The following is a 72,089-nucleotide window of genomic DNA, read 5'->3' on the forward strand; positions in this document are numbered from 1 at the left end:
CTTCTACATAGGACATATTGCCTATCCCTTCCTTTCCTATTGCTTCTCTTTCTGGATTATGCCCCTTTATTATCTGCCCCATATGCAGCCATCAAAAAGATCTTCCTGAAGTGTAGCTTCACTTGTGCCATGCTCCTATTCACCAAAACTTTCCTTTACTTTGACTTGCTCAAGGAAAAAAAGCCAAATTCCCCTTCCAAGCCCTTTGTAATCAATCAATCCCAAAGTTGCTCATATACCTCATGGTTCCCCAAATTACAGACTTACCTTCTAATTCTAGCCAAAAATGGATTATTTGCTGTTTCCCAAACTGTCCTCATCCTTTTTCTCATGCAGTTCACTCTTCCCGGAAGGCTTTTATTATCAGATCACTTGCCTTCTGAAAGCCTATCAGTTCTTAAGATCCAGCCTCAAGACCACTTCCTCCATGATGGCTTTTGCTGTTGTTGTTGTTTTGTTAACTTATACCTTACACTGGTTTTAGTTAGGGCCAAAGAAATAGTTGTTCTTTTTTCTGTATGTGTTTATAAAAAACAAAAACACTTATTTTCTATCTAGTATTTGAAAGAAACTGTGACAGGGACTAAAATAATTTGCACCCATATAATGTATTATGAGTTTGGCCTCAGCAAACCCAAGGTATTGTTAACGGACCTTAATTTCACTACCAAATAGCCTTGAACAAGTCACCTCTCTGGCCTAAGTTTATGATCAATAAAATAGGCATAAAAAATACCTTCTTTGGAGAAGTGCTGTGAGAAACAGAAAATATGTTGCACACTGTAGCCTGTTTGTCATCGTTGCCAAACACGCTTAATAAATGTCTCAGGCAAGCTGGGAATCCCAATTCCAATCCCAATTCTGTCAACACCTTGGACACATCACTTCTCCTTTCTAGGCACCCTGCCCTCCCATCATGTGTAAATCAAGGTGGTAAAGCCCATGCCCTCTGACTCCGAGTCTCCCCGGTAGTTAGTCCCCAGGCTGCAGTATCCTCAGCTTGGGCCCATACTTTGTGTCGCCACTAGCCGGCAGGATTGCCACATGGTTGCTTGGCCACTCCCTAGCTCCGCCTCCATCTCCAGGAAGGACTTGCCTCCAGGACTCAGGACCAAAACAAACAGAACATTCCAGCCTGGCTGCAGCCGAGTCTTTGAAATGGAGTCTTATCAGGCTATAAAAGGAGAAGGGAAAGCAAAAGTCTCCAGTGTTTTTCTGCAACTGAGACGCTTTGATTTGCCTCAAGACTGGAAGAGCAACCAGCATTCCAAAAACCAATGACATCTCCAGCCCACTGACTGCATGACAGATGCTCTTGTGAAGAGCTACAGGTGACCCAGGCAAACTCCAAGGCACTGTCTGAAGGGTCTGATGCTGCCTCCCTCAGAAACCACATCTCATGCCTCATGAAATACTTGAGAAAATGTGGGATTTGGATCTGTAATCACACTTTAGTTCTCCAGTCCTCCGTTTCCCCCTTTGTAAACTGAGCATAAACCAGGTCTCTGAAATCCTTGTCCTGTCTCTCTGGGCTATAGGCCATACAGAATCCTGCAAAGAATAGGGACTTTGTGAACACACAGACTTGTGTCAAATCCTGTTCTTGCCATTTATCCAAACCTAGGAAAGTTTTCTCAATTTCCTTACCTACAAAATGGAGATACAAAACCTTTTATTTTCCAGTGTTTTTGTGAGAATGAAATTAAATAGAGTAAGGAAAGTGACACATATAGGGATTCGATAACGTTAATTCTCATCCCTGATTATAAAAATACAAAACAGCATGGTTCCACAGTCATTAAAAATGTGTACCCACTCAGAAAAAGGATAAAATCAACATATATGAAACTCTTAGTATTTATATCGAGTGTCTACCCCCTTGTCATTTCTCAACTTTCTAAAATGAACTTTTATTCTGTTGTCACTTGTCTTTTTTTGTGTGTGTGGTAAAAATACATATAAAATCAACCATTATAGCCAATTTTAAATGTATAGTTCTATAAGATTATGTACATTCCCACTGTGTCCAACCACCCACCGTCGTCCATCTCCAGACCCTCCATATCATTCCAAACGGAAAGTCTGTATACCCATTAAATCAAAACACCCACTCCCCCCTGACCCTGCCCCTAAAAACTACAATTCTACTTTGTCCCTATGAACTTGACTATTCTAGACACCTCATCCAAGCAAAATCATACAATATTTGCCTTTTTATGTCTGGCTGACTCCTTCCTTCACTTAGCATAATCAGAGTTCATTCATGTTGTAGCATATATCACAATGTCCCTCCTTTTTAAGGCTACCATTCCACTGTATAGATAGATCATAGTTTGTTTATCCATTTATTCATCAGTGGATGTTTGGATTGCTTCCACTTTATGGCTATTGTGAATGATGAGAACACTTGTATGCAAATATCTGTTCAAGTCCCTGCTTCTGGTTCTTTCTGTTATATATCCAGAAGAGGAATTGCTAGGTCATATGGTAATTCTACATTTAATTGTTTGAGGAACTGTCATACTATTTTCCACAGTGGCTTTTTCATTTTATACCCTATCATTTTATTGCTGTTGTTTTTAATATTTTATTTATCTGACAGAGAGAGAGAGAGCACAAGCAGGGGGAGCAGTAGGCAGAGGGAGAAGCAGGCTCCCTTCTGAGTAATGAGCCTGGTGCAGGGCTTGATCCCAGGACTCCAGGGTCACGACCTGAGCTGAAGGCTGACACCCACCCAACAGACTGAGCCACTCAGGAGCCCCTGTTGTTTTTGTAACAGCCATCCTAACGGTGTGAAGTAGTATCTCATTGTGATTGGTGCATTTATCTAACGCACTGATTTGCATCTTCTTAAAGATGCATCTTTTCATGTTAAGTAACTTAAAAAAATATTCTACTAAGCAAATTGATATATTATTATATCTGAATAGAAATAACATTCAGATAAATTTTCAAGCTAAATCCTGAGACTTCAAAGAAATTTCCCATATGCGGTGGGCATTTTTGATACATGCCCCCCCCACCCCGGATTTCCCCCTTGTTCAACTCTCCTTCACCACTGGGATGGGTCAGGGAACAGTCTCTGAGCTCAGTCAGGAGGTGAAAGGGTGTAATAGAGCAGGAAGGCCACAGCTACCTGACTAGACAGCATTTAATGAGAAAGTTTCCAAAGGAAAGTCAGTCCCAAATTAAAATGAAATCAATTCAATAACTACTTAAGCCGTGTGGAAACTACTGGGCCTGTGACAGTGATCAAGTTACTCTTCGTGAAGTAGTGAAGAAGACAGATACTAGTATAATAAGTATCGCTGATGGAAGACAGTGGCACAGGAGGGTGATACAGGAGGCCCTGAAACTAAGGGGTGCGGGAAACATAGAGCCAGAGGCTGAACTCATGGGTCTGGAACCTCAGAGCAGCAGACCAGGGGCTAGAGGAAACACATTGACATGATTCCCAAGCATCTGTCTCTGGCCAAATGGTAGCTGATCAACAGTGCAAAGAGAAAAATAACATTCCCATGAGTTTTTCATAAAGCTAAATTTACTCTATATGGGAACTGTCATTAGGGATTAAATGTCCTTTCTTTTATTGAATAACAAATATTCTTAATGAAACAAAGCAAAAGGTATAAGCGCACATCATTTCTCAAATTTTACAGGGCCCTTTTCCTTGGGCTTTGACAGTTCAGTACTCCCAGACCTCCAGAAATTCGTGGCTAGGAGCAACAAGTAGGGATCTGCCATGGAGAAGGAGCAGCAGGCAAGGTGAGTGAAAGCCCACAGAAGGCCTGGTTTAGGATAAACCTCATGAACTCCAAGCTCTTCCAGAGAAGCCCCTTGTATGACCTGATCTATGCAGCCTCTTTCTTTACTCCCATTCTTCTGAGCCAGAGATGGAGATTTATATACATACTTTCATTTTTTTGGTAAAAGTCAGCCACCACTAGAAACCCCAGAAGGGTTTTCATTTGTTATTAGCCCCAGAGATGGAGATTGAAAGAGCAGGAATCTGCTAACGGTTTTTGGATTTGTCTGACCCAGCCTCTAGACAGGGGTTGGCAAACTTTCTATAAGATAGTAAATATTTTGGGCTTTGTGGGCCATGCAATCTCGACCATGGCTCGATGCTGGCACTGTAGCCTGAGAACGGCCACAGGCAGTACAGAAACAAATGGATGTGGCTGTGTTCCAATGAAACTTTATTTACAAAAGCAGGCAGAGGGCCAGATTTGGTCCATGGGCCATAGTTTGCCAAGGGGTATTCTGAAGAGCAGAGAGAACCTTATAAATCCCAGATCAGACTCAGCAGTAAAAATAGATCCTGGACATTTTATAGACATGAAACTTGAAGTGTACGGAAACTTGTGGTCTGGAGTTGAGCTTAAACAGATGTATTCTGAGCATCTTTATCATCATCATTGCTAGAATTTTATAGCTACAGTTGACCCATGAATAAATAACACAGGAGTTAGGGTCAACCTTCTGTGAGGTTGAAAATCCACACATAACTTTTGAGACTCCCCAAAAACATAACAGTAATAGCCTCGTGTTGACTTGAAGCCTATAACATTAACCTATTACATTAACAGTCAATTAACACATATTCTGTATGTTACATATATTAACACTATATTCTTTCAATAAAGTAAGCTGGACAAAAGAAAATGTCATTAGGAAAATCATAAAGATGAGAAAATACATTTATAGCACTATATGTCTATTTATTTAAAAAGAAATCCATTAGGGGGTGCCTGCATAGCTCAGTGGGTTAGGACCTCTGCCTTCTGCTCGGGTCATGATCCCAGCGTCCTGGGATCAAGTCCCACATCAGGCTCTCTGCTCGGCGGGGAGCCTGCTTCCCTTCCTCTCTCTCTGTCCGCCTCTCTGCCTACTTGTGATCTCTGTCTTTCAAATAAATCTTAAAAAAAAAAAGAAAGAAAGAAAGAAATCCATATACAAGTGGACCTGCCCAGTCCAAAACCATTTTATTCAAGGATCAACTGTAATTGCTATGTGCTGAGCAGTATACTAAGAATACCATATGAATTATTTCACTTAACTCTCACAACCACACTATACCCTGAGATCACTCTAATTTCCACTTTATGGCTGAGGGAATTGAGGAATTGGGAGGTTAGGTAACTCGATGAGGTCCACACAGCTGGTAAGCAGTGGGATTATGGTTCATGAAGCAGAAGACGTAGACTTGTTTCCAGCCATGGCAAGACTAGATTTACCTGTCCACCTCAAAGAACTAAAAAACTGAACACCATCTATGGAACACTGGTTTTCAGATGCTCAGCAACCGGCGGAGCAGGGCAGTGACGCCAACAAGAAGGTAAACCAGGAGGTAAGTCCTAGGATGCCCCAGCTTACTATCTGCAGAGTTTCCAGACTATACAGAAGGGAAGAGAGGCCCAGAAGAACCCAGTGGTTTGAGGACACAGAACATGGAGTTCCAGGAGGCCAAAGCAGCTAAAATTTCCAAGTCAGGGAACTGGAGGAGAGAGCGCTGCTCAGAAGGAACTCCAGAGAGATGCAGAGGAGTTCCCTTGCATCTTTAGCTGAGTACTAATCAGCATGTGGATGTAGAGAAACTGTAGGCCCAGGGAGAGAATGATCAGAGAGGAACACCTCCCTCAGCCTACCGAGGGTTGGGAATATTTTCTGTTCCTTGCAGCCAATGAAAAGAGCTCCTAGTATTTGCCTACTCAAAAAATATCATTTTAGTAGGAGGGCTGCATCAGCCCTCCACTCAAAGCTGTTCTGGACCTGCCTAGGAAAAATTAAAAGCAACAAAAAAGTTACTTGTTTCCAAGTAACTCAACTATACTCCCACAAAAAAAAAGCCTAAAAAATATTCAAAGGATTGGGAAAAAAAAAAGTCTGCACCCAGCAGCATAAAATTCACAATGTCTTCCACCCAACAAAAAATTAACAGGCATTCAAAGAACCAGGAAAATATGACCCAAAACCTAGGGGGGAATATCAGTCAATAAAAACAGACATAGAAATACCACAGATTATACAAATAATAAACAACGATGTTAAGACGGCTTCTATAAATACACTCCATATGTTCAAGATGGTGGAGGAAAGCAAAAGCATGATGAGAAATTAAGGATAGGAAAAAGACCCGTATGATAGAAAACAAACAACAGAAATATCTGAGAAGAAAGGTCACACAACTGACAAGTGGCAGACCAGATTCCCTCCACCCCCAACCTGACTCCAAGTTTTGAGGCTCATTGCACTACTTTAACAGTTGTGTAGCAGAGAAGGCTGATCACAGAAGGCAAATCAAGCACCATTTTCATAATTAAACCAATTGGTTCACATATGTAAGTAGCGTTTTTTAAACTTCCCTGAATATATTTGAATTATCTTCTGTTTGCACCCTGGAGAGGAAGACTCAGAAGACACTGAGGAAGTAGAGGATAGTAGGAAAAGAAACAGAGTAACAACCATTGCGCACACAAGTATAAATCTAATCCCTCCTAGGTGAATTTGCTCAGTCTCCTTCTTATTGAGAATATTCACAACTGTTTCTTTGTTTTCCAGATATATCTATCTATCTATATATATATATATAGATAGAATATATATATATATATATATATATATATATATATATATATATATAGAAAAAGTAAATTGGCCACACTGCCTCCAGCTCTGTCCAAGAAAGGGGATGCCATGAGCTGGATGATACTGGCTATTACTTTCACCCAGGAATGCTTTGTTCTCTGATAAATGTATGCTACGTTAAGAACACATATATATATAGATAGATAGATATACAAATACATGTATTTGTATTGATATATATAAATGATCTTTTATATTTATATTAATATAAATATTAATATTTATATTAATAAATATCTTTCATCCATGAAAGATCTAAAAGGCATTAAAGAAAGAGAAGACACTATTTTTTTTAAGATTTTATTTTTAAGCAATCTCTACACCCAGCATGAGGCTTAAATTTATCCCGAGAGCAAGAGTTGCGTGCTGTACCAACTGAGGCAGCCAGGTGCCCCAAGATGCTCTTCCCTTAATGGGGAAGATCCTGCATATCCCCAGGGTAAGTCAATTCCTGATTCGGGTACCCACATTCCATCATAGTGGGCCTGGAGCTCACCCTGTGGCTTTCTAGGATATTTTTAAGAGTATTATCTAGCCGATAAGAAGGAATAAAGAGTTTTCAAGTCCCTTTGCCATGTTTATTTTCACATTACACATTGTAGTTACTACTGCATTTGTTTACTTATTAGGTAAAGCAGACCATGTAAGACCATAGTTCCATACGTAATATAGAACATCTTAAAATTAGACACTATCTTGAAGATCATCCAGTCCTCTCCTGTCATTTCACAGGTGAAGAAACCAAGGCCACACACACAGGTAACAGCAGAGCTAGAGCTAAAACCTCTACTTCGCCGAGAACCAGAGGCCATGGCGGAAGAAATGGCTCCACATTTCAGAGCTGTTGGTTACTGGGTCAGAACTTTAACCTTTCTAAATGGGACGAATATTTTCTGTGGATTACATGAAGAAATAAATGTATGCTACGTTAAGAACACATTTCAGTGGCTGCCACACATTAAAAGATTATTAAGTGTCTTAATGTTTTAATGTCTCCCACCCTCCACCAAACTTGTTACTAGTATCCTCTCTAACTAGGGGGCCTGTTGGAACCTACACAAACCTAGAACAAGTCAACCATCCTAAGAGCCTAATAAGCATGGATATTTTCAGTCTAGGCAAAATAATTGAGATAAAGTCTCAGGAAGGTGTAAACAGAATACAACTGATGGTAGGAAAAGAGCTGTGGCTTAATGAATTTTATTTTTTTTAATATTTTTTTTAAAGATTTTATTTATTTTATTTGACAGACAGAGATCACAAGTAGGCAGAGAGGCAGGCAGAGAGAGAGAGAGAGAGGAGGAAGCAGGCTCCCTGCTGAGCAGAGAGCCCGATGCGGGACTCGATCCCAGGACCCTGAGATCACGACCTGAGCCGAAGGCAGCGGCTCAACCCACTGAGCCACCCAGGCGTCCATGAATTTTATTTTAATCTTCCTAAAGAAAGATGACAATGGAAAGGGAGATATATGGGAAGTAGAAAAAGTAAATTGGCCACACTGCCTCCAGCTCTGTCCAAGAAAGGGGATGCCATGAGCTGGATGATACTGGCTATTACTTTCACCCAGGAATGCTTTGTTCTCTGATTCTGTGCTTCCTAAACACTGGAGAGCAATATATGTTAGGACAATATCCTTGCCTTCTCAAACTCTAGCTCTCCCCTCTTTTCCCTTCTCCCCTCTCCTCCCCTTCCCTCCTCTCTCCTCTCCTTTCTTCTCCCCTTCTCTCCCTCTATCTTCTTCCCTCACCCTCCTCAGACCCACTCCACTGAGGGATATGAGGTATGCAGATGTAAAGCCAATGCATCCCTTTGGCTACCAGAAGAGGAACCAGCATTAGAATGAATATGGCACTGTGGGAGGCAGAGGTAAGGCACATGAGCACGTACACACACTTACACACACAGGCACAACAACCAAAACCAGAACTAGATAAAATGGCTGAATGCCTAAGTCAAACTCCACATCTCATTGCGCTTTGGATTTCCAACCTTAAAAACCACCAACCCCTCACCACCACCACCCATTCATGTCACCTATTTTTAATTGTAGTTTCTAATACCTGTAACAGAACACAAGCTGAGTCAGCACTGGATTATCATGAGGACCTTCCCATGTGAGAGACAATGTACCAACATATATATTCAGTCCACCTGAAAGACAGCTTTCAAACAAAACTAACAAGTTACCATATAGTTTACGTCTAGGTCATATATAATTTGTTTAGCGTGATTCATTTACTTATTGTGTGGAATGTGTCTCCTAGCCTCTCTAAAAGGATCATTTCTAGCAATGTCAACAATTTCACATTTCTAAATCTACAGATCTAAAGGCCAAGATGGTAAGATGTGGCCACCGAGCTCCAGGGTTGCACTGATCTGACCTAGCCCACATATCTGCTCTGTTCATCTCCTCTCTCTCCTTAACAACATCCAGTTCACAAAACTCCCATTACAGTGCTCTTTCCACCATGCCACATTCTCATTAGGTGGTTAATTACATCATGAGCTTGAAAGTAATAAAACAGCATTTCTTACTTTTTGTTAATTCAGATAGGCCTTCCCTCCAATTAGTGCAAATTATTGAGGTTTTATTATATACATACATATGTGTTTGTGTTTGCAAAGTTTCATTGATGAATAATGACTATGCAGCCACCCACGGACCAGATGGAAATGATTGGAGATCATTAAATACAACATTGTTAGGTCATTTCCAGCATGTAATCAGCAACAATGGCTGTGGTTAGACTTGTTACATAAACAGATGGAGGAGAGGATGACTCACTGAGTACGGAATTATTGAGGCCTTAGGTATCCCCAACACAGAGCTTACAAGAAATAAGCTTGGGGACTGTTAAGTTAAGCATGGCCTGGGTGGTGTCTAGGTTGAAGGAATGATAATAAGAGCTGGGTCTTTGCTCATAACATTTATTGACGGTAGCTTGAAATTATGAAAAGAGATTCTCCCTTCTTCTCTTCTCTTCCTTCCTTCCTTCCCTTATGTTCTTCTTTCTTAAAAACACTTACTAAATATGCCCCTCACGGGGCTGGTTATTAAAAAGGCAGTCCTGGGGCACCATAGAGCATGCGACTCTTAATCTCAGGGTCTTGAGTTCAAGCCCATGGGTTGGGCATGGAGCCTACTTTAAAAAATTAAAAAAACAAAATTTTAAAAAAGTAAAAAGTCCTAATCTCTGCCGCTACTATTTCCTGATTCTGTGGTCTTCCTCAAGTCAATTAACTCCTAGAAGCTCAATTTCTGCATTTAAAACTGAAGATAAAGTTGCCCATCATGCCTCTACTCCACAGATTTGCTCTGAAGATACAATAAAATTAATGAGAGAAACAGGAAGGGAGCCCCTTGGTAATTGCTATTGTTATGCCATGTCCAGCACCGTCGCATTCCTCTAGCACCTGATGACAGCCTTGTGCCTTGCTTCTAAGCACATTCACACTAACAGCTACATACCGTACTTTAAAGTAGAAACATATGGCATTTGCCACTGAACAATCAGGTTTAAGTCCCAGCTCTAACATTTAATTGCTGTACAGTGTTGGGCAAATTCCTTAAAGTCTCTGAGCTTCAAGAGATTATTGTGGGGAACAAATTAATAGCAAAGGATAGAAGGAGAGAAGGGAGAAAGAGAGGGAGGGAGGGAGAATGGACAAAAGTTTTTTGGTTTAAAAAGAGAAAAAGTTTATATTCAGGATTTATGTTGAGTGGAATAGGACCAAGAAGCTGTCAGGACTTGAGACCCCTCTGAGGACCAGACAAGTCCTTCAAATTCTTTCTCACTGCATCTGTTGCTCTCCACCTGTCTGGTTAGTGCTCACTGTATAATATATATGGAATCCTAAAGTGAACCAGTCTGGGTGAGTTGGCAAGTCATTATGGCCTCCAAGAAAAGAGTTATCTCCAAAGAAACCCATGAAGGTCCAATCAGTGGCTACTTTTGCTCAAAGAACAGCCAAGCACTACTCTTCTGATTAAGGGGCTGTGGATAGTCCAAGGGATACTGTAAGTGGCAGGAAACATCCCTGACTATTCCAAAATAAGGCAGGCACATAAGAGTATACTGTGTGATGAGAAAGAAAGCAGTAACCAGAAACTGTGCCTTGAGTGCTCTGAGGGGATATTTAATGGTGTTCCAGAAGGTGCCATGGCTTAGGGGAAAAAGAGGTTAGATTCCAGCCAGAAAATAATTTTTCTCCCTAAAAGCTTCCCTTCATTGCAGCAAATAAAGAAAAGAAAAAAAAAAGAAAGTTAGCATATATGTAGGAGGATGGGAGAGAACAGAGGAGGCAAATACCATATATAAACTCGGCCCCCAGAGGGTAGAGATGACATGAGGGAAACAAAGATGAAACACGTTGCAACCATTTCCACAGCACAAAGGCAGGCAGCCAGCATTTTGCAGCTGGCTTGGGAGGATCTAGTCTCCTTAGCAATACTGATAATAAAATTTGATACGCGATGTGTATTCTGAGTAATATCCTAAGTAATTACGACTAAGTGCCCTAACAAATATGCACAGAGTAACTTGGGAACTAAGAGTGTGGGGCACCAGAGGAAAATCAGAGGAAGCTAGAAGAAGAAAAATCTAAACTGTATCAACATCAAAGCTAATCTCCTCAACAACAACCACCTGCTATGAACGGAATTGTGTTCCCCCACAGAAAGGTGGTTGGAACTAACTCCCAGTCCCATGGTACCTAAGAATGTGACCTTATTTAAAAATAAGGTCTTCAGAGAAGTAATCAAGTTAGCATAAGGTCATGAGGGCATGCTTATATGACCCAATACAATGGATGTCCTTATAAAAAGGGGACGTTTGGACACAGAGACAGGCACACATAGAAGGAAGATGATGTGAAGACACAGAGGGAATGCCTTCTACCAGCCAAAGATGGCTGGCAAACACCCAGAGGCTAGGGGAGAGACCTGGAACAGATTCTCCCTCACATCCCCTAGGAAGAACTAACCCTTCCAACTCCTTGATTTCAAACTTCTACCCTAAATTTCTGTTGCTTAAGCCATGTGGTTTATGGTACTTTTTTTTTTTTTTTTTTTTAATGGCAGCCCCGGGAATGTAAGTTCTGTAACTTAGATGTAACATCCTGTTTAAGGATGTTCATCAGTTCCTCAGGGGGAAGGAGAACAGAAAGTGACAGTCAGAACTGCATTGATAAGCACATATTCTTGTTGCTAATAAATGATCTTAGTGTACTGCTTTTGTACAGTGTATAGGCTCTCAGCCTCGCGGATAAATTCAGTCCTTGAATCATCTCCTTCCAGCGCTGAGTAAGGAGCTCTCTAGGATCCGTTACAAGTACCTGAACTTGGTGTGTTCTACCTGAGTATCACAGTCTAAACCCCAGCAGCTGAGGAAGTCAAAGCCAGAATTCCTCCTCTTTAAACCAGAACGACTCTTAAATATGGCTTTTATGTTTTTCTGTCCAAGTGGGCTCTATGAACCGGAAGCATTTCACAGACTGTGAACTACTACGAAATAACAAGAACATCTATCCCACTAATAAAAATATTCTATTTTATCTCTCTTCCTTATCTATAAAGATAGCTACCTAAAAATCCTGTAAGGCTCCAGGAAAGCAGTCGTAGAAACACTGGAAGAGAATACATTTTGTTCCAGCAGGAAACTGATCTGCATGTCAGAAACCATGGCAAAAGTTTGATTGCACCAGAATTACCCACAGTTACCCACAAAATCCCCTCTGGGAATTCATTTGCCCTTTCCCCTCACCACCCTTCCTACAACTGCATTTTCATCAGAAGAGTCAGAGGAAGTCTTTACATGGGAAAGCCTGGTAAGTGTTCTTCACTATCTCTACTCTTCTTCTTTAGTTAACCTGTAAATTTTATCTGGAAGCATAACTTCCTGAAGCAAAAACAAGCTTTTGAGCTTTCACATACGTACTCCCATGTGATTAATTTCTGACCAGCAGCAGACAAGAAGTGTCAAATGTGATTTCCATAAAAAGGGAAGATATGTGATCTGTTTCCTTCTGTCTTCCTGGTTGGAATGTAGACATGATAGCTGGTTCTTATAACACGATCCCAAAGTCATCTAATGAGAGTGGGGTAACAACATGATAGAGAGATGCCAGGCCTTTGTCACTGTGGAAGGTATGCCTACCCCTGGACTGCCAGCACGGGTACATTTGTATCAAGAGAGACTTACAATTCTATATTGTTTAAATCATGAGTATTCTGGGATTCTTATAACATGCAGCCAAGATGATTCTTCAATGCCTTGAAATACAAAGAACAGAAAATTTATATCACAATGATTAAAAGAATATGAAATCTTACCTCACTTACAGAGAAAGCCAGAGGTCAGACAGCCCCAAGACTGGTTAATTTGGCAATTTATGGAGGTCAAAGCCCCCAGAATTTGGTATCTCTCTCTAGTCTATTTCCCACTGCTTCCCCCAAAATACTTCAGACCTGGGGAACTACTGTTCTCTAAATATGCCATGCTCTTTTAAGTCTCCTTTCACTTAAATATGCTGTTGCTTCTCCTTGGAATACTCTTCCTTCTCTTTTTTTGTTTTTTTTTAAGATTTTATTTATTTACCTGACAGACAGAGATCACAAGCAGGCAAAGAGGCAGGCAGAGAGAGAGGCAGAGAGAGAGGAGGAAGCAGGCTCCCCCCTGAGCAGAGAGCCCGATGCGGGGCTTGACCCCAGGACTCCAAGATCATGACCTGAGGCGAAGGCAGCGGCTTAACCCACTGAGCCGCCCAGGCGCCCCTCTTCCTTCTCTTTTTAGCTTGTGTCTTAATCAGCTCAGGCTGCCGTAACAAAGTTCCATAGACTAAATGACTTAACACAAATGTATTCTTTCACAGTTTTGGGAAGTCCAAGACAAAGTTCTGGCCAATTCAGTTTCTGATGAGGACTCTCTTCATGGCTTATATAAGGCCACCTTCTCATTATGTCCTCACATGGTCTTTCCTGGGTGCATGGGGTGGAAGGGGGAAAGGGACTGAGCTTTCTGGTGTCTCTTCTCATAGGGACACTAATCCTGTCAGACCTCAGATCAAGAATCCACTCTTAGGATGTTACCTAGCCTCCCTTACTTTGGGAAAAGCCCTACCTCCAAGTACCTCCAAAAGCCACATTGTGAGTTAGGGCTTTAACATATGGATTTAGGGAGACACAAACATTTGGTTTATAATACCTGGCATGCTCCTCTTACTCCTCCAAGCTACAATCCAATCTCATCTCCTTTGGAAAGCCTTCCCAGAACCCTAAGGTAGAATTAGATGTTTCTTCTTCAGTTTCCACATTAGTTCCTATCATGCAATGCTAATTCCACTGACAGTAATTAAGTACATGTTAATCCACAAGAGTCTTAAAAGTATGGACAACAGTTTGTTTTGTATACCTAACACCTAGGACAGTGCCTGGTACAAAGCTGGTGTTCAACAAAATGTCTAAGGAAGAGGGAGAAACAGAAACATTGTATCTTTAGAAGACAATATAATCTGTATTCCAAACAACTAAATTATAAATGAATGTCAGAATAGCCATCATCCGCTGGATTTGTCTTAATGATACATAAATTCAATTTCCAGATTACTAAATTTGGTGTAGTGGATGAGTGTCTGAATTAAAATGCTATCTTCCAATTTAGTGGCTATTGGACTTGATTGATTACTTTCTGCAGCAAATTTTAAATGATTCTAAATCCTTGCTGCCCCTCCTAGCCCCTTCTCCTTGAATCTTGGCTGGTCTTAACAACTTGCCCGTGGTAAAGTCACCTTCAGGGGGTTCTAAGGCTATATCATAAGGACACTTGCAGCTTCAGCCCACGTCTCTTAAAATGCATGCTCTCAGAGTCCTGGGGCACCATGCAAGAAATGCGACTACCCTTAGTCCACCATGCTATGAGGAAACTCAAGCTGGCCATGTGGCGAGACCAGGCAGAGAGAGCGATACCTGAGTAGCGCCGCCCTCCCGCCCCCCACCCGCCAACAATCATGTCATCCCCAGTGTGGTTTAGAGTTCCTGGAATAGAACAAGCTGACTCTGCTCTGCTCTATCCGAATCCATGACCTAAAGAAGCATAAGATAATAGTCACAAATTGTTGTTCTAGGCCACTACGTGCGGGAGTAGTTTGTTAAGAGGTAATAGATGATGAAACACTTACTCCTCCTGTGTCTCTGTGTTCTTGATTGAAAAAGGAGATGTGAATGGTTTCTCCTTCGCAGCACCACTCCAAAAGTGAAACAGGTTAGAATTGGTAAAGCACTTAAAACCATACCAAACCCAAAGTAAGTGCTTACAAATATCAGATATTTCTATTTTACTTCTTTATTCTTGATTTCTATAGATCAAAACCATTTTGTTTGGGTGAAATTCATGACAGCTCAACTTAGGTAGTGGCACTGGCTTCACGCCCTATGCAGGCGAGGCCATCTCTTGCAGAGAACCTGTCCGGGGGAGAGGGGAAAGGAACAAGTCCCTGCCCCAGTTACCAAGGAATCCTTTTACTAAGACGTGCAACTACTAAGGCCTGGGCAGGGGAGAAAGGCTTTCTAGTGAGCTTCCAAATTTTCTGTTTACACTGCTGGCGTTTTTTTCTTTTCCTCCTCCCTCCTGGGATAATTTGACACTAATAGGCAAAACTATTGAGGATGGGAATTGTTGGTCTTTTCTCCCAGAGCGCCTGGAATCCAGCTTCGGAGGAGGAGAAATACAAACATGACACTAATGGACTTCCCTTGTTCTCAGTTCTTCTCATCTCAAGACAGCAGTCCCCTTGGCATCAAGGCTCCTCACTTCAGATCCATTAGTGCCGGGCAAATGAGCTGTGTGGTTTCTCTCATCTCCTGCCCATAAACCACCACAGGGACCTCTCTCCTGACCCCTCCCTCTAGTTAACATTGTTTAACAGATTCAAGGACACAGTTGCGGTTCTTTTATTCCTAGAAGAGCGAAATGTGCTAATGCTCTCTGTTCTGGCCATCTGGGTTGGTGGGCTGTTTGATGCTCTCTGTTTCAAGATGTTATTGATAGTCTGTTACTCAGCACACAGGTAGTGAAAAGGGCCCCTGGGAGCCCACGGACACCCCTGCGTTCCTCCGCTGACATAGCCTGGCACAGCCCCATCATTTAGGCTCCTCAGACTTCCCAACCTGGCCTTGATTTTACTGACTCTGGGCAGTGTCAGGGCCTGAGCCACTGGGAGGAGGGTCTGAGTGGCAGACGGATCCAGAACTTAGACTCATACAACTAGTATCCCTCCTCAGCTAACTTACAAGGAAAGGGGAAGGCTTTCTTGGCTGGGCTGGAGAGTTAACCAGCATCTGGAGTATGGGAATATGATTCCATTTTAAAACTGTAGACCTGGGTCTCAGGCCCTCTCTGCCTTAGACCAGCTGTCTGATATCAGGTAAGCCATCAAGATCTCAGCCTACTTAGTTCTATAAATGGGAATAAACTATTTAGCTCAGCAGGCAACTTTGACATTTGGACAAGATGAGGTTTTGCCTTTCAGCTCTACAGCACCTGAGAAGGCATGCAGATATCGACCATTACCAGAAAGAGCCTGGTTTTCTTGTAGCTGGATCACAAACACACTTGGAATCCAGAGGATGCTACAAATGGTTTTGCTACTATTCCTAACATGCTGTCTTTTAGTCCACAGAGAATTTGTGATCTCTATTTCCTCTTTATTTCCTTTTTCTCTTCTAGCCTCTTCTCTGGGTCCTAGCCATGGGTACTGTCTGTTCCTTGTGGCTGAACCTGGGATAGGCTCTATTCCAGGCACCTTCCAAGCGGACCTCCAGAAATGAAACAAGCCTCTCTTGCTGACCCTGACTGTCTCCTCAGCATAACTTTAATTTATAATGACATTGAAAGATCTGTCCCTACCATGGCAAGAATGAGGCCATTTTAAAGGGACAGAGAAGTGTACCCTGACAAAGATGGAAAGCACCTGGCACATAGTAGGTGTTTAATAATGACCCTGTGTTCCTTTAACTAAAGCTTTATCCTAATTCCTCAGCCTACAACACATGGGACCTGGAGCAAGTTGCTTAACCTCTTATGCCTCAGTTTTCTCATCTGTAAAATAGGGATAATAATAGAACCCAGGTCACGGGGTTGTTATAGAAATTAAATAAGCTTATACATATAAAACTCAGAATGATGCCCGACAAATAATAAGTAACATATAAGTATTTGCTGGTATTACTGTCATTTTTCGATACTTTGCACTTTTCATCCAGGCTAACACAATTTAAAATTGGGGGTTCACACAATTCAGTCTCTCTTCTCTCTTTTTATTTATTTATAGGGTTGGTGTTTTTTAAGACTTCATGTATCTGTCATAGAGAGAGAGAGCAGGGGGGAGTAGCAGGCCGAGAAAGAAGCAGCCCAATATGGGACTCGATCCCAGGAGTCTGGGATCACGACCTGAGCTGAAGGCAGATGCTTAACCAACTGAGCCACCCAGGCATCCTTATTTATAGATTTTTAAAAGTTATTTCATTTGTTCAAAAACCCATTTGTTTGGTGTAGGGTCAGAGACTGGGAGCATATAGGTCTGAGGTCTTCAAGCTTGGCCACTACGTGACCTGGGGCAAGTCTGGCCACCTGCTCCTCTCTCCTCTCCGCTATGGCTCACTCTTAGCAGGTGATCTGTGAAATCAGTTCACCTCCAGGCTGGGAAAATGGCAGAGCCCCTTTGATACTGAATCCCTATATTTCTCCTTTACCCTTGATTCCAGGCAAGACTGAAGGCAGCCTATTTTCCAACTGCTCAACTCTCAAGAGAGGAGGAAAGCCTGCCTTCAAACGTAGCTCACTGCCTTTCCCCAAGATAAGCACCGCCCCCAACCAAGACTCCCTGATTATCAAGCATGTCAGCAGTACTCTAAGAATCCTGCTTAAAATAAGCAAACCAGTCCTCCGGGAAGACCTGAGGGATTGCTTTGAACAAAGTGAATAAGCCTTACTGCATAAATGGATACATCCTCATTAAGCTGCAGACGGCCGGAATCACTGGGATGGTGACCCTCACGCTGGAGGTGCTACACCTCTGCGGGTGGGGTTCACCGGGGAGCATAATTCTCTACCCCCTGGGGAATACTTGCCTCCAACATCTCTATATTCTCATAGTGATACCTGTAGAATCATGATTTTTCTTTCTTTCCTCCCTTTAATCTCTCCTTCCAAAGTAGTCTCGAGCCCCTGCTATGCACCAGATTCTGTGCTTACTGACAGTTACATAAGGAAGATTAAGACATGCTTCTTGCTTTCAAAAAATTCATACATCAGTGGGAAAAACGAAAATGTAAAGAGTTCTATAATACAATGCCAGGCTAAATCTGGTTCCCCTGTTAACACTCTAATAGCACTTAGCTTAGCACTTTCCCTTCCTATACTTATCATAGGTTAAAAAATGTATTTGTATTTTCCAGTAATTAATTCCTGCCCTTCCTCTCCCCCCTCCACAGTATAGGCTGTGATGCCTTGAGCTACTACGTACTTAGTGCATATTAAACAGCAGACACTGGTTAAGTGTCTTCCATGTATCAATTTTTCATCTGTACAACCACTTTAAGATGAATGTCCTAATATTATTCTCACTTTACCAATAAGGATACTCAGACATGGAGAAATGAAGTAACATGCCTCAGGTCATATATCTTAAGAGTCAGAGTCAGGTCTTAAACTAAAGCTATAGGGCTTCAGACCCCTGCTCTTGATTACCTAGTTCTACATTAAAAGCAAGACATCAAAGCTTTTTTTTTTTTTTAAGGTGATAGATAAGTACATGACACAATCCAGAAAGATTTCCATGCAAAATAATTAGGTTTTAGTAATGTGGATAAACCTCACTTGTCTGAAAAATCCATTCATGTGGAATCCAGTGTCAGATCCCAGTAAGTGAGGTATTGCAGTGTATACAAATGATGAAGAAGGGGGAAATGAGAGCACTTGGATCAGATTAAGGAAGAAAACACTTATTGCAGAGCAAGTCTATGTGTAGAACTGGACAATGTAACTATCCTAAACTCAAAGTCAGATTTCTGACTTAATCTGAATTTATAATGATGAAAACCAAGAAAATTGGTCTACTATTTCCTAAAGAAGACCTACTCAGACCACTAGAACAACTCGATTCATTCAACCATGGGCAGCAGGTGCTTCTCTGGTAGGCCCTTATCATCCCATTAATCGAAATAGCAAAATGTCTACCAAAGATAAACGTGAGCTTCCTTTATGAGACTATGTCATCTAAAGACTTACTAAATTCAAAAGTGTTGGGGGTGCCTGGGTGGCTCAGTGGGTTAAAGCCTCTGCCTTCAGCTCAGGTCATGATCCCAGGGTCCTGGGATCGAGCCCCGCATCGGGCTCTTTGCTCGGCAGAGAGCCTGCTTCCTCCTCTCTCTCTGCCTGCTTCTCTGCCTACTTGTGATCTCTGTCTGTTAAATAAATAAATAAATAATCTTAAAAAAAAAAAACAAAGCACTAAAAAAAAAAAAATTCAAAAGTGTTTACTGTGCCTTATGAAAGTAAAACACAGAGACTTTTTATCTTGTGTTAAATTCCTGTTGGTAATTTAAAGCATGAGGGCCACACCAATTGGGTTTTGACCCCAGCTCTCTTACTTCTTGTTAATGTAGACTTGGACACATCATTTAGCTTCTCTTGGTCTCAATTTACTTAGCTGCAAAAATAGAAGATTGAATTAGATGATTTTTAAGACTCTTGCTCTCTTCTAATATTCTGAAATGTAATGATGTATTAAGCCTTTTTATACCCTTGTATAATGTTTTATTTCCATCCAATGATGTTAGAAAATATTCACGTTTGACTCCAGTTCAAATTTTTTCCATGAGCATTTACTATAATAAAAACTACTGAATTCACTTAGAAAATAAATTGGGAATTAGGATTTGTGTCCAACAAAGTAATGCTGTCCTCAGAGCATCAATAAATAGATGGAATAAGGACATCTGATATAGAGATCGCTGGTGTTTACAAATACCAGGGCTCTGCTTTTCTTCTAGGTATGTAGTGGGAACATCCTGCAGTTAGTTGAGGCCATGTCCATGTGCCTGACTATCTACCAATGGGATGTGAAGCTACCTTGGCGTGCCTCCTTTGAGGTGCCTGGGTGGCTCCGTTGGTTCAGCATCTGACTCTTGACTTCAGCTGGAGTCAGGATCTCAGGATCATGGAATGGAGCCCCAGTTCAGGCTCTGTCATTAGAGTCTATTTGTCCCTCTCTCTCTCTTTCCCCCACTGCCCCACACCCTGCTCTGGCACATATGCCCAAATAAAATCTTTTTTAAAAAGTTTATTAAGTAGGGACGCCTGGGTGGCTCAGTTGGTTGGGCAGCTGCCTTCGGCTCAGGTCATGATCCCAGCATCCTGGGATCGGGTCCCACATCGGGCTCCTTGCTCAGCGGGGAGCCTGCTTCTCCCTCTGCCTCTGCCTGCCATTCTGTCTGCCTGTGCTCGCTCTCTCCCCCTCTCTCTCTCTGATAAATAAATAAAATCTTTAAAAAAAATTTTTTTTTAAAGTTTATTAAGTAAATTCAAGTAAATCAAGTTTATTAAGTAAATAAAATCAAACTTATTAAATATATGGATTTAATATATATAACCACTTTAAACCATATATATATATATATATGTGCCTCCTTCATGCATTCCTGGTCCTCCTTCCCCATCTACTAGCTAAATAGAATTTGGAGGGGCGCCTGGATGGCTCAGAGGGTTAAAGCCTCTGCCTTCGGCTCAGGTCATGATCCCAGGATCCTGGGATGGAGCCTGCTTCCCCCTCTCTCTCTCTGCCTGCCTCTCTGCCTTCTTGTGATCTCTGTCAAATAAATAATAAATAATTAAAATCGATAAATAGAATCTGGAAGGTAGAGAAGGAACACAGACCCAAGACAAAAGAAGTCTATTCCTGAGTGACTATATTGGGCAGAATGCTATTGCATTGTCACGTGAAAGGAAAAATAATATTTATTATGTTAAACCACTGAATTTTGGGCAGTAGCTTATTCTGACCAATACATCATCCTTTCAGATTTTTATCTAAAGTTTATCCAGGGTTATAGTGAGCATCTGCTTCAAATTTGAAGGAAGCCAACCCCACAAAACAGAAAGTCTGAGGACACTACCGTAACACCTCACCCTGCCATCTCACAAACAATCGTCCTCATTTGCCAGCACTCGCAGCACATTCAGCAGGTACCTCCCCATAGAAAGCACCTGCTGCTCCCCATTCAGCCCCTTCACAGTTTCCTAATGCTCCCAGATCCAAACCTCCTCGCTCCCAAATGCAACTGAGCTGTTCTTCATTTGCGTTTTCATTTGTTATTTTCTATAACATTACTTGCAAAACATGTTGACTTTTCTAATCTGTCACATTATTGACAAATGTTTCATCCCAGGCAAAACTGAAAGCTGTTTAATAAAGCTGTCTGTAGATTGATCTATTTCTCCTTGCAGTTGTCAGTGTTTGCCTCACATATTTTGAAGCTCTGTCCTTAGGTGCATGTGTGTTTAGGATTGTTATGTACTCTTGACGGAATGACCCCTTTATCATTATGAAGTGACATTTATTATTCGTGTAATATTCTTTGTTCTGAAAGGAACTTTGTCTCCATGCTCCACTGCCTGGAAACTGTTTGAAGGCAGGAAGCTGGGACAGTTGCAGGCTCATCTCATTTGTTTCCCATTTCAAGAATTACTGTCTTTTGTTGCCTGTCATCCAGTGTCTTAAAAACTGTTGCCTCGTATATTTTAGCCAGTTTTGACTTGTTCCATCCAGGAGGGTAAATCTGGTCCCTGTTATCCGAATCTTTCTCTGAAAGGGAAGTCACAAATGCTTTTATGTATCATCTCAATTGATCCTCAAAGGATCAAATTTGATTCTCAGCGGAACCCTCACCAGGTGACTCTTATCATCTCTCTCTCTCTTTTTTTCTCTTTTTTCTTTTTTTTCAGTCTCAGAGAGGCTACATAATTGGCCTAAAGTTACACAGTTAGTAAAACCAACTGAAAACCACAGAATAGGTCAAGATTTGGGTGATAGGTGCATAAGTTTTCTGAAACTAGAATTAGGTACAGGCCATGAGATTATTTACCTAACAAATCTCACAAAGATTAAAAAAACCAAAATGCATCTAAGTACATATGTAGTGATTTGCCTTGCCTGGCAAAAGTTGCACTACATGAAATGAGGTTTGTCTCAGAAAATCTGTGCTACAAGTTCAAAATATTTGATGAAAGGGATGATGAGATATTATAGCCAAAGTAACTAGACAAGGGATAAAAATGAATTACACTTACTTCAGGTAGGTATTGGACCGGCCGTATTTTAAAACTGTCCTCTAAGCCAGCAATCCCAAAGCAATTGTCTTCAGCATTCACAGAAGAACTTAAAAGAAGAAAACAACTAAAGTGTATTTTTTTTCTAACCCCCCCCCCCCCCCGCCGTTTTCTTTGGCCCATTGGAATGAAACAGAAGTAAATCATCTGGAATGGCCTAGGAGGGGCCTCCCAAAATAGATGATTCAATTTATGTCGCAAACACAGTCCTAGGGCACAAATGCCTCAATTTAGCAATATTCTCCAGTGGGCTGGGTGGGAACAATGGGAAATCCTAGTTCAAAGGTACCTTCTTCTTTTAAAGTACGTATCATGATGTCTGCCACATCAGATTCCCTTCAGCAAATGTGTGTCCCCTTCTTTTCTCTCCAACCAGAATAGATCAGACCAAATACTATCTCTGTCACAAAGGAAGCGGCAACTCAAGGACACCCAGGCAAGGCTGGAAGAGGAGGCTTAATTTGTTTTTATCTCGGAGATCCTTCCATTGACACTAATTAATCTCTCCCTACAACTTGGAAGGTTAGCAAACCTCTCCTAAAATAGCAGCAATATAACGCTCCCTCAATGGGGTTTTAACTAATGTATAATAATTACTCTTATCATAACAGCATCTCTTTACCACATTCAGAAGAGAACTTCGCCTGTCTGCCATAAGTGGTGTTATTAGAGGGAGGAGAGTGTTTTTCCTGTCCATTCAGGCTCCAGCTGCCATTTAGCTGCATTCTGTGGGGACAATGATCCTTGCCTTTCATGGAGCGCAGATGGAAATGCAGAACCGCAGCATTCAGACAGATTCTGCTGTCTGCCACAGAATTCTAGTCAGCCCTATTGCTGTAGAAATGCGTAATATTTCTGAGCTGTATGAGAACTTACTTTGAAAACAAAACTGCTTTCTGAGTTGGCCGTTGCCCACAAACCGAAGCGAGATACGAGGAGCTGCCACAGCAGACCTGGCCTTTAGAGAAAACAAATGCCTTTTTCGTTTATTGAAATGCAAAGAAAAAAATTTTTTTAAATATTTTACTTATTTATTTGACAGACAGAGATTACAAGCAGGCAGAGAGGCAGGCAGAGAGAGAGGGGGAAGCAGGCTCCCCTGCTGAGCAGAGAGCCCGATGCGGGACTCGATCCCAGGACCCTGGGATCATGACCTGAGCCGAAGGCAGAGGCTTTAACCCACTGAGCCACCCAGGCGCCCCGCAAAGAGAATTTTGCATGAACCAAAATTTCGCTGCACAAAAATCTAATTGGAGAGCTCATGTCGCCCTTGAACACAAGAGCAGGGAAGCACCTGCTTAGGTGCAGACCGTCTGCAACTTGCCAGAGTATTAAAGCATGGCCTTTAATGTTACATAGGCCTGTGTCCAAATCTTCACCTGCCACGTAGAGACACAGCCTCAAAGGCAGTGCTGTCGGACAGACCTTGCCATCATGGTCATGTCTCCATGTCTGTATGTCCCATAGAATAGCCATCGACTACATGCAGCCAGAGAAAGCGGGAAACTGAATGTTTGGGGTTTTTTTTGTTTTTGTTTTTGTTTTTTTTTTAACTTTAATTCATTTACATTAAAAAGCCACACAGGGTTAGCTGCTACTCTACTGGACAGCATAGCTCTAAGATAAACACAAGTGTTGCATCTTGTCTCTCCTCTCATTAAGAAAGAGTTGTGCCTCCAACCACTAAGGTGGCCTCATTAGGTTCTGGAGAAGCATGAGATAATGGGGAACACTGTTCCCTCCCACTTATAAGGTGACTCAGAAGGCTGCCAGCTTCACAGAGGACCCAAAGCAAGAGAGGGGTTTGCAGTAGGTTGAGGTTGCTGACCCACTTGCCTTCCCACTCTGGCTGTAAATGGAAGGTAGCAGTGGCCAGTGAGGAGGCTGGGTAGAGGAACAGGCAAGCCCCGGTAAGAGAGTTGCTACATAATCTCCTAGAACTTGAGGGTACAGTCATGCCTTACACAGTGGAGAATGACTTTCTGTTTGAAAATCAATATCTGGCCTTCTACCAGACCCGAGGAGGGACTAAATGCTGATATCAAGGACTCTGTGACCAGAGCTGCCCACCATATGCTGGATATTGTTTGATCCACTGTGTTATAAGTTCAAGCAGGTGCAACGTAATCTACGGAAATGGTACATGAGGGATTGGGTCCAAGTAATTGGGCCAACGAGGCACAAGTTAATTGCATAAACAAGTAGCTTAAACTCCCCCTCACCTATCCTTATTGTATCACTATCTCTCCTAAACCTCAAACCTATACCTCATAGGGAGATTCCCTACAACCAATTGTCAGAAGAGGAAAGAATCTGGGCTTGGTTCACGGATGGGTTGGTATAATATGCTGCTGCTGCTGCTGCTGAGAATGGACAACTGTCATTACAAGTCCACGCAGGGGTATTTTTAGAGGACAACAGTGAAGAGAAATACTCCCAGGGGGCAGAGTTGCTAGCAGTTCACTTGGTCATCAAATTCTAAGGGAGGGAGATGTAGCTGGTAAGTGGTTGCATGACTTGGCTAGCTGTCAACGGGCCTTGAACGAACAACACTGGAAGACTTAGGATGAGTAGTTCTGGGGAAGATGTATGAATCTGTGGAAGTGAGCACGAAGTATGCAGATCTTTGTGTCTCACCGTAATGCTCATTACGGTCTTCGCTGCAGAGAAAGATCTTAACAATTAGGGGAACAGAATGACTTCCTATACATGTCAAAGTTTGCGTCTCAAGACTCCGTGGCAACCTCAAGACTCATGAAATGGGCCAATCAACAGATGGCCACATGGTAGGAAGAAAGACACTGAATGGGCCTAACAGCATGGATTTCCTTTCATCAAGACGGGTATAGATGGATGGGCCTAACAGCATGGACATCCTCTCATCAAGATGCCATGGTAAATATCCAGTTTCCCAGGAGCAGAGACCAAATCTGAGCTGTCATTATGACACCATCCCTTGAGGCAACCAAAACGCAGACAGCAGACAATTACAATGGGCCACTTCTACCCCATGAAAGGGGTAGTGATTTTGTCTCACTGAAATAGAAATCTAGTAATGATGTCAGTCTGCAAGAAAGGAGTGAGTGTCTCGTCAAGGGTAACTGATCTCCATTATCATGAGGAATCCAGAATTACTACTATATAATAGGGGTTGAAAAGGATGTGTCAGGAGCTCAGGAATTCACTACAGGATCTCTTGGTGGTTTTATGCCGAGCGGATAATCAATTGTAGCAACCACAGTTTGACAAAGGCCAGGCAACTATGGATCCACATCCTCAGAGATGAGGAGCCATGCCATTCCAGCAGGCAAGCAACTGAAGGTGAGGGAATTCTAGAACAGATGGTGAAGAAGGGAGATGATATTTATTATACCCTTGGAATCAACTGAAGATGACAACATGCTGTTCTCACCAAAAATAAAAAAAAAAAAGAGAGAGAGAGAGAGATTATTGTAACGTGGTAGCCAGATAGCATAGGAGCACATGGGTTGATGTGAACAGGGCAAGGGGGTGGACTGTATCATATATCTCTTATGGTTGCTTCAGATTCTCCTGACCTCTCATGCTGCTGGCAATGCCACACTGTTAAGGGCACCAATAACCAGTATCTTGACAAACTCTGGTTGGACTCTGACTAATCTAATGCAAGCACAACCTAAGAGCATCTTATACATGTCCACGCTGCACATTTTGCTTCCCATTCTAGGTGATGCTGAGGGGTGCAATGACATGCGACCTCTTAGGTACCACATATGCACAGCCCAGGAGCATTAAAGAATTAATGTTCTAGAGAACGAACATTTGACCAATGAGAAATGGGAGCTAATAGATATAAATTTCTCCTTCTTTTCTCCCCTGGAAGGACTGACTTAAGAAGCAACTGTGTTTGTGGTGTCTCAGAAAGTCTCGTGAGATTAGGTAAGAGACTGACCTGATATCTCATATGACCAGCTTGCTATTACACCTTTTTTATTGGCTCTTCCCCCACTATCCCTATCTCTTTATCCTTCTTGGCTGTCAATTCCAACTCCTCCAACCTTCAGACCTCACCCAAGTTCTTCAGACAGCAGCACCAGCAGACACACAGAGGTCCCCAGAAGAGGAGAAGGCTACAGAGGAAATGAAATAAATACTGACTAAGCACTGTGCCACATATACTCCGTATATTATCTTACCCAATCTTCACAGGTACCAAGTATTTTTTATCCCTGTTTTAGAGAGGAAGTAATAGGAGTTCAGACCAACACCATCCAATTACCAAGTGGATGAAAATCAAACTCCTATTTTTTTTTTTTTTGCTAATGGAATTTCTCTAAACTGTATTCTTTTATTGAGAACCAGAGTTGTGTTTTGTATTTTTTTTTTAAGTATGTGGGGCTTGAAATAATGTGGGGCTTGAGCTTATAGCCCTGAGATCAAGACCTGAGCTGAGATCAAGAGTCAGAAGCTTAACCTATGGAGCCACCCAGGCATCCCAGAGTTGTTTTTAATTGCTGTTTTGTGACCTTATTTGACTCAGAGAAAAGGAAGGGTGGTATATTCCAATTATCTTGGCAAAAACAGAAGTTAAATATAGTTATTTGTAAAAGAGGAAAATAAAAGAGAGCAGAGAAAGTCAGAATCTTGGACTGCATTTGTCCAGATCAGTGGTTTACCAATAGTGTGACTCAGAACACCTATGTATCCAAAAACAATCTGGATGTGTAACTAATTCTTTATCAACATACCCAAAACAGTTGGGCAATCACTAAGGATATTCTCTTCAGCAATGCCTACCAATTAAGCATTGTGTTCAGTGGTTTGTGTACCATGGTGTAGTCAGAGCAAAACTTGCTATGAACTAGAAAGATTTGTATCACAGATTCTAGCAGCTACCAAAGAAAGAAGTATTTACTGGAACACTTGCGAGCATTGTCTTCTGTGTACATAAGAAAGAACAGTTGGGATAGTCAAATTTTCTATCAAACAGCAACAGCAGTGCTGGGAAATCAAGGGAATATTGAAAAAAAAAAATTAAAATGTGAGACAACACTATTCTCTGTAGTTCAAACTGATGGGTAATGACTGCTGACTTGTTTACCGTTGTTGAATGAATCTTTTAATCCTTTCAGGTCTTACCAGTAAAAATATCAGGAACACGTGAAGTGTGAGAACTGTTGTTCTAAGAAACCTATTTATGTGGGGCGCCTGGGTGGCTCAGTGAGTTAAGCCACTGCCTTCGGCTCAGGTCATGATCTCAGGGTCCTGGGATCGAGCCCCGCATCGGACTCTCTGCTCAGCAGGGAGCCTGCTTCCTCCGCTCTCTCTCTGCCTGCCTCTCTGCCTGCTTGTGGTCTCTCTCTGTCAAATAAATAAATAAAATCTTTAAAAAAAAAAAAAAAAAGAAAAGAAACCTATTTATGTGACCAGACTTGCCTCCCCGCCTAAGCTGAGAAACAAATGGGAAACCCTGCTTATTCAAGAAATTTATTATGTTCAAAAAGTGCTTTTGCCCACCAGTACAACCAAAAGGAAAATAAGACTAGTGAGACAAGGATCCACATTCGTGGAGCTTTCTGTCAGCATCAGCAACATCCCTCTGAGACAGGTGACTCACCTGGACGCACATGGCCCAGAAACCCTGAAGGGGAGAAGACATCATTCACTGAGAATGTATGTAGGACGTAGAAGAGCTAAAAATGAAATTCCCGGAGCCTTGGGTAGCCATCACAACATGTTTTAGAAAGGGCCAGAACGAGCTTCGAAAGAAGAAAACCAGGGTTTCGCTTTGACCTGGCCCTTCTCTCTCCATTTTGCAACACACAAAGGGAGCCTGCCAAGTGGAGCGCATTTCTTTACTAAATGGTAGACCCCACGTCCTCTAAAGAGCCCAGGCGAAAGGAGCTACCAAACGCTCCAGAGCAGCTCTGAGACCAGTCCGGACCCTCAGTCAGGCAGAGACTGAGGAAGCTGTGACTGATCCTGCAGCTGACCACAGCTCTCAGAGGAGAGCCAGGCATACTCACCTTTGCAAGATTTAACCACAACAAGGAGACAAGTTTTCCTGGCCAAAAGCTCTTCCTTCACATTGTTGTCCTTCTGTCAAGATTTGGTGACAACTCAGTGTGCAACTCTGGCTGCCCCCTTTGGCTCCTGACGCTATCCTGAAAGTGACCATGGACACGTGAAGGTGGCCCGTGGTGAAAAGGGTGTGAGGGACGCTGGCTGAAAACCCTAACTCTGCCCACTACTGTGTGGGTAACAACTCCCTGAGCCTCAGATTGATCCCAGTTAAACTGGAAAAATGATAGCTGCCTTACAAGAGTAATAGGAGAATGGTTTTATGCAAATGGTCCTGCCCATAGAGGATGCTCAATAAATGTTAGTTCTCTTGCCCTGATTTCTGGTAAATTCCATGTCTCCTCTAATCCTTGCCACCCTCTAAGGGAGGCAGTCAGGCATCCCCACATAAAAGGCCAAATAAATAGAAACTGATAGAGTGCCTAAAGGCTCCTGGATAGAGAACGACAGAATTAAGAGTTATCTCCATGCTTTTTTAAACTCCTAGTGTCTTTGCTCCTTCGCTGAGTCATTAGGTTTTGATTCATGTATTCGTTCATTCAGCAGACATTTATTCCGTGCCTGATATATACCAGATATTAGAAATAAAGGATTGCAAGAACCAACAATTCTCTTTCCTTGTAGAATTTATATTCTGCTGAATGGAAGCAGATAATGACAAAACATGAAACACGTACAATGGTGACAGTGTCAGAGGATAAATTAAGTGGAGGATTGGGGTGCTGAGTGGGGGTGTGCTAATCTAAAGAAGCTAGTCTAGAAAGGGGCCTGATAAGCTGAACATTGAGTGGACCTGAAGGAATGAGGAGTGAGCCTATGCAGATAGATACATAAGTGAAGAATGTTTCAGGCAGAAGAAACCATCACGTGCAAAGGCCCTGAGGCAGGAACGTGCTGCTTCTGTCAAAGGAATATCAGAGTGATCATGGCTTTGTACTTACCCAGTAGAAATTCTACTGGACATGGGTCGCCTGGGTGGCTCAGTCGCTAAGCATCTGCCTTCGGTTCACGTCATAATCCCAGGGTTCTGGGATGTAGCCCCACACCGGGCTCCCTGCTCACTGGGAAGCCTGCTTCTGCCTCTTCCACTCCCGCTGCTTGTGTTCCCTCTCTGGCTGTGCCTCTCTCTGTCCAAAAAGACCCAAAAAACAAAAAACAAAAACAAATAAACAAACAAACAAAAAAAATAAAAACAAAGAAAGAAAGAAATTAATTCTATTGGAGAGAGAGAAATTCCTCATATCTCCTTAGCACTGGGTGGCTTATAGACCCTTCCCTTCTCATATTCACTACACCACTGAATCCTTCTGATAGCCCTATGAGGAAAGAAGGCAGGACAGAAACTCTTATCTCCCTTTTTACTAGTAAGGAAACTGAAATTCAGATGATTATTACTGCCCAAGGAAACCACAGTTAGATGCAAGATCTGCACCCAAATCACTAGAATGTAGATCTTCTGGTTTCTAAACAAAATGCTAATGTTAGCCACCATTTATTGAACACTGTGTACCTAATATTCTTGAATGGTTTATATAAATTATCTTACTCACTGTTTACAAATGTCTATGAAATGCATATATTGCCAAATTTTATAAAAGAGAATACAGAAAGCTTAAATAACTCAACTATACCTCAATAAAGCTGAAATTTAAAAATAATAAAGTTTCTATATTGACTTCACAAAAAAAAAAAAAAGAGAAAAAGATTAAATAAATTGCCTGACACTTGTAAGAGATTTAGCCAAGATCAATCTTGCTCCAGGGGTGCTACTGAGTATCACACAGAGAAGTTTGCGGTTACACATGGATTCTGACACAGTAGACTACTTCACTCTTACCACATTTAACCTCTCCAAGAGTTTTTTTCCTCCTATAGTCATCACTTATTTTTTTTTATTTTATTTTAAAGATTTTACTTATTTGACAGAGAGAGAGAGAGAGAAAGCACAATCAGGGGGAGCAGGAGAAAGAGAAGCAGACTCTCTGCTGAGCTGGGAGTCTGACATGGGGCTCGATCCCAGAATCCTAGAATCATGACCTGAGCTGAAGGCAAACACTCAACTGACTGAGCCACTCAGGAGCCCCTATAGTCATCACTTACGATGATCCCCCTATCTCAAGGCCATGGGTTCTTAGTTTCCTCTCCTAATTCCTTTTCTTCTACAGTCATCTTAATTTTGGAGTCCCCAAAGGCAGATCCTGGGCACTTTAAAATTCTTCCTCTCCCTATATGACTTTACCCATCCCCTTGGATTCAAACATAAATTAATTTCCAAAGATCGTTAAACTTCTATCTCCAGCTTAGCAGGTCCTCTGAGCTCTCGACTTTTCTTCCACATCCAGTGACTTTCTGGCATATCTGCCTGCCGGTCTCACTGACATCTCAAACTTAACATGTGAGTCCCTCTTCACCCAACCCCTAAGATGATCGTATCACAGTCTTCCCTTTCCCTGAAAATAACAAAACCACCGGACAGTTGCTATAGCTAGAAACCATGATTTTTTTTTCCTTTCTCTCACTATCAGCAAGTGCTTTTGCTCTGCCTCCAAAACGTATCCTGAAATTCTCTAGTCCTCTCTGTTTTAAGCCACCATTCATTTTCATTGTGTCCCCTCATCGCTGTCCCACTGTACCCACTCTTGCCCCTCTCCCATCAGCCCTCTGTAAAGAGGTGGTTCTTTGTTTTTTGTTTCGGGGGTTTTTGTTTTGTTTTGTTTTGTTTTGTTGTTTTTTTTGAAAATGAAAACCAGCTTACGTCACTCCCCTATTTCAAAGCCCTCACTGACTTCCCATAGACGCAGAAAATCTTTAAAGACCTTAAAGGCTTGTGTGATCTGTCTCCTGCCTTCCTTCCCCTTTTTTCTTCATGATACTCCAGTCATGCTGGCTTTTTAGAAGTTCTTAAAACTTTTCCAGCTCTTTCCCCTTCAACCACCCTTGCTGTTGCCTCTGTTGGGAGAGCTTCTCTTTTGACTCTTCACATGGCTGCCTTTTTGGTCTCATCTTGAACCCCACCTCCTATGGGAAGCCCTCTCCAACTCTTAGTCTCTATCACAGCACTGTGCTTACTTTCCTCATCACAATTACCACGACCTGTAATTAACTTTTTTATTTATGTATTTATTTATTTTCTGACCCCCCCATAAGGCTAGGGTTTTGTCTGTCTCATCACTTTTATGATACAGTGTCTGTACCTATGTGTTCTCAGTATACAAAGTTCAGTAAATGTTTATGGAGTGAGGATACCCACGCGGCTCAGTCAGCTGAGCTCTGGACTCTTGGTCTTGGCTCAGATCATGATCTCGGGGTCATAAGATCAAGCTCTGAGTCATGTCCCATGTTCATCACAGAGTCTGCTTGAGATCTCTCTCTCTCTGCCCACACCCTCCATACCACTCCTGCTCTGTCTCTCTCTCTAAGACAAACAAATAAATCTTAAAAAGATTTTATGATGTGAATGAAAGAATGAATAAATGAATCTCAATTTTAATTATGCAGATTCCCATTTTCATAAACATGATGTCTCGGTTATGTTTATCTTCTCTTGTCTGCTGTTCTGAAAACTCAGGGAGGCATCCCAGCGATGAAGTAATGTAGAAATGAGCTGTGGTCAGGACCTAACTTCTATTAAATAAGAACAAAGAGGACACACTATATTGACTCAAAAGAGTCCAGGCCGTTAGGCCAGGAGCCAGAAAGTTTTGGCTTTTTCATTTCCTTAGGTATATATCAGACTTGAGTTTCTGATAAGTCGTCCAAAGTATGATCATACATTACAAAATCCATTTCACTTAGCCCTTAAACGCATGTCATGCTCCATTTCGGTATCAGCCAGACCTCTCATCAGCATTTACAGGGCTGGAGGTCATACCTGACCCAGGCCTTCATCTTTGTCACCCAAAGTAGGCAACAATATAATCATAATAACTATCCATCTTAAGTTAAGAGCCTACTATATGACAAGACTGCCAAGTACTAGGTGCTCCGCATGTTATTTTTTTACTTAACCTCTGCAACAAATCTATGAGGAAGTTTCCTTGTCCAACTGGAGCTCAGAGACCTTACATTATTTGCTCTTATGCCAGGCTTATAGCTGGTGAGAGGTAAAGCAGAGATCGAAATGAAGTTTTCAGATTCTGAAGTACATATCATTTAAACTATATTTTATGACCTTAGAAAAAAATCACACTGATGTATTTTTTATTAAATTATTTAGATCCTTGGGTATACCATATTTTCTGGTCAACTAATGAAACATGATTCTCTTCAAGAGGCAATCCGTGTAAGCTCTCTGGATTTCCACTATTCCTCTAGGGCAAAATGTTATCAGTGATCCTGTCACAGGAAATCATCTTTATTTATCTTCTCTAGGTAAACAACTGGCTTATAGACATTCGAGATTTCTCTTACCTGAAGACTCCTCAAAGAGGAAATGAATCCCTATCAGTAATGCTTTGAGGGACCGCAGGATTTCATCAAGCGGCTGCTGAGATGAAGGGACCATTATTCCATTACTCATTTTCTATCTACAGCTTTAACTTAATGAAGATTTCATTTGAGGTTTGAAGATCACTGCTCTTGATAAAAAGAGAAAGAAAAAAAAAAGGAAGGAAGAAAGACGGGAGGGAAGGAGGAAAGGAGGGGAAAAAGGGGACAGAGGGATGGAAGAATCTTCTTTTTCTTAGAATGGCTTATTAAGTGATCCTGACACCATATGTGACAGGAAGAGAGGGGACGATGGAAGACAAAGGATGGTGACTCCTTGCCAAGAAAGGTTGAAAATAGAGGTGTTCCAGCCCCAGAAATAAAGTGAGACTGAATGAGAATATAAAGTTCTTCAGCTAGAATATCTACATAGATGTGAGACATTAAGAGCATTGTTTTAAGTAAAGTCAAAGTTAAGGTCTAGGATACAGACCATCTTCTACTTTTGTAAAGAATTCCTTAAAAAGCACAGTAAAGTTGTAGGAGTAAAAAGTTCAACAAGAAATCATGCAAATAATGCGAGAGATGTTCAGAAAATTAAATGTATGAGGAAGCCCCCTAAGACACTTTAGAAGATCTTCTAGTGGCATTTCACATACATTCTTAGATTTCATTTTTCTTCTATAATTTATGTACAGTGGTCCTCCTTAAGTCCAATGGATGACTACCTGAGACCTTCAGTATATCTAATGATTTTTCACATTCCATTTTGTTATAGGAAACATCACTTTCAGAATGGAAGGACTCCTCCTCGGCTCGTCCTATTAGTGTTGCCATGGTCCAGAAAGTGAGCCTAACCCTCTAGCCACACAGTCTCTCTAGGTAAATACCTGTAGACCCATGGCTTTAAATCATATCCATATGCCCTCGCCTCTTAAAGCTTTATCGCCAACCCTGATATTTCACCAAAGCCCCCTTACTGGTATTTCCAATTCCCCACCCAACACCTCCAATAAGAGGTGTAGTAAGAATCCTAAACTTGAAATATTCAATGCAACGTTCTCATTCCTCAAAATGTGATCATTCCCCAAGTTTTCATCTCAGTAAATGACTATACCACACATTGCTGAAAACAAACAATCAACAATTGGCATTATCTTTGCCTCCTCTCTGTTCTTCAATTCCACACACATCCAGTGTTGGCTTTACTTCTGAATTTTATAACTTTCATCCACTTTTCTCAGTCTCTTCTGTTACCACGCTAGTGTAACCACCATCACTTCACCTCTAGAAGAACTGTGATAGCTTCCTAGCTGGTCTCCCTGCTGCTTGCTCTCACCCACCTTCATACAATTTGTTCTCTACACAACAGTCAAAGTGAGGTTTTAAAAATGTAAATCAGGCCACATTACTCTCCTGCTTACAATTTTCCAGAAGCTTCCAATTATACCAAGAATAAGGTCCAAACTCCTTAGTATGGTCTACAACGGAACTCTTCAAACCAAGCCATTTACTAAGCTGTGAAACCAATGTCCAGGAAAGGATGAGCATTTTAAAATAAAATAAAACAGAAAATATCAGTTTATTGTATATAATAAGGATAAATATTATTTCATGAAACTTCTCTTTCAGATGTGTGTGTGTGTGTGTGTGTGTGTGTGTGTAGTGGAATGCAATATAAAATGTATTTCCTGTATGTCACATTTAAAGAGTTTAAAGCCATTGACCTACAAGATTTTGAAGATCTGTTGGCTCACATCTCTTACCTAACCTCCCACCCACTGCCTGCTCCTTTGACATACTTCGTCTCTTCCAGCCTCTTTATTGTGCATTCAAAGAAGACCAGCTTCTCCCCACCTCAGGTCTTTAGTTCTTGCCTGGAATGCTTTACTTTCTATTATTTGCAGGGATAGATCCTTCTTAGCGTTCAGCCACAGCTCACATATCACCTGCTTGGAAAGCCCATCTTCTAACTAATCTAAAGAAGTCTTACCACTTCTCCATCACATCGCCCTGTTTTACTTCTTTCTGCTGCTAACCACAATCTTGCATATTTATTTGTGTGTCCATGATCTTTCTCCGTCCTCCCGACATGAACCACATAATGCAGGGACCTTAACTGTCCTGTTTGCTACCTAACCCCTCCTCACATATAACAGCATCCCAGTACGTACTGGTTCATACAGTGTCAACTATTTCAGTTTTACATATGTTTTTATAAAATAAGGACAGGTTATGATGAAACCCTTAATCAAATGTATAGCACTGCTATGAAAACAAAGATGCTAACCCCCCCACCCAAGGGCCTGGCAGGCAGGACCTATGGGAGAGCCTGAGTGGCTCATTTGTCAGCTGACCGAGGAAAACCCAAATTTCAGGTACCAAACGCAACTTCTTGGCATGCAAGATATGAAAACACAGACTGGTTAACAATGAGCATCAAATAGAGAGGGACATAGTCACAGTTTTTGTCCAGTGCCCTGTGGTTCCTGGCAACAAAAATCCTTAAAAATGAAAGTGTTCCCAAAAAAGATTGTTTTTAATGAAAGTGTTCATCTTGAATATCCTTCAGAGACTGTGGAACCAGAAATAAAATCTGTACCCTATACCTTCCATCCTGAATGAAGGATGAGGGACCCAGGAGGGCAAGTACATAGTGACAACTGCCAAGAATGACAAGATGAGGACAGGGTCAGACTGGAAACTGCCTCCAGGAGGCAGGCCCAGAGGAGACTCCAGAGTCTAAGAAAAAAGAGACCCACATTCCCTTCACAGCCCCAGCCAGCGGACTCCTCCAAGGGGTTATTAGGATTATCACCTCAATCTGTATTTAATTCTTTCCAGGTGCCAGAGCATAAAGGGGTTTGTGTGCTAAGCTTGTGTGCTAAGCATTTGAACTTTCTTCTAGGTGCTGTGGGGGAAACTTTAAAGAATTTAAGAAAGGAGGGATGACCTGCTGGGGTATCTCCGAGACAGATCCTCCCGGCTGCAATGTGGAGGGGGTGGAAGGTCCCCAAGGTTGGAAGCGGGCAGGTGCTCCTAGTGAGAAGCAGTGAGAGCCCAAACAAAAGCAAGGGGTTGTGGGAACCTGAGGGGGTATGGAGGGACAGACCTTTGTCGGAATCTGACCCCACCTACTTACCAGTTACCACTTCCAGTCTGGGACCCCATGCTGGTTCGGAATTCCTAAGCCTCTTTGTCCTATCTGTAAAATAAAGCAGAAAATGGCACCTACATCAGCCATCACTGTGAGATGCGATGTGATCATACATATAAACCCTAAGTGCCCGCCACCTCGTAGGTGCTCAACGAATGCTAGTTGTTGTTTTTAGTCAGCCACTATTATTATTTTTGAGCACTCTGGGAGGCACTGAAGTAGAAAGAGATGGACCCCTCACACGGTGACCTGTCACGATGCTTTGAAAACACAGAGAAGCCACAGCTCAATCTTGCCGGTGGGGAAGGCGTCCCAGAGTGGCGCCTCGAGCTATGAATGAAAAGTGAATTGCATTCCGAAAGGCAGTGGACTTGGACTGAAAACTCAGCCGAATGCACACACACAGTACAACTCTGGGCCTGAACGGGGCGAGTGTGTGACAGGCAGGGCCAGGGGGCCAGGACGGTTAGCTTTGGGGCAAAGGCCGCTTTACCTCTGGCTCCTCCGTTCTGAGACAAGGCTCCAATCTTAAGCTAGCAGGAGAGGCGGCAGCGATCCAGGCCCACAAAAGGTCGGGGGTTGAGGGCCCCTCAGCACAGGTTTTTGTCTGCAAACCCAGTTTCCGAGGTGCCTAAAAGTGTACAAATAGTGAAGCCAGGCCCAGCTGAGCCAATTCATTACCTCGCCTCCAAGCTGCATGCTGATTATTTGCTCTCCATATCACCTCTCCTCAGGGGGCTCAAAGGAATCAGCAAATCCCCCGCATCAGAGCTACGAATCCCCAGCACAACCCATTCACACACAGCGGGGTGGCTGGGGATTAATTGGAGGGGGAATGTTGTGAATTCCAGAGAGTTCTTTCTCTTTGCCTCACAGCCGGTGGCCGGGGATATTGCTACATGAAAGCTTCCCTGTCAGTATCAATCATCATTGCCTGGGCTGCTACATTCCAGAGAATGAATTGGCCTCATTTGGTAACTCAACTAGAGTTGGGGGGTGGGGGTGGGGGTCATACCAGAGGGGCCACATTTGTGGGCCCCAATTCTTGCTCCAGAAGTGGCTTCCAAAGACAAACGGAAACCCAGAGGGCCTAGCTTTTTCAGTGTTCCCCTGCTTTAGCAACGTTAGAGCAGGAGTGGATCTGGAAGAAGGGTGGGAAAGGGGTGGTACCTGGGTTAGGGCCTGGCAGGAAATGAGTTGGGCAAAGCCTTGGCTGAGAGGAGAGAGGCAGCCCAATAACCCCCCAGGGTTTCCCTTACTGCTTTGATGCCTGGCCGACTTTCCCCTCCCATCCCCAGGCTGCTCGGCAGGAGGCCTGCAGGCTCTCCCCAACCTCCCTGCCAAATGGGGCCCAGGGCCTGGAAGCAGAGCGAGCCCAAACTCCTCAGGGTGCTCCAGCAAGGCAGGTAACAAGAAATGCAAACGCCAAACGTTTTCCTCAAGTAAGTCCTTGCTGGGAGCCCTTAGAAAAGACAAGGAACAGCGTCTTCTGGGATCTCACCTCTGAAGTCCGCAGACTCAAACCCTTTCCCAGTTCTTATCTATTTTTTTTTTTTTAATTTGACAGAGATCACAAGTAGGCAGAGAGGCAGGCAGAGAGAGAGAGAGAGGAGAAAGCAGGATCCCTGCCGAGCAGAGAGCCCGATGATGCGGGACTTGATCCCAGGACCCTGAGATCGTGACCTAGAGCTGACAGCAGAGGCTTAACCCCCTGAGCCACCCAGGTGCCCACCAGTTCTTATCTTTTTAAATGCAAGATTTCCAGGCTGCCTTCCCCACCCCCCCACACCCTCAACCCTCCTCCTCCCCACCGCCCCGCCCCAGCTCCACCTAAGTATTTCTCTCCGCTTCTTTTAACCTCACCCCAAAAAAAAAAAAAAAAGAAAAAGAAAAAAAAGAAAGAACGAAAGAAAGGAAGAAAGAAAGAAAGAAAGAAAGAAAGAAAGAAAGAAAGAAAGAAAGAAGGAATCGCAAATTCCACGAAAAGAATTTCCTGAAACTTCCATCAGATCAAGAGCCCAGAGAATGTGCCCTGGGGAATCCAGGAGTCAGAGCATGTACTCACCGGGAAAGGGGCTGAACCTGACAGTCTTGGGAGGCTGAAGCCCCCCAGCCAGCTGGGCCCCATTCAGTGGCTCTAGAGCCTTGTGACCCGAAGGAAGTGCCTGGGCTCTCACTTTGCGCATCCAGAAGATGGATGGTGGTAATAACTGTTCTGCCTCCCTAGTCTACGCATATACAAAGACTATGTAGGGATTAATAAAAGAAGAGATTAAAAAGTGCTTTGTGATTTGTAAAGGGCCAATAGAAGGTATTATTAAATTATTAAATTATCTCATTGGCCCCAGTATTGGGTGTGTTAATGACCTATGTAAAAACCTCATTCTGCATCTACCTGCTGCTATCCAGGACAGTCCTGGTAAAACGTGCCCTGGGAGGGACAGAGATCAAAAGATAAGCCAATATATACCAAGAAAAGCCCAAACAAAAAGTGAGATCATTCTTATTTTCGAAAATAACAACAGAGTGATAACCTTTCAGTATTGCAAATTACATGTGCCTACGATGTGCCACTACCTCTTGTGGCCATCATTCTAAGCCAACAGTCTATTTTCTGGGGCTTCCTTGACATAGCAACAAGCAAACCCTTAGCCTGAAAAGCAGAAGCCTCTGTGTAATATAGTTTGTATTTTTTTTTAAGATTTTATTTATTTATTTGAGAGCCAGAGCCAGAGACAGGGAGAGAGAACACAAGCTAGAAGGAGAGGGAGCAGCAGGCTGAGCAGGGATCCCCGATGGGGACTCAGTGCCAAGACCCTGGGACCATGACTGAAGCCAAACGCTTAACGACTGAGCCCCCCCCCAGGCTCCCAGACTCTGGGTAATTTTGAGCAAGTTGTTGCCTCTCTCCAGCCTTAGTTTCCCCATCCCTGAAATATGTAAGTAGGACTGGGCTTCTTTAAGATCCTATCCCACCCTTCTGTCTTATGATTATTTGGATGCCTTGCTTAGGCATCCTAACTCAGTTGCAGTTGGGGCTCCAAGGTCATTTCATACTTGATAGAATATCAAAGAGTTTAACTAATCCGCATCCTGGGATAAAGGACTAAGTGAGCAAACAATCCCAAATCATGCCAGCCACTTAGGGACTCTTAATTCTACTTAATCATAATGAGAAGTTTTCAACCTTTGGAGATTGCTAGGGGGAGAAGCATGACATAATGCCTTGAACACTAAGAGCCGCGCCATTGGCACAGAATCTCCATCACAATTAGCACTTTTCCCACCCCCAAATGCTTTAATACTGAAAGTGCCTGCTTCACTCGGTAACTCCACTCCACAAACTGACACCTGAACACCACAGGCTAGGCATTCCAAGGATCCCTAAAGAACACAAGGTCTGCATTCCATCTCACTATTTCATCTCTCCGAATCTGAACTCTCCTCTATTTTCCCACCCAGGGTCCTTATTGCCCAGCTGCATACGTCTGCCTAGAGAGACACTCTCTCTTCCTTTCCAGCTGTTTGCTGTCAGCTGGTTTGTCTGTCCTCGGTGGGAACGTTTAGGTTCAAGTCTCCAGTCTGGGGAGTCTATATACAGCCTTGACTATTATTCTGATGGATTGTTTTAATTCCTTCCACTTTGATCATGTCAGTTTCCACAACAAACAAGGCTCACCAGAAGCATTCCCCTGCTCACAAAGGCAAAGGCACTTGGCTTTGCTTCACAAGCCCAGAGGCCAGAACTCTTCTGCTTTTGCTTCAAGGCTATTTTAACCCTTGGTTACACAATTTTCCAGTTAACACTTTGTACCTTCATTCCCTGCAACCATAGACATGTTAGTCTCCTCCAGAGAAATGAAGTGATTTCCAGCCTTTAATTAATTAAAGATCCAAGTGGCAGATGCAGTTCACACACACTGGAGCCAAGCCCTGGCTAAGAAGATTCTTTTGCTCCAAATGCTCCACAGTTCAGTAAGAGTAACTTCAGCTAGTAAAAATAGCTCTGTCTCCTGAGTTGCCAGGAGCCATTTCAAATCATTTCAAATATTATCTCATTTAATATTGGCAAAATAGGAAGGTGAAATAGGAATTATGTAGACTTCATAAGTGAGGAAACCCAGCACTTAGAAGCTGAGCTTTCTGCCCAAGATTGCAGAGCCAGCCTGGGATGGCGAAGGGGTTTTACCCTGGATTTGTCTGGCTTCAGGGGCAGGCTGGAAGGCTAAAATGTTACATGTTAGACATGAGCACTCGTTACACTGTAGTAGAAAGAGCCCTTGATGAAGAGTAAAGAGGCCAGAGTGTGACTGTGGCCAGCTCCATCGAGTCCATTTTCTCTATGCCTTGATTTCACTACCTGTCAAATTGAAAATTGAATTAAGGGGGCACCTGGGTGGCTCAGTGGATTAAAGCCTTTGCCTTTGGCTCAGGTCATGATCCCGGGGTCCTGGGATCGAGCCCCATATCAGGCTCTCTCCTCCTTGGGGAGCCTGCTTCCTCCTCTCTCTCTTTCTGCCTGCCTCTCTGCCTACTTGTGATCTCTGTCTGTCAAATAAATAAATAAAATCTTTAAAAGAAAAGAAAAGAAAATCGAATTAAGTCAGTTTGTTTTTTTTTTCCAAACCTCAATCACTCACCTTATTACTCATACCACTCACATCATTATTTAGTAACTATTCTTCCTTAAATCAATATACTTCTAAAAACTAAATATTTTTAAATGAAGTAAACTTAAAAACCAAAATGACTTCCTTTAAATCAATGGTAATAATAAAAATAAGACAATTAAAAATAATAGCATTAAATTCTAGTGAGACACTCTTGCCAGCCTAAGGCTCTAAGACTTAGGCTAAACTTATGTTAAATTGGAAAATACACAAGTTAGTCAAAGACACTGCAAGTTAAGGTATAGCCAAGACATTCTGACAAGTACACACTGAGACTTTCTCTCCAATGTAACCACATGGGAAGAGAATGAAACAGGAAACAATTTTCTCACTACCTTACTCAATGTCACTTAACATCTTAGCTGTGTCCTACCTCAAGTTACCTCACCCAAAAGTCTTCTGCATACAACCAGAAGTCCCTATTTCATGTTTGAGCAGATGATATTTTGAGTTCTCCTTTCGGCGTTTCCAGCTCTCAAATCCTTCAATTCTAATTAAGACAGTTAATATCAATGACTATTAAATTTGAAACCTAATTCACTAGCACTCAGTGTGTATCTACTGATGTGGAGAAAAAAGAAAATAGGAAGAGAACTTGAAAATATATAACCACAGTTAGCAACTTCTTTGAACAGCAAAAGAAATTAAGACCTTTCTCTGGGAAGTGTCTTCCAGGGCTACTAACCATGTAATAATTTTTGCTATTTGCCAGGGTCTGCACCAGTAGGTTTTCAAAGTGTGGCTAAATTCCCTGGGGATAACCAATATCCCTTCAGGTCAAAACTACTTTCATTATAATCCTAAGATGTTCATGCCTTTTTCCATAAGTTTCCAGAGGCTGTGGTGACGTGAGACACTCCAACAGATAGAATGCAGAAGGAAACATGAGAATCCAGCTGTCAGCCATTGACCCAAATATTAAAGAGATTTGCAAAATGTTAAATGATACTACTCTACTCACTAAATTCTTTTATTTGGGAAAATATAGTCACTTTTCATAAAAATTAAGTTACTTGTGTTAACATTAATGAATGTGCCATTGTTATTTTAAAACAAATATTTTAAAGGTCTCAATTTAACTTCTAATGCAGTAAACACTGGTAGATATAACGCACATAAACAAAAGATCTTTGGGTCCTCAATAATTCCTTTTTTTTTTTTTTTTAATTTGAGAGAGAGAGCACAAGCAGGCAGAGTAGCATCTAGAGGGAAGAGAGAAGCAGACTCCCCACTGATCAAGGAGCCCAACATGGGGCTCAATCCCAGAATCCTGGAATCATGACCTGAGCCAAAGGCAGTAGCTTAACGGAGCCACCCAGGTTCCCCTCTTCCATAATTCTTAGGAGTGTAAAGATGTCCTGTGGCCAAAATATTTGAGAATATCTGAGACCATTACAGACTGCAGGTCTAGAGTACATCAGCTGGAATATGAAGTGAGTGAAGTCAAAAGTAGTTCACAGGGCACTTGGGTGGCTCAGTTGGCTGAGCATCCTATTGATTTTGGCTCAGGTCAGGATCTCATGGGTCATGATCTCACAGGTCCTGAGATCTAGCTGCATTGAGCTCTATGTGGAGTGATGTGTCTGCTGGAAGATTCTCTCCCTCACCCCTACCCTCACTGTGTAATAAATAAATAAATAAATAACTCTTAAAAAAAAATAAATAAAGTATGGGTGCCTGAGTGTCTCAGTCAGTTAAGCGTCACACTTCAGCTCAGATCATAATCTCGGGGTCCTGGGATCTGTCAGCCCTGTGTCTCTCAGGGCTCCTTGCTTAGCAGGAAGTTTGCTTTTTCCTTTCCCTCTGCCCATCCCCCTACCCATGACCTCTCTCTCCCTCTCAAATAAATAAATAAAATCTTTTTTTTTTTTAAGATTTTATTTATTTATTTGACAGAGAGAGACACAGCGAGAAAGGGAATTCAAGCAGGGGGAATGGGAGAGGGAGAAACATGCTTCCTTTCCCCTAGAGCAGGAAGTCCAATGTGGGCTTCTATCCCAGGACCCTGGGATAATGACCTGAGCCAAAGGCAGAGGCTTAATGACTGAGTCGTTTACATTTTTTTAAAAAAAATGTAAAAAGTAGTTCCTTATAAAACTGCCTATAATGGGGGCGCCTGGGTGGGTTAAAGCCCCGCATCAGGCTCTCTGTTCAGCTGGGAGCCTGCTTCCTCCTCTCTCTCTTCCTGCTTCTCTGCCTACTTGTGATCTCTGTCTGTCAAATAAATAAATAAAATCTTAAAAAAAAAAAAACTACCTATAATGGGGAGGAATAAGAAAAAACCACACAGTTAGCAATAATCAATTCTTATATTTACTAATAATAAACAGTTAGCATTTCTCAAATGATCCTCAATGCATGGACATAATTTCTGACTGTGACAAGGGAAAATTAACAAATTCAGAAGAGATATAGTAACCAGAAAAGGTTTACTTACATACACACACACACACACACACACACACACTATATATATATATATATATATATATATATACACATATGTGTGTATATTTACATTATACATACACATATATAACAGAGAAAAAACACTGAATTACAAACATTGGGATTGCAACAATGTAACACATGACTGCTAGTGCACAGGCCTAGAATAAGAAGGTAGAAAATGGAGATTTTGCTTGGGAAGTTTGTATAGGAAATTTTGTTCTTTTACAAATTACTTTTAACAGCATTCCCACATTGCTTATATAATTACTCTAAAACGCTTAAGTTTTATTTCTTATCTGGTCAAAAAACTGCTGAAAGGTTGGGACACTTAAAGCCATGTTTCTCTGATCACACAGTTGATTAAATCGACAAGTTAAGCTAATATATCTTAGCCATTTTACTGCATATCCCATCAATTGGGTAAGCATAAATTGCGACTATCAGCTGAGACCATGGCAAAGAAATATAATTGTCAATTAGTGTGTTTCATGTAGATAAGGCCAGAGTGTATTCATACCTATACTAAATGCTCTCTCTCATTTTGATTCTGGGAGCTCAATTTACAAAGAGAATTAACATTTCTCTTTATTTTAAGTGGTTTCTATGGATACCTTCCATGAAGCATTTCATTCACATCTATCCAATTTAAGCTTCTTATTTTAATTTAAATACATTTTCTATTCCTCCAGAATTTGTATATGATATCTACAGTTCATTTTTCTGGATGTAACCTACAAAAAGCATTTAAAATTTTAAATCAATATGTTTAAAGGTTTAAAAAGAGAGAGAAACTCCAACAACACAGAAAGTAATAATCTCAGAGTTGGAGTTCTATTTTTATTTGCCTCAAACTTGCTCAAAACCTGACCTCTAGAGAATCATGTTTTCTGATTTTGGTCTTTTGGATCATTATTGGGGTTCCCCCCCCCTTTCCTTTCTTGATCTTATTTATTGTTATACTGCAGTTTCTTACTTAGCAGAGATAGGATTAAAACTTAAGTTCTGGGATGCCTGGGTGGCTCAGTGGGTTAAGCCTCTGCCTTCGGTTGGGGTCATGATCTCAGGGTCCTGGGACTGAGCCCCCCATCAGGCTGTCTGCTCAGCGGGGATCCTGTTCCCCCCTTCTCTCTCTGCCTGCCTCTCTGCCTACTTGTGATTTCCCTGTCAAAAAAATTAATAAGATCTTTAAAAAAAAAATTTAAGTCCTAGTAGTTTAAATTCAATAGTAATTTAATAAATAACCATTAGATTTCTACTAAGCATAGAAAATTTGGAAAAAGTTTCTTTAAAGAATACAACCTCAAGTGACAGACATAATATAACATTTGCTAATCAATAAGCACTTTTTAAAAAATTCCCCTTTCATTTGTCTGTTATGCAAATGTTATATGCCTCAGCCTAGAAACCAAAGTCTTCCACATGATTCCAGACTCATGCCAACTTTATCTACCACCCCTTTCTGCACAGACCCACTATACTACAACCTGGCCTACTAAGTTCTCCAGGAGATGAGTCCCTTTGCTAATATTTGGTTTTTGCTCTTACCATTCTCTCTTCCCCTTGAAATGCCTCCTTCAGTCTTCCCACTGTCCAGTAACTGAAATCTTATTGAGACCCCAAAAACAGGTGATCAGTACTATTTCCCTTTCTTGATCCTCCCAGACAGAGGTGGTCACTCTTCTCTGGATGGCCACAACCCACTCATTATCCCATACACTGTGTTTTTTAAGATTCCTTTATGTATTTGCTTTATTCCTTACCTCAAAATAAAAGCTCCTTTAAAATTATTATATTTTTAGTAAGTAATACATACATACAATAATTATACAATTCAGAAAGCACCAAAGAATATTTGAGGAAACATGTCTGCTTCCTACCTCCTCACCAGTCCTCCTTTCCAGAGGCACATCATGTTACTCATTCCTTGTGTATCTTTTTAGATAGTCTATATATGAGAGTGTTTGTGTGTGTGCGCGCGCACACGTGTGTGTATGTACACAAACAGCAGTGTATTTTTTTCAAATATTATATTTATTTGAGAGAGTACAGAGAGAAAGAGAGCATGAGCAGGGGTGGCGGGACAGAGGGAGAGGGAGAAGCAGTCTGGCCACTGAGCAGGGAGCCCAATGCAGGGCTCAGTCCCAGGACCTCAGGATCATGACCTGAGCTGAAGGCAGACGCCTAACTGACTGAGCCACCCAGGCAACCCATGGCAGTATATTCTCGTGTTATTCTGCAGGTTGGACACACCATGTTGGGCAGGTTATGCAATATACAAGAACACCCAGCAGAAAAGGTACGGGGTCTAAAATCCAGCCCATGCTTCTGTTGCTATGGTGTATGCTCTGTGGCCCTGCTATGCACATCCTAAAGAAAGGGGGTGTTCTTCAAATTGCCACAAGGCTCCTTAGGGTCTAGCTGTGTATTTTTAGTGGTCCTACTGTGTATTTTTATTTCATTTTTTAACAGTTACTTCATTTTAAAATATTTTCATTGCTTACTTCTCTTTGCACTATTAGAGGTCAGGGATTGTGTCACAAATTCATGTTTAAATACTGTCATCAGGTAAAAAGGTTTGTAAAACCTGTTTCCAAGCCCTGGCCTATTTCTTGAGACTTGCCAATTTAAAAGTCATCCATGAATATACTAAGTGTATACTATTGTTTTCAATTAAAATATCCATGAAAAGATGTTTCAGAAGTCAAGAAAATATCAATAATCATATTTATAATGGTTATTATTCTTTTTTGAAGCAAGAAGTTTAAGAACATTTACTAGGCTAGGTTATTTGGAGTTTATTAAATCTAAAAAAGTTCATCATGTAATAATTATATCTTTTTCTTTTTCCCAAATTAGTCTAAGACATTTAAGGGGGAAAAACATACTATCTCTCTACCCTAAGGACTCATTGGGTGTCAGTTGCAGAACATATCAAAATCCAAGACTCATATAGTTTCAGAAAAAATTTATTTTTAATGCTTCTCACTCCAGGGGTCCCTTTTGATGTATTTCTGCCCTCATTTCCAATAGTTAGGTCTAAACCTGTGTTTCTTTTCAGAAAATTTGTCATTCCACACTAGAGCCTGAGATCTGCAAGCCAGGACCATAGCTCCTGGATATGAGAACCCAGGTCATTATGTCATTCCTATATCCAACCACCTATCTATATTTTATAAAACCTATCCAGATTATAAACCTTAGATTCATCCCTCTAAGAACTTTATTTTAAATGGTCTTATTATTCTGCTTGGGCATGTTCCATTTAGGTCAGTATCTCTGGAAGACAGGGGCACATAGCTGGCTCAGTCAGTAAAGTGTGCAACTCTTGATCTTGGGGTGGTGAATTCAAGCCCCATGTTGGGGGTAGAGATTAAAAAGTAAAATCTTTTTTAAAAATTAAAAATAAATAAAAATCAAGTAATGTGCTAGTCATCGTCTGCAAACCTAGTGGTGACTTTATGCCTATTCCCCACACTCAGTTCACTAAGCCAGGCTTAGAGAAGAATGAGCAAGATGATGACGGTGAAGATGATGAACAGAAGGAGAAGAAGTTATAAGCTCACTGGTGGGCTTTTCAGTTCTCAAAATGACAGGGAGCCAAAAGTGTCCTGTGAAAACATCCTGCTTAATTTAAGGTGAGATTATCCACAGCATAGTTTTCATAAAGCAATAATAAGCATTAAGATATTATCGCCTTTCTTTACACTGAAGGAGCCTAGAATACTTCACTGTGGCATAAAAATTATGTTGAGCTAAAGGCATTTGAGAAGGACCTTTTCCTTAACTCCCTTATCTGCCTGAAACCAGAGCCTCTAAAAGAACTCAAGAGAACTCAATATTCATAAACCCTCTCCTCCTGAGGACCAACCAGGAAAGCTAGACTCTTAATCACTGGTGAACAGAAATCAGCACCACATCCAAACAGATGTTTCCACAAAACTGTCATATCTCTTAACTATTCTCACATGAGTCCACTTATCTTTCCTAAAAGTCATTTGTTTTTCAATAAATGTCTTCCCCCATCTTCCCTTGTTAAGATAGAACACAAGCCCCAAATCTTAACCACCTCCCTGAGTCACATTTTTTAGTGAACTCCCCTGTACAGTGTACATATGTGAATAAGAACCTGTCTTTCCTCTTGCTAATCTGTCTTTTGTTAGTTTAATTTGCATACCCCATTACTAAACCTAAGAGGATAGAGGAAAATCTCTTCTTCTCTGACAGTCTGGCAACAAGGATAGAATGGCTTGGTATCCCCCACTTGTTCCAGAGATTGATGATGAGACCACAAGAACACTGATGAACCTGCCAAAGTTTCTTTTTTAGGCTATCTCCTGGATTTCTGCTTGGAGTCCAGTTGAACAGGAGTGTAAAGACTTTCTTTTTGTCTTTTCTTTCTAAATTTAGGTTGGCAGGAGCAAACACATGAAGGAACTAATTTGGGGGTACTGTAACCCTTGGGTGCTCTCAGTTTTGTCTATTCTTAATTATATACATTTTCCCTACCACGGATAGGCAGTGGTCCTATTTGTCTCATTTTGTGTCCTAAGAGCTTGGCTTGGATTCAGTGAGAGAATTTTCTCTGAGTTTGCACCTGCCAGGGGTACAGATTATTGGGCCTGCACAGGCAGCCAACCATAAAGCTGAGGGCCCCAGAAATCTATAATCAACTAAACAGAAATGTTTATATCTTTTTCTATATCTGAAATCTTATTAAGACGCCAAAACAGGTGATCAGTACCACTCCCCTTTCTTTACAAACTAATCTTTTTACCTGATTCATAGCAGGTGCTCTCCTGACCACTGCCAACTCTCAGGGGATCTATCTTTCCCCATGGCCTTGCTAGCTCAGAGAGTGTCTGAGACAATAAGGGTCTTTTTTTCTCTTTTCTTTTTTGGGGTGACTTTGGACCATGGCAGTTGCATCTTCTGTACCCTTCGGGGGACACGTTTTAAATCTATGGTTAAGCCATAAAAAGGCTTCTTGGATTGGGGTCACATTTTTTCTATAAACACCCATAATTATGTATATAAATAAAAATCTGTCTTTTCTTATGCTAATCTGTCTTTTGTCAGTTTAATTCGTAGGCCTCCCAGCTACAGAATATAAGAAGGTAGAAGAAACTTTTTCTACCCTGCTAGCACCATTTCTTCTTAGGGAAATAACACTCACCCTTAAGGCCCAGTTCAAATGCTACATTTTTTCCTTCATTAGGACATGTTCACTCCTTCTAACTTTTCAAGGGATTTACTAATTCTTTTAGAGCATTTCTGCAGATATCATAATGATATGTGCATTTGCCTTACTCCCTCATATTTAATATTCTAATATATGTGTTTTAAAGGCAAACACTAGATCTTCCCTCTCTTTGGATGACCGGTAATACTAAGGACAGTATTTTGTGTATAACGGATATCACGTAGAAAGAAAACTTACCTAATGGCCCCAGCATGATGAATCTGAATAATTCCCAAGGTGGTCCATTCTTAACTATTAGCTTTGGACGTGTCCCTTTCCATTCTCAGCCTTAGCTACCTCATTTACAGAAGGAGAAGTCTAGAACCTATGTGGAAACTTACATTTTCCCAATAATTAGAAGAGCCATCTTATTTAAGCGTCTGGTAGAGAGTCTAGGGCATCAAAGATACGCTGTAAATTTAGTTCCTCTGATCCCCCGCACCTACCTGAACACACACCTGAACACCAAGGAAACGCAGCAGTCTTCACATCTGGATCCAACTGATGCTCTCTTTAAGGAGCCTGCCACCCTCTCTCCTACCCACTTGAAAATTCCCCCAAATAACAGTTTCTCCTAATAGGCAAAAAATGATGGGTAAAATCCCTTCCAAGGCCATACAGAGTCAAAATGTTAGGACTTTCAGGAAATTGCCGTGGCCTTGTTCTGGACATACTGTTAGATTAGTTTGTCAGTAAGCTTAGTGTCTCCTGGGTCAGCTGAGAGGGTGCTGGAATGGTGGTGATGGTGGAAGGAGAGGAGCTGGTACAGCTGGGCTTGGGAGAGAAGGGATGCAAGAGGCGACCATACAAGATGGTTGCACCACCAAAGCGAGGCTTTCAGTAATGACAAGAGTGTCCGTTTTTCCTCTGGGAATATATATGAATGTGTGTGATTTTGTCCTCTATATGAACCTGTGAGTCCATGTTCATGCGTGCAGGTGAATCATGCTAGAGAAATCCATGTATCCATTCATTCATTCATCTGTCCATTTTAATGAAATTAAATGAGTTTTTTTAAAGTGCCTAGAGTGTGCCTTGATGCCTCAGCCCGATGAGCATCTGACGCTTGATTTCCACTCCAGTCATGATCTTGGATCATGGGATCAAGCCCCTCACAGGGCTCCAGGGCTCCTTGCTCAGAGTGGAGTCTGCTTGGAATTCTCTCTTGTCCTCTCCCTCCACCCCTTCCCCTGTGTCCACTCTTTCTCGCTCTCTCTTTCTCTCTCTCTCCCTCAGCCCTTCCCCCCCTCAAATAAATAAAATCTTTAAAATGCCCCAAGTACTGGGAAGAAAAAAGATAAATAAAATATTCTCTACCTCTGACTACAGTTGCTCTATATATGTTGGAGACAGACAAGTAAATGCTTGGCAGGCACTGTTCTATGAGGCTAGCACCAAGCACTAGCAAACTTACCGAGCAAAGAGTGGTAGAAAAAAAAGAAAAAAGCACTAAGTGGGGAGTTTTTTCTCTGCAGGTTCTACAAATACATTTAGCTTCATATATCCTCCTTCCCATCCCTCCCCACCCCAGGAATTCATCTGGAAATAGAAACAAACTTAATGAGAACTTTTTTTTTTCCTTGACACGTGCTGAAAAGCCAGTATTATGTTGTAGCATTTCCTCTCATCTCCCCGACCAATTCCTAGTAAGCAAAATAAAAATGACTCCCAGTTACAGCAGTCCCCCATGTTAGCTGTGGTAGACTGTAGATTCTAAGACATGGGCATAGGACCTGGCACGAGAAAATCTCAGAAAATGTCTGCATGATGGGAGTTAGTGAAATGGTCTCACTTGTAGCACGGAGATGCCTCCTCACGATTCTTGGTGCTGTTGTGAGAGTGGCCTTACCCTGAGCGTGGCCTTGAGAAGTACTTCATACATGATAGATGGCAAGCTATTATCATTATTAATATCAATCCTTACAGTTTAATGGATTATACCAAAACATTTAAAATATTTATTTTTGCTTTTAAAGTAAGGAGAGAGAGAAAGAAAGAAAAAACATTCAGGCCATAATGAAAACCACATGGTGCACTCCACAGCTCTGTTTTCCAGGCCTCTGCAAGAGCACTGCGTATTGTTTCCTCCTCCTAGCCAATTCCAAGATCTAAGACAAACTCCCAGGAGAGAACGTGCCACTTCAGGCAATGGCCATTATCTTGCAAACCTCTGTTATCTAAACAAATTGTCTCCTTGGCTCTGCTGACTGAGTAGATAACCACAGCTGAAGACAGGACAGGCAGGCCCTCTGCCATCTACAGAAGATTCCAGTCCTTCGGATCTCGGCCTCTTGCCTGAGGAACCCAAGCAACAAAAGCTTCCAAGGGATGTCTCCCTCAGGACTGAAGACTCTGCCTCCTTTGCCTCCTAGCCATTTTGCCGACTACAGAACTCCCCACTGCCAGGTCTCTTGGCCCACGTGCAAACCAGAGTGGTTCCTAAACAAGGGCCTCACATCTTCCTTTGCCGAGATCTATACTCTGAGACAAAAGGACTGCGTCATCTGCAAATGTCACCATCGGATTCGTCATTCATAGGGGAAGTGGGTTATTCATCAGCATTTGTCAGAAACATCTGGATGCGACCTCAAGCTAGGAGACTGATTTTACCCACTCCAGCCCTTACCTGAGTGGATTCTTGGGTCCAAGGACAATAGAAATCAGACTGGATCCAAAAATTAAAGGCACAGGCAAAGCTTGACTGGGGTTAGAGCTGGAGGTGAAGGGAGACACAGCGAACACAAAATAGTTCTGGCGGCCTCCCACAACAGCAGGGAAGTCTGGCTTACGGAGAGAAAGCTCCCGCTCAGGTTCCCACTCCGTACAATAGGCTAACCTGGGAAGGAAAAAAATACTTTGTCCTGATTGGTTCTCGTCCTGAAGGGCCTTGTCCTGATTGGTCAATATCAATAGGCAGCTCAGGCAGCTCATTGGTGACTTTTGGAGCCGGGGGCGGGGAATCCTCCGTTTTAAATCCAGGTGGTCTACAGGGTCCCACCCTGGCCGCATCCTGGTTCTGCTCTGGAAGAGAAGTGGTTTAACAACAGCAGCCAACCGAAACCCCTTCAGGTGCGTAATGTTTTTCATACGAGGCTTGTTCCCATGGCTCCTCGCTGTCTCACAGTTACCCGGATTTTCATTTTGAAATGCTGACTTCTGGACCCGATGCTACAGTTCTTCTCCCAGTTTAAAAACATCTCCGATGCAGTAGGTGCGCAAGAAACACTGTTTCAGTTAATGAAGAAAATGTCATTTGGGTCTTAAGGTGAGCAACGGACATTCATCTTATCTGGGTACAAGATTATGCTTTGCAAGATATCTAAGTCTCTCAGGCTACCCATTCAGAAAGAAAATCTGTAAGGAAATTATGCCTGGCAGGCAGTAGGCACTTTAAAAAAAGTTTGCTTCACAATGTAGGACCAGATGAAACATGTGTATTTAAATATAAATATAAATAAATAAACATATATATTCTTTATGTAATTGAACATTTTTATGCATAAAGAAGACTAAAGAAAATATGACAAAATGCTAACATAAGTTAACTTTTCAGGTTGTGGAAAAATGTTTTTTCTATATTCTATATATATTCTATATTTTTCAAAAAAATTCTCAAAGTTAAAAAAGAGGATGTTTCCTGGATTTGGTCACCTAGAGGATGTGGATTAAAGGACACCAGAACTCTTTCATGAAAGCAGGAGTGACTTCCGCTAACTCTTTTTTCAAAATATAGGCTGGGGTTGGGGCACCAGGGGGGATCAGTAGGTTAAGCGTCCTACTCTTGATTTCAGCTCAGGTCATGATCTCAGGGTCCTGGGATCCGACTCTGTGCTCAGTGGGGAGTCTGCCTGAAGATTTTTCTCCCTCTCACTCTGCCCTACCCCTTCTCTTTCTCTCTCTAAAATAAATAAATCTTTTTAACATACACACACACACACAGGCTGGATCCTACATCCCCCACAACAACCTTACATGTCAGGTATCATAATAGTCATTTCACAAATGAAACCAAAAAGTGAGGTACAGAAAGGTGAGTTAACTGGCTCAAGATCACACTACTGTATATGGTTGACCAGGGCTTCAAACCAAGCGGCTTCTCTTCAGAGTCCTTCTCTTTAACCACTGTCTTGATGGACTGGACCCACTGAAATTGCCGTCATAGAACGCACACCAAGAATGGCTCTGTGTCCTGTGTTCTTCCTGGAATCAAAATCTGAGTGGGAGAATTTTGTTTTCTCTAAGGCAGTGTTTCTGAACCTTTTTTTTTCTTTCATTATCAACTTCCATAAAGGGCCATTTTAGACCCCCACAATTGTTCCTCCCCCTAAACTTAATACCACAGATATACTCTTTATCTATGTATGCACTGTGAAGTGACACAGACCATTGTATCTGTAACATCCTCCATTAAGAATACATGTTCTGAGTAAGGAAGCCAATGTCAAGGATTTCTCTAAGGGCTTTTTTTTTTTTTTTTTTTTTTTTTTTTTTTAAGGAGGGGTGTGGAGAGAGCCCAACATGGTGCTCCATCTCACAACACAGAGATCGTGACCCGGGCAGAAATCAAGAGCCAGACACGTAACCAGCTGAGCCACCCACGTGCCCCTGAAAGTCCTTTTTTATTGCCACTGCTTATCTGCATGTTACAAAAATATGGTATGAAACAAAATCTCCTACCTAGGCTGAAATCACAGGAACCAGGGCAATGGAAGAATTTTAGTTGTTTCTCCCCAGTTTCCAAGGTGGTGTGTTTGAGGGAGGGCTGCTGGTATGTTCTGAGAGAATGGGGAATGAGTAACCCCAAAGTAACTGCCTCAGAGCTGGAGATTCCAGTTGTCCTTATTATACAGAGTCAGTTTTCAATTACGTCTGCTAATGAGGTCCAGCAATAGGATGGGTAATTAAAATCCACAAAGAATTCCCAAACCTCATTTAGAAAACTATTTCAAGCTCCTTCTTGAGCCTGTGAACATGTAAGAACCAGACTGGGATAACTGTTCATTTTCTTCTATTGTTTCCAGACTCACATGGAATGGGAATAACAATCATGCCAGGTTCAACTTGTACTCATTTAGTCAGAACCTTCTCTCTACCAGGCACTTCGCACGATCCATTCACCAAGGTGTCTCGTTAAGCCCATAGGCAGCATATGTGGTATCATCCTTTCTATTTAAAAATAGGAAAAATGACTTGCTGGAAGTGCTAGGAAATGGTGGAATTTGGGGTTCAAACTCAGGTGTTTCTAATTCCAAGTACATTCCTTTGTGGTATTTTTGAAGCCTTATGAAAAAGCTAGAAAGACCTGGAAAACATTCAATTGAGTTGAAGTCAGAGCATTTTGAATTGTTGATACATTCAAATGTTAATTATTTGAGCTTTAAAGTTAGACAAACTGATTTATTTCTCTCTTATCATCATTTCTTATGGCTCTTGTGTTTCATTCAACATTTTCTAATCAGGAAAACTGTTGTAGGGAGGATTAGATGATACAATGTTTTCAAGCACGTAGTACATCATCTGCATCAAAATATCCTGTTTCCTGCCCCATCCATTAGTCCTCATATAATTTCTTTGCCTTTTGTCCTATGCTGCCCCGCATTGTGACCTCTCATTTTACAGTATCTGTCTGACCTTCTTAGCTGAATCATAAGAACTCTGGGATCATGAATTGTTCATATGAATGTGGTTCTCAAATTTTCATATTTGTATTTTTTCAGTGTATGAAATTGCATACACTACACATTGACACTCCTAAAATGACAGTTCTAAGCTAATTTTAGACTTCTACACATCACCTACCAAGCAAGAATTTGGACTCTCAAATGGCGGCATCTCTTGCCAGGATGGCAACAATTTGTTCTGTTATGTGAATAGTTTATTGCATTTGTCCTTCTAATTTTATAACAAGTGGAAAAGCAGTAACCAAAAAAGTGATAAATAAGACTGTGAGATGATAAAAAATATCCCCTAAATGGCAGATCTATATCCTCAAAGGGATATTTATTGAACTTCAACCCAAATCTGCATTCAACTTTGAAGGGTAAGAATAAATGAAAGGTCATCATGAAATGCTGAGAATCTCTTCTCAGAGTCTGCCTGAAAGGACAGAAAGGTGGTAGGAGACATGTAGAAATCTTTAGATTAGAATTGTGAATCTGTGTAAAAAATCATTGCTATGATTCAAATGCCCAGAGGAGTGCAAGGCTGAGAGAGAGATTGCCAGGGGGTAAAGCTCATGTAGGTTCCTGGGAATGAATGCCAAAGTTCAATTTCCTTTGAAGATAATAATAAAAAAAAAATGATGCTGTACAATCATCATTATAAGCTCCTACTCAATCTCCTGCCCAAATGCATTCACAAATTCTTTTTTTGCACAATGAAATTTATTTTTTTAAATAAAGATTTTATTTATTTGAGAGAGAGAGAAAGTGAGCAAGAGAGAGAGAGAAAGCACAAGCCGGGAGTTGGGGAGAGGCAGAGGCAGAAGCAGACTCCCTGCTGAGCAGGGAGCCAAATGCGGGACTGAGTACCAGGACCCCAGGATCATGACCCAAGTGGAAGGCAGATGCTTAACTGACTGAGCCATCCAGGAGCTGCACAATCGACTTATTTCTTATGTCTATTTACAAGATGCCATTTTTAGAAATTAAGTTCTTCATAAGCAAAAATGTGTTTTGTTTACTGATGTGCTCCAAGCACATAGATCCTTGTACCAAGTAATCACTTAATAAATATTTACTGAGCGTAATTCAAGTAAACTAAAGTTGAGATAAGATACTACTTTATAAAATTCTTTAGTATGTTCAGTTTTATCTGTGTTTAATAATCATGTGAGCCTTGTGTGACCCAGGAGTTTAATAACATCTAAAATAAAGAATACACTTAGGATTTTTTATTTTAGCTCTTGGGTCCAGAAAAGTACTGTGTTAGGTTCTGTCTTGAATTAAGCATACAGTATTGATCAAGTCACTAAAGCTGAACCTGGTTTATTTTTTTGTTTTGTTCTGTTTTTTAGAGGAAAAGGGAGAGCATGACAGGGCGCAGGGGGAGAGGGAGAGAGAGAATCTCAAGCAGATTCCCTGCTGAGCATGAAGCCCAATGCTGGCCCAACACAGGGCTGGATCCCATGACCTTGAGATCATGACCTGAGCTGAAATCAAGAATCTGACACTTAACCAACTGAGCCACCCAGATGCCCCCTGAACCTGGCTTAAGATAAATAAATAGCAACATATTTATGTAGCAAACTATTTATTTATATATCCACCTCACGTGACAGCTTAAAAGAATACAAAAAATGAACCAAAAGAAATCCAATAAACTGAATAAAGAAATATCTAAATGCATATAAGTGCTAAGAAAATATATGTTAATAAGAAGATATGACAAAGAAAAAAGCCTCAGTTTTTTTCATTTGTAAGTAAAGAAATGGTACCAACCTCACTGGTTGATGTGAATATTGGATGATTTCATGTGATATTAACTTCTTAAGGTTAACACATTTTATTTTATTTTTTAAAAGATTTTATTTATTTATTTGTGTGAGAGAGTGAGAGTGAGCTCATCAAGCAGGGGGAGTAGCAGGCAGAGGGAGAAGCAGATCAATGTGGGACTCGATCCCAGAACCCGGGGATCATGACCTGAGCCAAAGGCAGACACTTAACAAACAGAGCCACCCAGGCATCCCAAGGTTAACACATTTTAGGCCTTTTAGTTGTAGTAGTCATAAGCATAACCTTAAAGACAAGTAGGGTAACTTCATGCTTCTACCCATACACAGTTGGTGGCATGAATCTTCCCTCTGCACTGTAATCTTCATGATGGTTGTAGATGTTCAGTGGGTTTTCAGTGGGTCTTACTGAGGACGACTTATACTATGTGGTAGATGATATGCAAGCATGGCCACCAACAACCTCTCCTAGACCCACACATCTGCTGGATCTCTCATCTAGAGATAGTCTATTTTTCTTTCCCTTAAATCCGGGAAAGCCTTGTGACTTGCTTTGACCAAGAGAATGGAACAGAAATAACACTGCACCAAGTTTCATGGCACATTGAAACTTGTGTTCTCACTCTCTTAGGAGCCCTGAGACACCATGTAAAGGAGTCCCTCTGCCCTGCTGCACAGAGAAGCCATATGGAGAGAATTTAGTCTAGCCATCCCTGGCCATTCCAGCCATCCCAGCTGGAGCCTCAGACGTGTGAGTGAAACTAGCTGAGCCCTTCCAGTCCAGGTAAGCCACCCCAGCCGATACCACACGGAGCAGTGATAAGCTATTGCCACCAAGACCTGCCCAAATCATAGAATCACAGCCAAAAACATGGTTATTGTTTATATTAAACCACTAATTTTAGGGATGTTCCTTATTCTGCATTGATCAACAGTTCCCTAGGCAGAACTCTAGCCTCAGAAAGAGCTGTCCCATAGTGGTAGTTCTGTTTGTGTCAGATTTTCTCTCCTGTCCTGAGCAACTGCCTCTCTATTTTGTCAACTACCACTCCACTCTCTGACCTATCTACTATCCATGGATTTTCAAGGAAGATCAGTGATGTAGAAAAGGCCTCAATCTTGGGTTGATGCCCTCAGAGAAGACTACCAGATGTGAATACAAGGTAGGCAAATCACTTGTTTGGTAATACGGAAACGGAAAGCTGGGCCCTCTATACACCAAATACCCGAAATTGGATGTCACAGTGGCTTGTTTGTATTAGGCAAGAGAAAGGAAAAGGATAGTAGTGTGTCCCAGTAGACCCCAGTGAGATTGGTACTACACAGGAAATAAAACCTCACTCCCCTTATAAAGGGATAAAGATTAACACACACACACACACAAACATGCCTTTTTTGGTCCCAGTTTTAATGTACTGTACAATCAATATTTTAATGAAGGAAAAGAATGAAATAAGCCACAACTATTTCCTTTTGCCAATTTCCTTTCCAGTCATTTTCCGTGTGCATGTAAGCCCTTATTTTTAGCTGGTTAATTATCCAGCTTCTCTTGCACAGGCCCAAAGGCCAGTATGAACCCAAAGCAATGAGGGAGACAGGAGAGGGAAAGATAAAGGAATAGTACTCTTTATCTCCAAAGAGGCATGGAGGGAAGGTGTTAATGATTAATTTATTTCTCCTTGTATTGAGTCAATGAATATTATCGCAAGTATTTTAAGTACTTTCCACTTTTTAACATTCTTCAGCTGTGTAATTACTTGTTCATTGGTCTTTGGCCCAATTAGAATGTAAGCTATACATGGCCAGATCTGTTGTATCCAATTCACTGCTGTTTCTCTAGTGTTTAATATAATGCTTAGTACTTCAGAGGCATTAAGTAAATATTTGTTGGATTAAAACAGGGGAATCGCTAGTCTAGAGAACACATTTACCAAACCAGAGACAGAAAGGAAGAAGTAAGGAGAAATGGTGGTTGTTAAATTAAATAGTGTCTGAGAGTCTATATATTAAAATGAGAGCATGCATGCCCTAATGTACTTTAAAATGAATGTGGTCTATTTGATTAATTCTGCTAGTTAAGATTTGGGTCTTCTGGAAAAAAAAAAATGATGAAGCCATCTCCGGAGACATTGTGTATTCAGTTCATTTAATATTTATATTGAGCTTCTTAACTCAGCATCCTCAAGGAGACCAAAAATGATCATTGCAATATGCAGAGTGATACCCAGGAGGATGGGGTAAGAGCACTCCCCACTCTCCCAGTCCTAGATAAATCAACATAGATTGAGTTAAATTTAGATATTCTCCTAAGGGGTGGAGCGAGTACTCCAGAATATTCGGAAAGGAAATACCATTTCTTATCTTTTTCTCCATAAGACTTTGGCAGAGGTTTAAAAAGGAGATTTGCCATCACAAGGAATAAAAACCATGTAAGTTATGATAGAGGTCAAAAGGGGACCCCCAAATTCAATGGCTTAACTAAGATACAATTGTATCCACTCTCAGAATGGTCTACAGGTAGGCAGATCAGGCTGGAGGACATCTGTGCTCTAATGAAATAATTGAGACATAGATTCCTTCCATCCTGTTGCTCCATCATCCCCTAAAGCAGTACTTCTCAAATGTTCATGTGCATTGAAATCACCTGAGGATCTTGCTAAACTGTAGAGTCTGGTTTGGTGGGTCTAGAATGGGGCCCCAGATTCTGTATTTCTAAAAAGCATCCAGGTAACAGGAACCCGGCTGGCTTAGTTGGAAGCACCTGTGACTCTTGATCTCAGAGTCATGAGCTTGAGCCCCATGTTGTGTGGAGATACTAAAATAAATAAACTTAAAAAATAATACAAAGAAATGAATAGCATCCAGGTGCTGCTGATGCTGCCAAACAAAAGACCATGCTTTGGGTAGCAGAGCCCTGGGGCACTGTCATTATCTGCGTGGTCAAAGCTGGGTAACTGGCACATCTTGTTTCCTGTTCTCAGGAAGGGAAAAGAAAGTCCGGGGCAAGGAGTTTCCTTTAAGCAAACAATGTGGAAATAATATGCACACCTTCTGCTTACATTAAAAAATGAAAGACAGTAAGATGGCAACACCTGGCTTCCGGGGGGCTGGTAAATATGCTTGCTCTCTAGACAGCATCCACATTACTAACCACAAAGTGTGGAACACAGGGCAACGCGCTTTCACCGCAGGAAAAGGAAGAATGGATATTGGGGCCACTTAGCCGTCTGTACCACAAAAACTAAGAAGGCAGGAGCTTATATTAAGCAATAGGAAGAAATGAAGCCCCAGGAAGTAGGATATATGAGCTAGAAATTACTCTGAAACCAAGGAAGACAGCTTTAGCAAAAAGTTATTGGCTTAGAAGTCAAGGGGCACTGAAAGCCTTCCATTTTCAGTTTTCAAGCCCTGGTATGCCTTGCCTGAATGCCCTCTGTGACTTGTTCCTGGGAGTGCTGGGAATATGACAGGCAAGTGGGAACTCAGAGACTGTTTTAAAGGACCAAGTAGAGCCTGATACCTGCCTGTGTTTTGAGAAAACAAATGTAAACAAAAACAAAGAATGTAACTAAGAAAGACATTAGGCCAAATATGAAGATAACCAAAGCATAAACTAGAAACTTCTTGACCTATTTAACATGAATTTATATCCCTCTGACTGTCAGTTTACCCAGTACCTATTTTGAAATTTATGTGTTTCTGACAGCACCAGAAACATAATTCATTGTCCAGCTTTCTGGATATGACAAATTTTCTCAGACCCTTCTGTTGACTGTTAGTTTTAGAAACTTCCAGCAAAGAAAATTACATAAAACATTTAATTATCCTGTATCTTATTCAAGATCCCTTTTGCATCTAATCTAGTCACAGTGACCTCTGAGATTGAAAGTGGCATCGTTAACAATTATGTCAAGATAATAAGTGTAAACCAGGACCATCCTGGGTAACCCAAGGATATTTAACTAGGTCTAGGTAATACTATCATATATTTTCCTTTATATATGTCCTTTGAATTTTTTTTATATAAAATAATTATGTAATATTTTTATATATGTGTATGTGTTATTTCTTAGAAAGAAGTAGGGAATGTTAGTTGTATTAGTAAAGCTTTTAAAGATTGCAATGAATAGTCTGTTGCAGATTGCCTTGGGTAATGAGAATCTGTTCTAAGTACTTTAGGTAATGAAATTAACATGGAGGTGTGACTGGAGAGCTGTAAAGTCCCTGTTGCTTCTAATCCAGCCAATGTTTTTTGGAATATAGTCTGGGTTCCTCATCTCCCTCTCTCCATGTGCCTTTGTTGGACAGTGATATTGCCAAGTCCTGTCAGGTCAGGTCCCTTGGCCTCCCTCACATCAAGCCCATTCAGATTTGCCTTGTTCAATCAATAGTACCCAGGGAACAAGAATGATTTCACTCATTGGAAATGTTGTCAACTTTATGTATATTTTGGGGGGGGGGGGCTACTTGAGGCTCCTTTGCCATGAAGTCACAGTATGCACATAGAACATCGTAGACCTTTCTCTAGCAAAACAAACACTGTAATATATATCACACTTGTGCTTTTTTTTTATTCATTTATTTGACAGACAAATCACAAGGAAGCAGAGAGGCAGGCAGCGGGGGAGGGAAGCAGGCTCCCCGCTGAGCAGAGAGCCCAATGAGGGGCTCGATCCCAGGACCCCGAGATCACGACCCGAGCTGAAGGCAGAGGCATTAACCCACTGAGCCACCCAGGCGCCCCTGTGCTTTTCTTTTAAATGCAAGAAACATACGACTGCTTGAGATATTAAGAAAGGAAATAACATCTTTTTTTATCTCTTTGTTCACATGTCTCTGGCGGAGGATAAAAAGTGATTTAAATTGAAGTCCATTGTGACTATAAAGCTTTTTTGGTCATTTGATGACTCCTATGTAGGACTCTGTTACTAGAAGTCGCTGGGAGAGTAGTGTGATGGGCAGACAAAAATGCAAATACTATCAAAATGGATAAGTGATAAAAGCTGATAGAGCATCATAGAATGTGTGTGACGCCTGCCCCAGTAATATTGGGGATCTGAGCAGGAGCTGCCCTCCAAGATGAGAGTTTGGGTTGTGTCTGGAAAGGAATGTTACACAGAAGGTGTTAACTCAGAATCACATAGCCTAGAGAAGTATGAAAGAAAACATTATGCAGGAAAGGGAGCTAAGGAAAAAATCAAATGCTGCCTTAAGCCACAGAGACTCAAATGGAAGCATAAATATGGTAATGCATAAGATAAAGACAGTGAAATGAGAAAAGAGGAGCTGGGTGGTCAAGGTCAGGCATTTCTGTATAGAACTTTTTAAATACTTCACATCAGGTAAAAATCTTTCTTTTAAATTTGGGTTCTGGTTTGTTTCACCATGGTGGAAAATAATCCTTAAACAAGTTGAAAGTTACCAAATAAGATGAATTTGTCATTTCAAGGAAGTATAAACCATGTCTTGAGACAGAAGGTCACTTCTCTAGACTCCACACTGCCTGGCTGAGAGGCATGAAACCCACAAGGAAGCCACAAAAAGGCATGCTAGTAGTAGTGTGGAGGAGAGCATCATTTGAATATTCACCCCTGCCCAGCTCCACCTCATGCAGCCAACAGGATCAATACCCTTTAAATGTGCAGCTGCTCACCAGAGTTGTGATGTCCAATATTTCCCTGCTCCCCCCTTCAAATGTAAACAGCCTGAAAGTCCAAGCATCCCTCTCTTAACTCGGCACAGGAACCAAGCCTAGAAGTGCAATCAAACCTAAGGAACTCCTTTCAGTATTTTCTATAACCAAATAAACTTTTGTTTATTCAACTTGTTTTTTGTTTTTTGTTTTTTTTAAGATTTTACTTATTTATTTGACAGAGAGAGATAGTGAGAGAGGGAACACAAGCAGGGGAAGCTGGAGAGGGAGAAGCAGACTCCCCACTGATCAGGGGGCCTGATGTGAGACTAGATCCTAGGATGTTGGAGTCATGACCCAAGCCCTAGGCAGACACTTAATGACAGAGCCATGTAGGCGTCCCTTGTTGTTGTTGTGTTGTTGTTTAATTAAGTAGGCTCTGTGCTCAATATGGAACTTGAATTCATGACCCTGGGATCAGGAATCACATGTTCTACCAACTGAGCCAGACAAGCACCCCTGTTTGTTCTACTTGTTAATGGCTAGACCCAATGAGTTCTCTTAATTATATTCCCTTTCAGGGCCAACAGGACCCATTGCTGGGATATGAAAATGAGCACATATAGTTAACCTACTTAAATCAGAGGTACAGAACACAGCTATGAAGCATGGGTCAGGGCAGAAACTGAGTAGTTATTCACCAGATCTATTTTTTTTTTTCTTCCGGAACATTTTCTACCCTTGTTTGTAATGAAATGGTATCACGTTTCAGCTAATAGAGTGTGAACAAAACTGATATGTGCTAATTGTAGACCTATTCAATAACTTTCTACCACTCCATAGCATAAACCATCTTTGTTTTCTTTTCTACTCCCTTGGCTTAGTGACAATAAACATGGTGACCTGGGAGGCCACAGGTTGAAGACAGCAGAACCACAAGATGAAAGAAGCCCTAGATCTTCACTTGAAAGAGAGCCACCTGTCAATCAGATACCTGTTTTGCTAGTGTCTATCTGCTAGAGCAACTACCATTATCCTAACTGATTCATATACATACAAAGAAAGAATGATGGAAAGTACAGCTCAAAAGCACTTTAGAAATCAAATCCAACTCTCACTATTCAGAGGTAAAATGATTCCCCAAGACTAATAAACTAGCACTAGAATCCATGTGTTTTTTATTAGCCAGGATGAACTGAAACTGTACTAAACAAAAAGAGTAATGCATTGACTCATTTAATTGAAAAATTCATGGAGGGGCACTGGATGGCTGAGTTGTTAAGCATTTGCCTTCGGCTCAGGTCATGATCTCAGGATCCTGGGATCAACTGCCCTTGTCAGGCTCCCTGCTCAGCAGAAAGCCTGTTTCTCCGTCTTCTGGTCCCCGCCCCTCTTGTGTTCTCTCTCTTGCTGTGTCTCTCTCTGTCAAAGAAATAAAATAAAATAAATTTTTAAAAAAAGAAGAAGAAGAAAGGAAAAATTCATTGATACAGCTGAATCCGGAGGCAGAGATAATGTCATCCTGATTTGGCCTCTCCTTCTGAGTGAGCTCTATTCTACTAGGTGGGCTCTGTTCCCAGGAAGGCTCTCCTCTTCTGGGAGCAAACTGTTTGCTGGTAGCTCCAAGCTATAAGCCCAACAGAATGAAAGTTTTCTTTGCCCACACTTTAAGTGAAAACCTTGTAATAAGATTCTGATTGACCTGGCCTTGTCATATGCCCATCACTGAACTAAATGCTGCAGCCACCACCCTCATTGACTATTTAGGTGGCCTCAGCCCTAGTGATAGCCAGATATCAGGGTTCTTACTAGATACACCATCTAACTAGATACACCATCTCTCTCACAAGAGCATTAACCATGCACTTACTCATTGAAAATCTGCAATATGCTAGGATCTGTGCAGAATGCTATGGGGGGGACACCTGGGTGGCTCAGTTGGTTAAGCAGCTGCCTTCGGCTCAGGTCATGATCCTAGTGTCCTGGGATCGAGTACCACATCGGGCTCCTTGCTCGGCTGCTTCTCCCTCTGCCTCTGCCTCCCATTCTGTCTGCCTGTGCTCGCTCTCTCTCCCTCTCTCTCTCTGACAAATAAATAAAATCTTTTAAAAAAATTAAAAAAAAAAAGAATGCTATAGGGGATAAAAAGATGAACAAGATACAAGTCCTTTACTCTCAATCCTATGTGTCTGATAAAACATGTACATGGATAATTACATGGCCACCAACCAACAGTAAGAACAAGCTATCTCAGTCATAACAGGATATACTTAGAGTTTATGATTGTGATTTCCGGCTATGGGACCACATGCTTGTTTAAATCCACAGAGAATCTGTGCCACTAAAAAAAGTAGACACGGTTAAACTAAGGAATTAAAGAAAGGCAAATTGAAACATCAGTTGGGCAGAGTAGAGTAAACCTAGTTTTCCCTTGCATTCCAAATTCCAACTTTAACTGCCAAAACAAATGCTCAACTTACCAAAAGCATTTTAAACAAGATGGAAGTGTATTACTCTTCATAAAACATCCTAACAAGGGATAATAAGGCAGCTTCTTAGTGTTAAAGCTTCAAGTTCTTTCTCTCTCTGTCATTTTTTATGGTATTCTCTCCTCTTGGTTGAAGATGAATTGCTAATACATATCTTCTGTCGGCATCTGAGCAAGCAGAAAAGGGGCAAGATTCAGGGGAAAGACATGCTTTTTGCTTCTAAAGGTACAAACCAGAGGTTGCAAACTTCACTTCTACTCATGTCGCATTGACTACAAGGAAGGTTGAGGAATATCTTTTGTAGCTGGGAGTTCTAGAACAGAGCAAAGAAAATGGATACCAAGGGACTACTAGAAACTATGCCACACATAAGAAATAGTGATCTAATCTATCAAGGATTAAGGAAAACACGTAGGCATTATTTAGTCAACCTGTATCATAGGAAACCAAGGTCTAGAGAAGATGAATGATTTGCTTAAGGTCATGTGGCGAATTATAGAGGGAGCCAGGACACAAATTGGTGTCCATTGATGACTTTGAATGGTAAACTGTTAATATTATCTTGTCTTTTTTACATAAGTTTATGAAGAGGAAAGTAATAGTATAGACACCAATGAGAGTTTTCATAAGAAAAGGCAAAGAGAACTGATTTTTTCCCCACTGCACAGTTGATAGAGCTTATTTAGATTTTAAAGTATTTAGTTGTGTTCTTTGATGCATAGTAATGCCATCATAAAAATTTAAATGCTACAAAAGTTGTTGTATTCCTCTTCCCAAGAATAACCACTGTTAACATGCAGATCTTCTTATAGAGATTTTCAAAGTTTCTTTTCTCTATTTCCAAAGTGATAGTATTCCCAACAATATTTTTTAGTAGGACAAGGAATGGCAAGTGGATCCGCAGAACCATTCTCAGCCACTTCGAGTTGAGATGGCTCTTTGGTTGGGAAACTTCGGGGGCACCAGAGGCCAGGCAGCAGAGAATAAGTTCCAGCACTGGATAAATAGTGTTCATCTATACATGTCATCTTGCCAACACCGGGACTGGCTGCTCAGCACCAATTCATTCTTCCACCTCCACCACCAAATTCCCCACACTCAAGCCAATATATTCCTAAGGATACTGCCTTATTTCCTCCCAGAAGACTGACTTCCACAGTCAGGTATACTAGATGGAAAATATGAAGGGCGTGGGGTGTGGAGGCGCATGAGTTTTCTGTGTAATTTCTTAACCATTCAGAAATGATGGCCCCAGGAGTTTCTCTGTATTCCCAGTTCACAGTGCCTCTCTATGAGACAGTGTGTGCCGAAAAGCGGAGTCCACGGTGCACCACCATTTACGTACATGTGCCTTCTAACAAGTCATTTGGCTCTCTGAGCCTTAATTTCTTTGTGGTGACTGGGGACAATCTCACAAGGTTAAGGAAATTAGTGAGAAGCTGTGTGTGAACACTACTGTCTTATAAGCCTTTGTGGAGAAGCTTCAGGGCCCTGAAGACTCATAAATTGTGATTTATAAGAAGATATTGAGAAATGAGGACATAACAAAAAAATATTAGACCAAAACCTAACATTTCCTTGTCCTTTAGGGATTTAGTAAGCCTCAGATTATAGACTTAAAGTGCCCTGGATATTTTTAGCATCAATAACAGGATTCTTCTTAATGAGTAGGCAATAATTCTATATTATTCTTTTATTTTAAAAAGATTTTATTTTATTTATTTGAGAGCATGAGCAGTGTCGGGGAAGGGGGTGGAGGGCAGGAAGAGGGAGAAGCAGTCTCCCTACTGAGCAGGACCTGGGATCATGACCTGCACCAAAAGCAGACAGCTTAACGGATCTAAGCCACTCTGGTGCCCCATAATATTATTTTTGATCTCAGAGGAGCTAGTCCTATTTTTGTTGTTGTTGTTGTTTTTATTACAACTTCTGTTAATTTTGTTTTTAGTTCTGAAGTTTTATGAAGATTTTCTGGACAAAAAGATATGGATTGAGGAAGCCTAACAGGTAGAGCTAACAGTTGGCAGGGACCATTAATTCAACCTAAGGGTGGTGGTTTGAGGCTGGCCTCTCTTCTAATTGGTCAGTACCTGTACCAGTGGCAATAGTGAGTTTTGTGTTTAAAGAGCACATGTCAGTTCGAAAACCAATTCATTTTTGGGGAGAGTAGGGTCAACTTCTAGCATCCTCATTTCATTTCAGTCAAGAGTTTTAAATCAAAGGCAGATCTGTTTTTCAACTCCCCAAACAAGTGTCATTTACAAGCTAACTCAACTGCATAGACTTGCCCTTGAGTTTTGTTACTTTTATTTATTTGTATTTATTTATTTATTTTTAAAAGATTTTATTTATGTATTTGACAGAGAGAAAGAGAGAACAGGAGCAAGGGGAAATGAGAAGCAGGGTCCCTGCTAGGCAGGAAGCCCGATGTGGGACTCCATCCCTGGACCCTGGGATCATGACCCGAGCCGAAGGCAGACACCCAACTGACTGAGCCACCCAGGTGCCTGAGTTTTGTTGCTTTTAGTCATGATTTGGGGTCACTTACAAAATAAGAAAACAAATGAATGAACCTCCTCCACTGCTCCCCTCCCTGCAAAGAAACTGAACAAATAAAACCAGTGGGTGTCATTAATTACTAACCCCAGACATAGGTGGCATATTGGTCTTCCCAAGAATACAAACACTTAAACGTTTTTATTCCTTCAGAGGTATTACTAAATCTACATTTTCTGTTCAGATTTGAAAAGCTCAAAACAGATATGCTATGTGTATATTGATTCCTAAGTATTTAAAAAAAGCTATTTGTAAAAAAAAAATAAAATAAAATAAAATAAAAATAAAAAAAGCTATTTGTGAATTGATACATTAGGTTTGTTGTTGTTATTGTTGTCGTTGAGACATTTTAAGCTAGCAACTAATAAAACTAAGATTTCCCAGCTTTTCAACCAAAATCAGAAACTCTGCCTATTTCCTGGCCTCCAATAATTTGTCTTCTATTTATAGGACACCAAGACAGCATGAGGAATTAGTTAATTCAGAAATTACTCCTCTGTCATTTATACATATAGAAATGAGATATATAGATATGTAGAAACCAAGTTACAAGGAAAACAAATTCAGAGAACTCAATCATTTGTGTCATGACTGAATCAAAACAATAAACTATTTAAGCCACTGTATCTTACAAGTCTAGGTATAGCTTAAATAAATGAAGAATAAAATTCTAGTTTATTTTAAACTAGAATTATTCTAGTTATTATATTACATATTATTATATATAATATTATATATTATTATTATTCTAGAGTTATTCTCCTATTGATACTTTCATAGGTACTGAAATATTCACTTGTTATGTTTTAGATATGAGATTGTGGGTGATCAGTTGCTTTCTTTTTACTTCAAAAAATTTTTTGGGAACCTGGGTGGCTCAGTGGGTTAAGCTGCTGCCTTCTGCTCAGGTCATGATCTCAGGGTCCTGGGATCGAGTCCCGCATCGGGCTCTCTGCTCAGCAGGGAGCCTGCTTCCTCCTCTCTCTCTGCCTGCCTCTCTGCCTACTTGTGATCTCTCTCTGTCAAATAAATAATAAAAAAAAAATCTAAAAAAAAAATTTGACTTACATATACTACTAAAATTAGAATTTTTTAATTAGAAAAATAAAATATTATAAAGTTATTTTTATTACTAAAATGCTAATTTGTGTACTAAAATGTTGATTCCATTGCCTTGCAAATTTCCAAAGGAATTTGAGATGTAAAAATTGAGTTGTTCATTTTACTGTTGTCCTTTATGGTTCAATTCAATTAATCTTGTAATTTTTGATGAAATCTGTGTTGGCAAGATACCATAATTCTGAAGTCATCCTACTGTCATAAAATTGAATATTTTTCTTATGCAGTAAGTCTCTTATGCCGTAAGTGTCATAAAATTGAATATTTCTCGTATGTAGTAAGAGCCAAATTATTCAACCTAGAAGGAGCCCGAGTCACTTCTCATGAAAGCTAAAATTCATAATTTGGTTTAATTTTGTTATACTCATTTTATGAACTTTAGTTCCACCTAAAGAAGAATTGGGTATCTGATTCTGACCAGGAAATGAAGCAAACAATTAGGCAAATTTCCTTAGAAAAGGTGAAGTTTCAAATTTCTGACACTAATATAACCATTAATGCAATTAATTGCAATTAATACAATTTATTATTTCAATATTTTGATATTTATCAGCCAGATAATTAAAAAAAAATACATTTGACTAACGAATAACATTAGTCAGAGGAACTCTGCTAGTCAATGAAAATCCTCAAAAGAAAATATGACAATCTTCCTCAATTTAATTTATGAAATCAGTCAATAAGACTGAAATCAAAATTTCCCTTCATGGTAGAGATGAGTCATTTATTGTGAACTCTCAATATTAACAGTCAGTTACAGCAACATTAGACAAGGAACAGTTGAGATATGCTAGCTCTGAGGAATTTAATTAATTTCCACCATTAACATGATTATTTCAAACTAGCATCCCTCCTAATATTTCAGTCTCTTAGGGGAAAAGCATCTTCTATCGAGTTTCTTAGCACATGCAAAATGTTTATGAGTTTTTCCCTAAGAATTGAGGCTAGAAATCTTTTAACAGTAAAAGTCATAGATGAAACTGCATAAAATCATTGTGTGTAGGGGCGCCTGGGTGGCTCAGTGGGTTAAGAGTGTGCCTTCGGCTCAGGTCATGATCCTAGAGTCCTGGGATCGAGCCCCTCATTGGGCTCTCTGCCCAGCAGGGAGCCTGCTTCCTCCTCTCTCTCTGCCTGCCTTTCTGCCTACTTGTGATATCTCTGCCTACTTGTGATATAAATAAAATCTTTAAAAAAATAAATCATTGTGTGTGTGGCATATCTTAACTAGATATTAATACCATCTATGAAAAGCAGACTGGCCTGATGTTTTAGAACACAGATCTGTGTCAGAATTCTGAATCAACTCTTGGCTCTGCCAATTACTAGTGGTAAAACCTTTAACAAGTTATATGACCCATCTGAGACTCATTTCCTCATCTATAAAATGGGAATATCTCATTGGCACGCTATAATGATTATACAAAATGCAAAACTATTTCTTATTCCAAACCCTAAGACCAAATGTGTTTCCAAATGTAGAGAATGTGTTCAAATAGGAAGTATGGTGTACATACTGTAAATTATACAACTCCTGTAACAAGAGTCTGGAGTAGGGCTCCAAAATCAAATACATTGTGTTAGTCAGCTCTTGCTTCAATACTTCCACATTCAAAAAACACCCTGAAACTCATTGACTTACAAAAGCGATCATGTTTTTCTTACTTACAGGTCTGTGGGTCCACAGGGATGGGTGCTTCAGGCCACAGGTCATCTGGGCTCAGCTAGGATTGGCTATGTCAGATCCAGATTGCTATTGCAGGAGGCTGTTCTGCATTTCTTCTCACTCTCCTTGGATCAGCAATTTCCTGAGGCAGCCTTTCTCATGGTAAATTCTAGGAAGGCTAGAGACAAACCAAACTCAGATCTCACAAGCACACATAAAGCACCCCTCCACCCCTGCCCCATCACCTCCAGTCATGTTCTCAAAGCAAGTCATATGTCTAAGTCCAAAGTTAGATATTTTTCAGGACGAAGTGAATTGTTCGTGTATATACTCAATTCTATTATATATGATGCCCTGTCTTCAGTAAAATATATAAATACATTCACATTAAGTGGGATAAACACAAATTATAAATAACCTCATGATAGTTTGGTTTTCAGAACTTTTTGGATTTCACATTCAAGTTAAGACATTGTGGATCAGCAGTGTAGGCAAAGCACTTGGCATAGTGCCTGATAATGGTCTTTTTTCCTGTGCTCAGGGATATTTTATAATCTTTATGATACTTGGAAACTTAACTATAGGAAGCTTTTCCCCAGATTATGCCAAACGTTAAAATGCATCTCTATCCCCTCTTGAGTATGAGAATGAAATTGCATTGCAATTAGTTTAATGATGTAATTCTAGATTGTGCCAATGCCTAAACATTTATTAATTTTAATTCATTCATTTTACAGTTTTCTTTTTGAATGTTAAAGCCAGTAATATTTCTTTAAATGAAATACCTTATTAATTTTAATCCATTATTTTACAACTTTCTTTTTGAATGTGTAAAGCCAGTAATGGGGTGCCTAGGTGGCTCAGATGGTAAAGCGTCTGCCTTTGGCTCAGGTCAGGATTCCTGGGGTCCAGCAGGCATGGGCTCCTTGCTCAGCGGGGAGTCTGCTTCTCTCTCTGCCCACCACTCCCCCTGCTTGTGCTCTCTCTCTTCGTCAAATAAATAAGTAAAATCTTTAAAAAAAATAAATAAATAAAGCCAGTAATTTTCTTTAAATCTGAAATACACAAATATAAATGTAACATAGTGCATAAGCCAGGCAGGCACTGTTAAACTTCACATTTACAGCTAATTTAATCCTCATAATGGCTCTGCAAGCTAGGCACTTTTGTCATCCTCAGTTTGCTCTCCTCAGGTAAAGAATCTGGAGAGACACTCTACAACTTTAATCATTACCTGCCTAAGAAGCTGTTGAATTGACTCAAATCCAGAATGTTCTCATTCTCGTCTCCTTTCTCTTAACCTTGTGCTAAACATTTTTCTGAACACAGAGAAGCTCACAGATTCTCAATAATAAACCAAAACCCATTGTGGTTTTAAAAAAATCCCTATTTGCACACGACTCTAGAACTTCCCCAGCTATATTTCAAGATTTGAAAAACCTAGTCACTACTTTACTTTTTGCCAATGCCATTTATCTGTGTGCTCCTGAAAGTCAGGAAAACCATGTGATAGATCATATTCCAAGCATCTGGCATAATGCCTGGCCTGTAATGGGCACCAAGTAAATATTTGTTGAACACAATGAATGACCAAATGAGTAAGTTACACATTAAGTAATTAATGTAGCCTAAACATGAGCCTTTAAGATAGAAGTTTGTGAAATTTCCAACAAGTCACATGGTATTTCCTCCGTTGTCCTTTCACTTTGCAATGACTATTCCTGAGATGAGGTGCTGCAGTAGGGGTGGCCTCCCTCCTCTCTGCTCAGTGGGGGCAAAAGCAACTGCTGGTGCCTGATTTCTAATGTTCTCCACAGCACCTAGCTGTTTCAGATTTGAATCTACTTCTTTTATGCCCTTCACAGGACCTAATAGAAGCTCCAGACCCATAGGAGGCACATCAGAAAAAATAAAAAATAAAAAATACTCATTCAGTTGGATTATAATGTCCCTGAAGCCTGTGGACCCATGCAAGCCAACTGTGAGAAGGCTTAAGGAGGTAAGCCCCAGGGACATTCCTACCATTCAGTTAGAACATTTTATCCACTCCTACTCTGTTATCTCTCTGCTTGAAGAACATCTGAACAATTCCAGGTGTATTAATTAAACTTCACATTCTCCATTGCTTAGCTAATGCATTTACTACCATGTTTTTTTTGTTTTTTGTTTTTTGTTTTTTACCAAAATGAGACGTTTCCTTAGGCTTCCATAACAGAAATGTTGGCATTAGAGTTATACTAAAGGCCAAATAATAATTAGTGAGTATACCATGTTTTTCTATTTCCTTCATTATCTGAGAATCATGTTTCTAAGGAGATATGAAGTAGGGCTGTGGACTTGTGTTTAAAGTGGAATATTGCCCAATAATAGTGCTGTCTACTATATACTTATCCCTAACCCTTCTTGCCTAGATTGTAATTAAAAGAGAGGCCTATTATAACTGCATGGTTATTACTTGTTTCATGTTACAGTAGGTTGGTTGATGTCTTCTTGAAAAATAAAGAAGTCAACTTTAAGCTGAGGGATTTTTCTAAATACCCCAAAGCAATTCTTGTATGCACAAAATTGTGGTTTCTCAAGTTTTGGGAAAAGATTAAATAAATCCAAACATTTATGAAAGAAAAATAATAGAAAACGATACTGCTGAATTATTTTCAACTGAACCAGACAAGAGTCAAAATGAATTTTACTTATTTTTGAAGCTAGATCATGAAAAAATAGTAAATCAAAAATAAGTAACACAAGAGAAAATTTTATGCTCTCAGAAATGTCTTGATGATATTTTGGGACTTCAAAAACTGACAGACACACACATACAAAGTTGGCACAAATTTCCCATTGTTTTTAAAAATTAACTATTTTATTACAATAATAATATAGGTTTGATATTTTAAAAATTAACAAAATAGAAAGGTACAAAGTAAAACAAAATTTCTCTGCCTTCTATCCTCTCTGTTCTATTGTCCTAGTTTCTGGGGATAATCACTGGTAACATTTTCTTCTTTTTGTAGCCATTTAAAATATTTCACTTTTTCTATTTTTATTAGTTTCCTAGGGTTGCCATAACCTAATACCATAGACTGATTGGCTTAAACAACAGAAATTCTTTTTCCCACAATACTGGGGCCAGAAACCCAAAATCAAGGT

Source organism: Mustela erminea, chromosome 10, assembly GCF_009829155.1.
Source record: "Mustela erminea isolate mMusErm1 chromosome 10, mMusErm1.Pri, whole genome shotgun sequence".
Taxonomy (NCBI): domain Eukaryota; kingdom Metazoa; phylum Chordata; class Mammalia; order Carnivora; family Mustelidae; genus Mustela; species Mustela erminea.